Consider the following 62659-nt stretch of genomic DNA (forward strand, 5'->3'; position numbering starts at 1 on the left):
AGTGACACAATCCATCAGTAGAGCTGAACAAAAACCCCTCAGAGACTGAACACCAGTAACATGAAGCCACCAGAGGAGGAGCCCTCACACCAATAATGATTAACACCAAGCACTGAACCAGGGGAACAGAGCCTTTTCCATTGCTGCCCCTCTCCCTCTGGATCTCTCTCCACAAACACACCTGAGACTTTACGGACCTGCCACAATTCAAATCACTGATAGAAACATTATAAACACTGCTTTAGATTGCTAATGTTTCTTTCTGTACCATTGTTTAAAAGTGTTTTTCTTTAAATGTGACTCTGTAAAACAAATAAATCAAATGTATTATAATTATTTTTATACATATTAAACACCAGTTCACTTTTACAGTAAGGAGAAAAACAGCTGTAAGACATTATGAAAATACCTTTGTATTAAACAGAATAACTCAGAATTATCAGGATCACATTCACATTAGTAACTGAACCAGAGGTCTTTAGCTTCCTCTATGGTGATCTTATTCAATCAGACTTTTAGAAAATGAGATTTTAAAACCAATTTTGTTCTCTGATACCCTGAGCCCATGTGACAAAATCTTCACGTTTTGAATAGAAGACATCATCAAAGAACATGATGGGGATTAACTTCCTGTTAGATGTGAATATTTTTGGTACATGTGATCACAGATGTAACTGTATGTTCAATAACTGTCAAAAAGTGGAGCTGTGTGTTATTCTGCTTCGTGTTCTTACTGATTGGCTGCCTGAGTTGATATACCGAAAAAAAGAAAAGATTAGCAAATAAAAAGGTCAATTGCGTTGAACAAAAACCACTCAGAGCCTGAACATCAGTAACATGAAGCCACCAGAGGAGGAGCCCTCACACCAATAATGATCTTAACACCAGTTCACTGTTGAAGAGTAAAAAATACTCATTTATAGATTCATGTAGTTATATTGCTTAAAGTAAAAGTGAAAGAAATATAACAAAGTTTATTTATAATACATTTCTGGGATCTCAAACACAAATTACATAATTTGATGAATTATAGAATTATAGTAATAAAGTAAGGGGGGGGGGGCAGTATCTTAGATTGTGGGGACTTGGACTGGGATTCTGAGGGTCACAGGTTAAGGTCATGTCCGAAATTGGTCTGGTAGCTCGAGAGGTGCCAGTTCACTTCCTGAGCACTACATAGGTGATCCTTCTTTCATAGCCTCCCTGTGTCCTTATATGGAAAGTGAACTTCCTCACAGTCTGATATAAAGACTCGACATCAGGCTGTGAGTCAGAGAAGAACAGAAGCTCCATCAGATCACTTCAAGTGAAAAAATGTTCTCTGTAGCTCTGATTCTACTGCTGGTCACTGGATCAAGTAGGAAGCTTTTTAACTAATGATCACATCAGACACAAAGAATCTGTGAGAGACAATAACAGGAGAGTTGTACAAAAACAAGTTCCCCTTTTTAAAATAATCCCTTCAAACCTGAACTCTGGTATCACTTGTTTGCCATAATGATTGAGATAAACATTACATGATCTCAGTTGACTGACTGGTTATTCCATTTCTCTTAAAATGCATTGGTTTGAGAGAGTGGGGGATGACATGCAGCAAAGGGCAAAGGTTGGATTCAAGCCCATGGCTGCTGTATAATTCCAATTTGCTCCTGCTATATTGTGTATAAGACTAACTGTGATGTCTAAATATTTCCCCAGGGATTAATAGAGTATTTCTGATTCTAATTGATGTTGCAAATGATTGCATACATACAAATGTCTTGACGAAGAATAAAATAATGTTAACTCAAACAATACAAGTGCAGTTTATTGGATTAACCCTAAAAGATGTTTATCTCCAGAAACAATAACTCTGTGGTTCTGTTTCTGGATTTGCAGCAGAACAGAGAAGATGCACCAAGAATAACGTGAAGATATTGCTGACATCTCAACATGAGAAACTAAACATGTTGGAAACAAGTCCTTAAATAATGACTACAACAAAGAATCACTGATGTAAACACACAGTTTATCTTCTCTCTTCTGATTTTTAAACAATACAAGTCAAAACTGAACCAGAAGACTTTAATGTCCTATATCCTATATTTTTGTCATTCAAACTTTCATAAATTATGCTTTCAATAATCAATTCATTAATGTAGAGAAACACTTTTATAAAAGCTTGGTGAAAGATATAATCTGAAGAACATCACGGGGAGCAACTTCTTGATAGATGTAAGTTCTTAGTACACGTGGGCACAGCTGTTATGTTCCCAGCATGTTGGATAAAGGAGCTGTGTGTTTTTAATTTGCTTTGTGTTATTGCTGAAATGCAAGCTGTCCAAATGGAAATATAAAAACCCCAAAGTTTGCCATCTTGAATGGACACTAATGATTTACTTCTAACTGTGAGGAGGAGTCAGGATAAGATCGTACTTTATTGATCCCCAGAGGGGAAATTCGGGCGTTACAGCAGCACAGACAAGAAAGCTCAAAAATAAACATTAAACAGAATAAATAAATAAATAAATAAAAAAAAAATAATAATAATAAAAATAAAAATAAAAACAGGGGGTATATACAGTACAAAATGAATGATAAAGTTAACTGGGGGGAATTGAGAATTGAGACAGTATTTGCAGAGAATGACAAGATAAGTGACAAGTGATTAAAGTGACTTGGTATTGAAGATTTTGTCCTTCATCCTCCTCTCAGCCACTGTCTCCAAAGTGTCCAGATCCAGACCCACTACAGAGCGGGCCTTCCTCACCAGCTTGTTCAGTCTGTTTGCCTCACCAGTATTGATGCCACCCCACCAGCACACCACAGCAAAGAAGAGGGCACTGGCCACCACAGACTGGTAGAAGGTCTTCAGGAGTCTGTTGCAGACACTGAACGATCTGAGTCTCCTCAGGAAGAACATCCTGCTCTGTCCCTTCCTGAAGAGGGTGTCAGAGTTGTGAGACCAGTCCAGTTTATTGTTGATGTGGACCCCAAGGTACTTATATGAGTCCACCCTCTCCACTTCCTCCCCCTGGATGATGACTGGGGCAGGGGGCCTCTTCTTCTTCCGGTAGTCCACTACCACCTCCTTTGTTTTGCTGATGTTGAGCTTCAGGTGGTTGCTTTCGCACCATGTGACGAAGCTCTCCAACAGTCCTCTGTACTCCTTCTCGTCGTCATCAGTGATGCACCCAACAATGGAGGAGTCGTCGGAAAACTTTTGGAGGTGGCAGGAACCAGAGTTAAACCTGAAGTCTGATGTGAAGAGAGTGAAGAGAAAAGGCGCCAGAACAGTTCCTTGAGGTACTCCTATGTTGCCCGTCACTACATCAGAGACACAGCCGTCGACTCTGACATACTGTGGGCGGCCCGTGAGGTAGTTAAAAATCCAAGCTGTGGTGTCAGGGTGCAGCTGCATATCCAGCAGTTTGTCCCTCAGGAGGCAGGGCTGGATGGTATTGAAAGCATTGGAGAAGTCAAAGAACATGACTCTCACAGTGCTTCCCTTCGTCTCCAGGTGTGACAGGGCTTTGTGGGTCAGGAAGATGATATCATCGTCCACACCAATGTGCCTCTGATATGCAAACTGCAACGGATCCTGGAAAGCAATGAGCAGGGTCCTCAGGTGCTGGAGAACCAGCCTCTCAAATGTCTTCATGACACGTGATGTGAGTGCCACAGGTCTGTAGTCATTGAGAGCGCTGGGACGACCTTTCTTTGGAATTGGGACGATGCAGGAGGTCTTCCACAGGTCAGGCACCTTCATCAGCCTCAGCCTTTGTACCTGGCTGGTAGTAAGAGTGAGAGTGGGACAGTGAGCGGGGGAGGGGTGTGGAGAACTGTCTATTGTCATGCAGGTACCTAAAGGGAGGGAGCTGGGGGGTGAGGGGGGGCTGTCCTTTGAAGCTGCTGATGAGGAGCTGAGAGAGGGGGGGAGGTGGTCAGGACCTTGACGGGAGGAAGAGCAGAGTCTCCAGCAGAGGTGTGAATGGGGGCTGAGGTGGTGGGGGGAGACCTAGACCCACTATTTCTGGCAGGCCGTCAACCAACGATCTTGAGGAGCCTAAGAGAATTCAAGAGCTCCCAGGAAAGTAAGTGGTTAGTGACTGAGATTTACAGACAGATACATGCAGTAATATGATGTACTGTATATGCACAGAGAGAGAGAGAGAGAGAGAGAGAGAGAGAGAGGAGCTAAAGGTGCCAGTTCCCCCGGTAGTCTAAGCCTATAGCAGCATAACTAGGAGCTGGTTTACACCAGCACCAGCCCTAACTATGAGATTTATCAAAAAGCAAATTTTAAAGTCTATTCTTAAAAATACAGAGTGTGTCTGCCTCCTGGACCCCGGCTGGAAGATGATTCCAGAGGAGAGGAGCCTGATAACTGAAGGCTTTACCTCCCATAGTACACTTAGAGACTGTAGGTACCACTAGTAGGCGTGCATTCTGGGACTGTAATGTTCTCGAGGGGCAGTACGGGACTAGTAGCTCCTTAAAATAAGACAAGAGCAGAAGAGTCGTACAAAAACTACTTCCTCTATTTTCCACCATCACGGGGAACATTCATATTTATCATCATTAATACTATTATCTAATGGAAGAGATGAAAATAAATAATAATGTTTGCAGACTATGCAAAACACTACTTCTGTTATTTAGACAATGCAGCTGATTACATTCTTTGCATCTGTTTGGAGAAACTGTGTCTACATTTCGTTTGAACTCCAAGCATACAGTAGAGATCAACATGTGGACGAAACATGTAAAGATTAAAAATATTCCACATGATATGAAGATAGTACACCAACATTATTAATGAGTAATTATATATAATCACATACACACAATATGAATTAACATAAGAAGAGTAGAAAAGCTCTTTCTAATAGCATTTCCTTATCACCTATTTATTGATTGTTGCTGCTCTCTTTGATAAGATTAATCCTAAAATGAATGAAACCAGTTATTAGTAAACACTTTCAACCAATCTGATCCTACAGTATGATCACATATATTATATCTGTTATCATATGTAAAGCAGAGATGATTTCCAGTCATCTTTTCACTCTGCAGATATAAAAACAGTGAACAGACTCTCCTATTGGCTCCAGTCAGACCATCATTGATGCTTCATATGTTTGATTGTATGCAAACTCAGTGAGCTTCCTTGTTACTCAGCTATAAAAACTTCCCATCAGGCCGTCAGTGGAGTTCACAGCACCTCACTTTCAACATCAACCATGTTTTCTGTAGCTCTGCTGCTGCTGCTGGCAGCTGGATGTGAGTCTGTCTGCATCTGTCAAAGTCAACAGTTCTTCTTCTGCAGTTTAACTTGATCATTTCTTACTAAACATGTTCTCTTTTTAACAGGTGTGAAGTGTGAACAGTTGACACAGCCAGCCTCTGTGACTGTGCAGCCAGGTCAGAGTCTGACCATCACCTGTCAGGTTTCTTATTCTGTTAGTGGCTCCTACACAGCCTGGATCAGACAGCCTGTAGGGAAAGGACTGGAGTGGATCGGTAGCGGAGCTGGATCCACCAGATACTACCAAGATTCATTGAAGAACCAGTTCAGTATCGACTTAGACGCCTCTAACAACAGAGTGACTTCAATTGTTTTTTTTAAAACACAGTTTCTCAATAAATGGAAGTTTAAGTTTTAGCCCCCTCTTACTTCAGTGACATGGAAGACACATTCAAATTGTGAATGTAGACAAGAACTAATTAATATAAAATATATAGAGCAGCAGTTAAATCTACAGCATCTCTATGATACATCCTAGAAGTAATCATTCTGTAGTGAACTATTTAGATGTGCATGCTTGGGGAATGTAAACTGCAGCAACAAGGAGAGTTTTATAACTTCATGTGTTGAAATCTTACCATGAAAGACTTCTGACATGTGGTTAATAATATCCATCAAGCTTTACTGTTTCTGAGCACCAAGTGTCATTAATGAAAAACACAGTTTCTCCCCTTGTGAACACTTGTTCCTTAAAGCCACCAGAGGAGGAGCTCTCACACAACAAATGATTTCAACTTCATTTGACTGTAACAGTAAAGAGAGAGAGAGAAACAGTCTTGAGGCTTTATTAGATCTTCTAATAAATGTGTCACTTAAATATTGTTTCAATCCCAATATCTTTGATTAATTGAGAGTTTAAGAGTAATACTCAATTTTACCAGGATTTTAAAATATTTGAATGAACGTAGTCGGCTGATTTACCATCCTGTGTATGTAAATTAGTCTCCTCTTGTTGCCATATAAGAAAGTCCACTGGGTGTGTTAATGCATCAAGTTCTCACATCAGATCAGCTTCATCATCAGTCATGTTCTCTGCAGCTCTGATTCTGCTGCTGACCGCTGGATCCTGTAAGGAGCTTTTCAACTGTTTAGAAACAACTCATAATCAGATGAGTGATGGAGATAATGATGATTTGTGTTTCCACAGGTGTGCACTGTATTGATCTCATCACACCAGGCTCAATGGTTGTGCAGCCTGGACAGTCTCTGACCCTCACCTGTCAGGTCTCTGGTTACTCTCTGACTGATAACAGCTATGCAACAGGTTGGATCAGACAGCGTGAAGGGAAACCGATGGACTGGATCTGTCATAGGTGGGGTGGTGGATACTTTTACCAAAATAATGCTCTGAAGAACAAGTTCAGCTACAGGACAGACACGTCTGCTAGAGCAGTGACTCTAACAGGACAGAATATGCAGCCTGAAGACACTGCTGTGTATTACTGTGTGAGAGACCCACAGTGAAAGACAATAACAGGAGAGTCGTACAAAAACTACTTCCTCTGTTTACAACCATCACTGGGAACATTCAGCTGTCTCAACATCACATTATAAAAACTAATTATGAATATGTGTCAGAAATACAAAAATTAAGACGTGATTGACTCAATATCAGACTCCTACATCATGGTCCGGGGTTGTTACTGGACTGTGATTGGCCGCAGGGTGTCAAATCATTTCTCACTTTGACAGTTTCTTCTCCAAGTTGTCTGTGAGTTCATGATAATGGACATTTTGTTTAACAATTCTTAAACACACTCAGATGCAGAGGAAAGTCCAGGACACAAAAAACTGATAGTAAGAAAAAGTTCTCTACTCAAATGTTTGTAGGTCAAACACAGAGAGGCAGTCAGCGAGGGCAGAAAAATCCAACGAGGGCAAATCCACAAAATCCAAAGAAAGTTCAAAACCGGGAAAAGCAAACAGGGAAAATAAGGCTGGAAAGCATGAACACACTCAGGAGACGATGACAATCTGTCAAAGGGCTGGTAGAAACACAGGGGTGAATATACAGGGCGGACTTATTGCAGGTGAGACACAGGTGTGTTGGGACAAAAGGAGGGAAACCAAACAATTGCAGGAAGATGGGCTACATATTATTCACAAGCAGCAGATAACAACATAAAACAGGAAGTGAACACAGAACAAAAGAAAACAAAATGGTTGGACTAACAGAATATCACAAATTTTGATAAAGAAGCTGCAGAATTATCCAGTTAGCTTACAGGTGTATTTCAGTTTACTGGAACAGCAGACGCAATTATTCCTGAGCATCGGCTGACAGCATGTTTAAAGGAGGGTCACTACACACACACACGCACACACACACACACACACACACACACACACACACACACACACACACACACACACACACACACAGGGATGGTTGTGAAAAAACTCAGAAAATTGAACCTGTTCCGAGAGAAATAATAACAGATGAAAGTTTCAGAGTGATTGTGCAAAAGTAATTGACACAACTTCGATCTTGTTTTTTTTCCACATGCGTCAATTTTGGACACATTGAACACAGAAAACAAAATGTACTCAGAAATAATTTAGTATTGAGGTCTGAATTCTCACCTCTGAATTTTGAATTGAGATTTTCTGAATGTCAGGACAAAGAAGGATGAGGAAATGATTATATTCAACATCAGGTTTTTCTACAGAATATTGCCAGACCATGCTGCAGTTACAACACAGAAAATAAATGCTGAAATATGACTTGACCACACATCCATCAACCAAAAATACAGACTCATTTTCCCTGAAATAGCAGGACTCAGAGCAAATGTAAAGCAGAGATGATTTCCAGTCATCTTTTCACTCTGCAGATATAAAAACAGTGAACAGACTCTCCTATTGGCTCCAGTCAGACCATCATTGATGCTTCATATGTTTGATTGTATGCAAACTCAGTGAGCTTCCTTGTTACTCAGCTATAAAAACTTCCCATCAGGCCGTCAGTGGAGTTCACAGCACCTCACTTTCAACATCAACCATGTTTTCTGTAGCTCTGCTGCTGCTGCTGGCAGCTGGATGTGAGTCTGTCTGCATCTGTCAAAGTCAACAGTTCTTCTTCTGCAGTTTAACTTGATCATTTCTTGCTAAACATGTTCTCTTTTTAACAGGTGTGAAGTGTGAACAGTTGACACAGCCAGCCTCTGTGACTGTGCAGCCAGGTCAGAGTCTGACCATCACCTGTCAGGTCTCTTATTCTGTTAGCAGCTACTACACAGCCTGGATCAGACAGCCTGCAGGGAAAGGACTGGAGTGGATTATAGAAGGTCGTGTGGGATATAGCACATATACCAAAGATTCACTGAAAAACCAGTTCAGTATCGACTTAGACGCCTCCAGAAACACAGTGACTCTGAATGGACAGAATATGCAGACTGCAGACACTGCAGTGTATTACTGTGCCAGAGAGCCACAGTGACACAACCCATCAGTAGAGCTGAACAAAAACCCCTCAGAGCCTGAACACCAGTAACATGAAGCCACCAGAGGAGGAGCCCTCACACCAATCATGATTAACACCAAGCACTGAACCAGGGGAACAGAGCCTTTTCCATTGCTGCCCCTCTCCCTCTGGATCTCTCTCCCCAAACACACCTGAGACTTTATGGACCTGCCACAATTCAAATCACTGATAGAAACATTATAAACACTGCTTTAGATTGCTAATGTTTCTTTTTGTGCCATTGTTTAAAAGTGTTTTTCTTTAAATGCGACTCTGTACATCAAATAAATTAAATGTTTCATAATTATATTTATACATATTAAACACCAGTTCACTTTTACAGAAAGGAGAAAAACAGCTGTAAGACATTATGAAAATACTTTTGTATTCAACAGAATAACTCAGAATTATCAGGATCACATTCACATTAGTAACTGAACCAGAGGTCTTTAGCTTCCTCTATGGTGATCTTATTCAATCAGACTTTTAGAAAATGAGATTTTAATACCACTGTTGTTCTCTGATACCCTGAGCCCATGTGACAAAATCCTCCATGAATGTTGAGAACAGAAGACACCATCAAAGAACATGATGGGGATTAACTTCCTGTTAGATGTGAATATTTTTGGTACATGTGATCACAGATGTTACTGTATGTTCAATAACTGTCAAAAGTGGAGCTGTGTGTTATTCTGCTTTGTGTTCTTACTGATTGGCTGTCTGAGTTGATAAACCGAAAAAAATAAACTAAGGATTAACAACTTGAAAAGACTCTTGTGTTTAGAATTTAATTCCAAAAGTAAAGAAGTGATATCCAAATGAAATGACTTTCTTATCTATCTGAGGAGGAGTCAATGCAAAACTCTGATGTGTTCCTCCTCTACTTATGTGAGTGCAGAGAGGACGACAGAGAACAGTGGACACACAGTTGAACATGATGGACTATAGGACAGGACTGCTGCTTTTCACTGTCTGCTGGGCAGGTGATGATCATCACTCATCTTTACTCTAAAAAGTCTTCTGAAAGTGTCACATCTGATGGTTTTCTTTTCTGTCTCTTCAGGTGTTGATGGTCAGACTCTGACACAATCTGAAGCAGTGGTTAAAAGGCCTGGAGAATCCCACAGACTGACCTGTTCAGCCTCTGGATTCACATTCAGCAGCTACCGTATGAGCTGGGTCAGACAGACTCCTGGAAAAGGACTGGAGTGGATTGCCTTTATAAGCACAGGCAGTTCTCATATCTCTTACTCCTCGTCAGTCCGGGGCAGATTCACCATCTCCAGAGATGACTCCAGCAGTAAACTCTATCTTCAGATGAACAGTCTGCAGACTGCAGACACTGCAGTGTATTACTGTGCCAGAGAGACACAGTGAGAGACAAGAGCAGGAGAGTCGTACAAAAACTACTTCCTCTATTTATCACCATCACGGGGAACTTTCATGTTTATCAGCATTGATACTGTTATCTACTGGAAGAGATGAAAATTCAGTTTCAACCTACATAATTAAAACTTTTTTCCTTGGTACTAATGTTTGCAGACTTTGCAAAACACTACTTCTGTTGTTATTCAATGCAGCTGATTAAATTCTTTGTATCTGTTTGGAGAAACTGTGTCTACATTTGGTTTGAACTCCAAGCATACAGTAGAGATCAACACGTGGACAAAACATGTAAAGATTTAAAATATTCCACATGATATGAAGATAGTACACCAACATTATTAATGAGTAATTATATGTATTTATATATAACCCTAACCCTAACAAAACATTTTCTTGTAATGTGGTTAACTAAGTGGGCTATAATGAACTTGACTTACTTGCCTGGTGGTAATGGTAAGGTTAGCTAATATCAACAGTCACTTTATATTTGTTTCAGCTTCAACTGACACTGACTATTGATTACATATTGAATTAGAAATGATGATTAGCTGAGCCTACTAGGCAATATGGCCATAGTATAAATAGTATAATATACAGTATTTGAAAATGTATAAAAGGTAACTTTAGTGAGACTGTCAGAATGGACCTGGAGCATGTTTTTTGTTTTTTACTGTTTTAAAGCTGCTGCCATACATCCTGAAGTCATGTACTACAAGGACTTATTTTTATTCATACTAGTACTACTTCATACTTTTACTTTACTTCTTTGTATATGGAGAATATTCAGAAAGGATTGTCCATATGATAATGTTCACTGTTCAGCTGGAGCTGCTTTTGTTCTAATGTTGTTTTTTCCCTTTACAGAATCCTTGTGGCAGTTTCAGTCTGGAAGGAGAAATCAGAGGGAGGTGCAGGTCCAGGGAACAAGTTTCCCTCAGAGGACAGGTTGTTTATTCAGTTTTGAAACTATAACAGAATTTTTTTTTCACTTCTCTGTTTAAAATGTATTTACCAAAACTCTTTTATTCACTTTTTATACATTGGAAATGGCCTTTGCTAAATGACTAAATGTAAATATTTGAGCTAGATTTTTTGCCTATTTAACCTTGATGTTCTTAAAGTGTATTTTCTTTGTTTATGTCACAGTTTAAATAAAGAAAGATGTGGTTTGAGGAGACACTTTGAAGTTTTATTGTTTGTCTTAACATTTTAAGTTGCAATTTCAAAGGCACTGTTTATTTATTATTTTAAAACATGGTGTTTTATAACCTGACATGCAAGGAATCATTTATCAAATCAGTAGGTTTAGAAAATAAATATATTGTGCTCATTTTGGTAGAAGGAAATTAATCTATAGCGAGGTGTGGTATTTACAATTCACAGTAAAAATCAGCAAATAAACAGTATTAAACAGTTCATTCTTTCAACAATATTTTCCTGTTCAGGTTTAAAATCACAACTTTTTGCTGTATTTACAAAAACGGTAGAAAACTGTAAATTTCAGCAACAGCAATATACCGTTAATTTTACTGTAACTTCCTGGCAACCCTACTGCCAGTTGTTTATCGTTTTTTAACAGGGGGAATTTCTAAGAGTGTGGATACGAGCAAATCTCAGTGACATAAATCACATATATTTGGCAGCTGTTCCGACTCCTGCATCATTGTATACATAAAAAAGATAATAATAAACTTTTCCTATTATCAAGTTAATCTCTGATTCCACTCTACTGGCATGATACAACTGATGACCTTTCAACTTAAAGTATTCAAGACAGAAGTCAAATGTTATTTCTCTCTGAGGAGGAGTCAATGCAAATCTCTGATGTGTTCCTCCTCTACTTATGTGAGAGCAGAGAGGACGACAGAGAACAGTGGACACACAGTTGAACATGATGGACTATAGGACAGGACTGCTGCTTTTTACTGTCTGCTGGGCAGGTGATGATCATCACTCATCTTTACTCTAAAAAGTCTTCTGAAAGTGTCACATCTGATGGTTTTCTTTTCTGTCTCTTCAGGTGTTGATGGTCAGACTCTGACACAATCTGAAGCAGTGGTTAAAAGGCCTGGAGAATCCCACAGACTGACCTGTTCAGCCTCTGGATTCACATTCAGCAGCTACTATATGGCTTGGTTTAGACAGGCTGCAGGAAAAGGACTGGCGTGGATCGCTACTATCAGTTATGATGGCAGTAGCTATATCTACTACTGCACGTCAGTTAAAGGCCGGTTCACCATCTCCAGAGACAACAGCAGACAGCAGCTGTATCTGCAGATGAACAGTCTGCAAGCTGAAGATTCTGCTGTTTATTACTGTGCTTGAGAGCCACAGTGACTGCAGTTTGTTGAGAAGATGTACAAAATCCTACAGGACTTGTTTTGACTTGACCGAGAGATCTACAATAAAATTATATTCTCGGTTAATGGCGTTGTCATGGCGTCATGCTAGTGGCAGCCTGTTGCAGCAGCTCCGGTTTTTTTCTTGCGTTTTAAGTTTTTTTGAAGTGTTTTGTTTCGTGTCAAGTCACCTGTCATAGCCTATGAGTTAGTCAAGATGGATACTAAGTGTCTTAGTCGAGTTTTTACCGTTTTTACCCTTTTTATATATTTTTTCGTGTCGGGACAGTATGCCAACTCATACTATGGAGAGGAGCTAAGGAGAAGACGCCGAGGATGCAGAGCCGGTGTTATAAGGAGAGCAAGGAGGAGAAGGTTCAAGCCCTGCATCCCCTCGATTGTCATGGGGAATGTGAGGTCGCTGGTGAACAAGGTGGACGATCTCGGAGCACTCATAAGATCACAGCGTGAATACTGAGAATGCAGTTTAATGTGTTTCACCGAGACATGGATGCAGGAGAATATTCCGGACGCAAACACAACAATGAATGGATTTATGACTGTGCGGGCTGACCGGGATCACAGGCTGAGCGGTGCAAGGGTGTTTTGAGGCTACAGACTGGGATGTGCTCTGCGAACCCCATGGGAATAACATTGACTCCATGACGGACTGTATAACTGACTACATCTCCTTCTGTGTCAATAATGTGGTACCTACTAGGGAGGTGAGGTGCTTTGCAAACAATAAACCCTGGATCACCAGTGATTTAAAATGTCTGCTAAATAAAAAGAAGAAGGCATTCAGGGACGGTGACAGTGAGTTGCTGAAGAGTGTACAGAGGGAGTTGAGGGTGAGGCTGAGAGAAAACAAGGAGGCATACAGGAGGAAGCTGGAGAGCAAGCTCCAGCAGAACAACATAAGGGATGTGTGGCACGGTATGAAAACCATAACCGGCTTCAAGGTGAAAGGAAATCAGGCAGAAGGTAGTCAGGAAAGGGCCAATGAGATGAGCGTGTTCTTCAATAGGTTCAGCACGAGGCCTTTGGCTACCTCCCTGGCCCCAGATAGCCAAACAGACCCTACATCCTCCCCCCTCACAAAGGCCCCCCCCTCCCCGCAAGTTATCTGGACAGCACCCACTGCCCCCCCAACATGCTCTGACCCCCACCGTGCCCCACCCCTACCCCACACTTCTCTGGCCTGTCTGTCTGTCTCCAGTAGCCTGGTGAGAATGCAGCTCGAAAGACTCGACCAGAACAAGGCAGCAGGTCCAGATGGCATCAGCCCCAGGGTTTTGAAAGCCTGCGCAGGTCAGCTATGTGGCATTCTACAGAATCTTTTCAACCTCAGCCTCAGCCAGGGGAGGGTGCCAGTGCTGTGGAAAACATCCTGCCTTGTTCCGGCCCCCAAGAAACCCTCTCCCTCTGCCCTCAATGACTACAGACCAGTTGCCCTAACATTGCACATCATGAAGGTACTTGAGAGGCTGGTCTTGGCCCACCTGAGACCACAGGTGGACCAGCTACCTGGACCCATTGCAGTTTGCATACTGCCCAAGGGTGGAGGGGGGTCTACCTACTCCACAAAGCCCACTCTCAGACAAGTCTGATAGCACTGTGAGGATTATGTTTTTTGATTTTTCAAGTGCTTTTAACACCATACAGCCAGTACTGCTACGTGAGAAACTGGAGCTGATCCAGATAGACACCACCACAACATCATGGATCATGGATTACCTGACTGACAGACCACAGTTTGTGAGGCTGGGGAGGTCTGTGTCTGAGCGGGCGGTCAGTGGCATAGGAACGTCGCAGGGGACTGTGCTGTCCCCTTTCCTCTTCACACTATACACCTCAGACTTCCAGTATAACTCTGAGGCTTGTCACTTACAGAAGTTCTCAGACGATACTGCGGTAGTAGGATGTATCAGTGGTGGAGAGGAGACAGAATACAGGATGCTGGTGGATAACTTTGTTGCATGGAGTGGGAAGAACCACCTGGTGTTGAATGTAACAAAGACCAAGGAAATGGTGGTGGACTTTAGGAGGGACAGGCCTGAGCTTAGCACCATCTCTATCCTTGGGGATGAGGTGCAGGTGGTGGAGTGCTATAAATACTTGGGGGTGCACATGAACAATAAACTGGACTGGAAGCACCACACAGTGGCTGTCTACAAGAAGGGTCAGAGCAGACTCTACTTCTTGAGGAAGCTTAGGTCTTTTAATGTGTGTAGCAAAATGTTATCCATGTTTTATCAGACTGTTGTGGCAAGTGCCATTTTCTTTGCAGCCGTCTGTTGGGGCAGCAGCATCAGGGCTTGTGACTTTAAAAAGCTTAACAAGCTGATTAGGAGGGCTGGCTCTGTGCTGGGGACTGCTGTGGAGCCCCTGGAGGTGGTGATGGGGAGAAGGATGATACAGAAACTGTTGAACATTATGGACAATAACATGCATCCCTTACACAATCTGGTGTGTGAACAAAAGAGTGTTTTTAGTGGGAGGCTGCAAAAAGGACAGATTTAAAAATACTTTTTTACCTACTGCAATTGCACTTTATAACGACTCCCCTTTAAGTAAGGACAGAAGACATTTAAACTTTTAAACTTTAGCCTGAGTTGCATATATCAAACTGTATTGTGGGCTCATGTTTTTTTTGTATGGGTGGGATATATATGTATATATGTGTTGTGTTGTGTGTTTGTATGTATGCTGGCTGCTGGAACACCTAAATTTCCCTGCTGGGATGAATAAAGTATATCTTATCTTATCTTATCTTATCTTATAATAAATTGGCCCTGAAAAACAATTTCAATGAACAACAATATTCTTTAATCATTTGACAAAAAATCCAACTTAATATATCAATCAATTCCTCAGATATCAGCAAGAGTGAGCAAAACCATTTTAAGTCATTGCCCTGACATGAATTAAATAAACACTACATGTAAAGACTTTTAACGCATTCATTTGTATATTATTTTTGATCAAAAATAAGTCACTTTATGGGAGAAAGAACTTGCACATTTTTACTGCAACTTGTTCTACTACCACTAGGTGGCAGTCAGCGTCAAGATATTCTGTTCCTAAAGGACACAAAGATTCACTTGTTGAGTTGATCTTAACTGAAAGAAACCCAGGACAGACAAGCTCTTCCTTTTACTGACTCTATTATAAGTTAATAAATACAGCTTTATGTATTCATTTAGTTGTAGTACACCATCTCACCTTTTCTTACCCCAACACTCAAAGGCAAACATGCAAAATCCTGCCAAAAATACTCAAATCAAGCGAAACACTTAACGTCGTTTTTAACTCTGTCTGCTGGGCAGGTGATGATCATCAAAGTCTTAGTTTTCTCTTGATGTGTGCCAACTATGTTCAATTGACTTTTTTAAATGTCTTTACAGGTGTTGATGGTCAGACTCTGACAGAATCTGAAGCAGTGGTTAAAAGTCCTGGAGAATCCCACAGACTGACCTGTTCAGCCTCTGGATTCACATTCAGCAGCTCCTGGATGGCTTGGGTTAGACAGGCTCCTGGAAAAGGACTGGAGTGGATCGCCTTTATAAGCACAGCTAGTACACCAATCTCTTACTCCTCGTCAGTCCGGGGCAGATTCACCATCTCAAGAAAAGTGACTCCAGCAGTAAACTCTATCTTCAGATGAACAGTCTGCAGACTGAAGACACTGCAGTGTATTACTGTGCCAGAGAGACACAGTGAGAGACAAGAGCAGGAGAGTCGTACAAAAACTACTTCCTCTATTTACCACCATCAATGGGAACATTCATATTTATCAGCATTGATACTGTTATCTACTGGAAGAGATGAAAATTCAGATTTGATCTACATAATTAAAACTTTTTTCCTTGCTACTAATGTTTGCAGACTTTGCAAAACACTACTTCTGTTTTTTAGACAATGCAGCTGATTAAATTCTTTGTATCTGTTTGGAGAAACTGTGTCTACATTTGGTTTGAATTCCAAGCATACAGTAGAGATCAACACGTGGTGGAAATATGAAAAGATTTAAAATATTCCACATGATATGAAGATAGTACACCAACATTATTAATGAGTAATTATATATAATCACATCCACACAATATGAATTAACATAAGAAGAGTAGAAAAGCTCATTCTAATAGCATTTCCTTATCACCTATTTATTGATTGTTGCTGCTCTCTTTGATAAGATTAATCCTAAAATGAATGAAACCAGTTATTAGTAAACACTTTCAACCAATCTGATCCTACAGTATGATCACATATATTATATCTGTTATCATATGTAAAGCAGAGATGATTTCCAGTCATCTTTTCACTCTGCAGATATAAAAACAGTGAACAGACTCTCCTATTGGCTCCAGTCAGACCATCATTGATGCTTCATATGTTTGATTGTATGCAAACTCAGTGAGCTTCCTTGTTACTCAGCTATAAAAACTTCCCATCAGGCCGTCAGTGGAGTTCACAGCACCTCACTTTCAACATCAACCATGTTTTCTGTAGCTCTGCTGCTGCTGCTGGCAGCTGGATGTGAGTCTGTCTGCATCTGTCAAAGTCAACAGTTCTTCTTCTGCAGTTTAACTTGATCATTTCTTACTAAACATGTTCTCTTTTTAACAGGTGTGAAGTGTGAACAGTTGACACAGCCAGCCTCTGTGACTGTGCAGCCAGGTCAGCGTCTGACCATCACCTGTCAGGTCTCTTATTCTGTTAGTGGCTACTACACAGCCTGGATCAGACAGCCTGCAGGGAAAGGACTGGAGTGGATCGGTAGCGGAGCTGGATCCACCAGATACTACAAAGATTCACTGAAGAACCAGTTCAGTATCGACTTAGACTCTTCCAGCAACAGAGTGACTCTGAACGGACTGAATATGCAGCCTGCAGACACTGCAGTGTATTACTGTGCCAGAGACCCACAGTGACACAACCCATCTGTAGAGCTGAACAAAAACTACTTCCTCTTTTTACTACCATCACAATATTTCATGTGATTCACAATCAACTATGACACTTCTGAGTGTTGAACAAATACTTATCAAGTCATCAACTTCATTTTTTTTTTTAAAACACAGTTTCTCAATAAATGGAAGTTTAACTTTTAGCCCCCTCTTACTTCAGTGACATGGAAGACACATTCAAATTGTGAATGTAGACAAGAACTAATAATATAAAATATATAGAGCAGCAGTTAAATCTACAGCATCTCTATGATACATCCTAGAAGTAATCATTCTGTAGTGAACTATTTAGATGTGCATGCTTGGGGAATGTAAACTGCAGCAACAAGGAGAGTTTTATAACTTCATGTGTTGAAATCTTACCATGAAAGACTTCTGACATGTGGTTAATAATATCCATCAAGCTTTACTGTTTCTGAGCACCAAGTGTCATTAATGAAAAACACAGTTTCTCCCCTTGTGAACACTTGTTCCTTAAAGCCACCAGAGGAGGAGCTCTCACACAACAAATGATTTCAACTTCATTTGACTGTAACAGTAAAGAGAGAGAGAGAAACAGTCTTGAGGCTTTATTAGATCTTCTAATAAATGTGTCACTTAAATATTGTTTCAATCTCTATCTCTGATTAATTGAGAGTTTAAGAGAAATACTCAATTTTACCAGGATTTTGAAATATTTTAATGAACGTAGTCGGTTGATTTACCATCCTGTGTATGTAAATTAGCCTCCTCTTGTTGCCATATAAGAAAGTCCACTGGGTGTGTTAATGCATCAAGTTCTCACATCAGATCAGCTCCATCATCAGTCATGTTCTCTGCAGCTCTGATTCTGCTGCTGACCGCTGGATCCTGTAAGGATATTTTCAACTCTTTAGAAACAACTCATAATCAGATGAATGATGGAGATAATGATGATTTGTGTTTCCACAGGTGTGCACTGTATTGATCTCATCACACCAGGCTCAATGGTTGTGCAGCCTGGACAGTCTCTGACCCTCACCTGTCAGGTCTCTGGTTACTCTCTGACTGATAGCAGCTATGCAACAGGTTGGATCAGACAGCGTGAAGGGAAACCGATGGACTGGATCTCTTATCAGTGGGGAGGAAGCTCTGGGAGCTTTTACCAAAATAATGCTCTGAAGATCAAGTTCAGCTACAGCAGAGACACGTCTGCTGGAACAGTGACTCTAACAGGACAGAGTCTGCAGCCTGAAGACACTGCTGTGTATTACTGTGTGAGAGACCCACAGTGAGAGACAATAACAGGAGAGTCGTACAAAAACTACTTCCCCTGTTTACAACCATCACTGGGAACATTCAGCTGTCTCAACATCACATTATAAAAACTAATTATGAATACGTGTCAGAAATACAAAAATCAAGACGTGATTGACTCAATATCAGACTCCTACATCATGGTCTGGGGTTATTACTGGACTGTGATTGGCCGCAGGGTGTCAAATCATTTCTCACTTTGACAGTTTCTTCTCCAAGTTGTCTGTGAGTTCATGATAATGGACATTTTGTTTAACAATTCTTAAACACACTCAGATGCAGAGGAAAGTCCAGGACACAAAAAACTGATCGTAAAAAAAAGTTCTCTACTCAAATGTTTGTAGGTCAAACACAGAGAGGCAGTCAGCGAGGGCAGAAAAATCCAACGAGGGCAAATCCACAAAATCCAACCAAAGTTCAAAACCGGGAAAAGCAAACAGGGAAAATAAGGCTGGAAAGCATGAACACACTCAGGAGACGATGACAATCTGTCAGAGGGCTGGTAGAAACACAGGGGTGAATATACAGGGCGGACTTATTGCAGGTGAGACACAGGTGTGTTGGGACAAAAGGAGGGAAACCAAACAATTGCAGGAAGATGGGCTACATATTATTCACAAGCAGCAGATAACAACATAAAACAGGAAGTGAACACAGAAGAAAAGAAAACAAAATGGCTGGACTAACAGAATATCACAAATTTTGATAAAGAAGCTGCAGAATTATCCAGTTAGCTTACAGGTGTATTTCAGTTTACTGGAACAGCAGACGCAATGATTCCTGAGCATCGGCTGACAGCATGTTTAAAGGAGGGTCACTACACACACACACACACACACACACACACACACACGCACGCACGCACGCACGCACGCACGCACGCAAGCACGCACACACACACACGCACACACACACACACACACACGCACACACAGGGATGGATGTGAAAAAACTCTTTTGAAATTGAACCTGTTCCGAGAGAAATAATACGGAACAGACGAAAGTTTCAGAGTCATTGTGCAAAAGTAATTGACACAACTACGATCTTGTTTTTTTTCCACATGCGTCAATTTTGGACACATTTAACACAGAAAACAAAATGTACTCAGAAATAATTTAGTATTGAGGTCTGAATTCTCACACCTCTGAATTTTGAATTGAGATTTTCTGAATGTCAGGACAAAGAAGGATGAGGAAATGATCATATTCAACATGAGGTTTTTCTACAGAATATTGCCAGACCATGCTGCAGTTACAACACAGAAAATAAATGCTGAAATATGACTTGACCACACATCCATCAACCAAAAATACAGACTCATTTTACCTGAAATAGCAGGAGTCAATGCAAATGTAAAGCAGAGATGATTTCCAGTCATCTTTTCACTCTGCAGATATGAAAACAGTGAACAGAGTCTCCTATTGGCTCCAGTCAGACCATCATTGATGCTTCATATGTTTGATTGTATGCAAACTCAGTGAGCTTCCTTGTTACTCAGCTATAAAAACTTCCCATCAGGCCGTCAGTGGAGTTCACAGCACGTCACTTTCAACATCAACCATGTTTTCTGTAGCTCTGCTGCTGCTGCTGGCAGCTGGATGTGAGTCTGTCTGCATCTGTCAGAGTCAACAGTTCTTCTTCTGCAGTTTAACTTGATCATTTCTTACTAAACATGTTCTCTTTTTAACAGGTGTGAAGTGTGAACAGTTGACACAGCCAGCCTCTGTGACTGTGCAGCCAGGTCAGAGTCTGACCATCACCTGTCAGGTCTCTTATTCTGTTAGCAGCTACTACACAGCCTGGATCAGACAGCCTGCAGGGAAAGGACTGGAGTGGATTGGAATGAGATACACTGGAGACACTTACTACAAAGATTCACTGAAGAACCAGTTCAGTATCGACTTAGACTCTTCCAGCAACAGAGTGACTCTAAACGGACTGAATATGCAGCCTGCAGACACTGCAGTGTATTACTGTGCCAGAGAGCCACAGTGACACAACCCATCAGTAGAGCTGAACATAAACCTCTCAGAGCCTGAACACCAGTAACATGAAGCCACCAGAGGAGGAGCCCTCACACCAATAATGATTATAACACCAAGCACTGAACCAGGGGAACAGAGCCTTTTCCATTGCTGCCCCTCTCCCTCTGGATCTCTCTCCCCAAACACACCTGAGACTTTACGGACCTGCCACAATTCAAGTCACTGATATAAACATTATAAACACTGCTTTAGATTGCTAATGTTATCTTTTTGTACCATTGTTTAAAAGTGTTTTTCTTTAAATGCGACTCTGTAAATCAAATAAATCAAATGTATTATAATTATTTTTATACATATTAAACACCAGTTCACTTTTACAGTAAGGAGAAAAACAGCTGTAAGACATTATGAAAATACTTTTGTATTAAACAGAATAACTCACAATTATCAGGATCACATTCACAAACTGAACCAGAGGTCTTTAGCTTCCTCTATGGTGATCTTATTCAATCAGACTTTTAGAAAATGAGATTTTAATACCACTGTTGTTCTCTGATACCCTGAGCCCATGTGACAAAATCCTCCATGAATGTTGAGAACAGAAGACACCATCAAAGAACATGATGGGGATTAACTTCCTGTTAGATGTGAATATTTTTGGTACATGTGATCACAGATGTTACTGTATGTTCAATAACTGTCAAAAAGTGGAGCTGTGTGTTATTCTGCTTTGTGTTCTTACTGATTGGCTGCCTGAGTTGATATACCAAAAAAAATAAACTAACGATGAACAACTTAAAAGGACACTTGTGTTTAGAATTTAATTCCAAAAGTAAAGAAGTGATATCGAAATAAAATGATTTTCTTATCTCACTGAGGAGGAGTCAATGCAAATCTCTGATGTGTTCCTCCTCTACTTATGTGAGTGCAGAGAGGACGACAGAGAACAGTGGACACACAGTTGAACATGATGGACTATAGGACAGGACTGCTGCTTTTTACTGTCTGCTGGGCAGGTGATGATCATCAAAGTCTTAGTTTTCTCTTGATGTGTGCCAACTATGTTCAATTGACTTTTATAAATGTCTTTACAGGTGTTGATGGTCAGACTCTGACAGAATCTGAAGCAGTGGTTAAAAGGCCTGGAGAATCCCACAGACTGACCTGTTCAGCCTCTGGATTCACATTCAGCAGCTACTGGATGGCTTGGGTCAGACAGGCTCCTGGAGAAGGACTGGAGTGGATTGCTTTCATTTACACATCCAGTTCTTATATCTATTACTCCTCGTCAGTCCGGGGCAGATTCACCATCTCCAGAGATGACTCCAGCAGTAAACTCTATCTTCAGATGAACAGTCTGCAGACTGCAGACACTGCAGTGTATTACTGTGCCAGAGAGACACAGTGAGAGACAAGAGCAGGAGAGTTGTACAAAAACTACTTCCTCTATTTACCACCATCACGGGGAACTTTCATATTTATCAGCACTGATACTGTTATCTACTGGAAGAGATGAAAATTCAGTTTCAACCTACATAATCAAAACTGTTTTCCTTGGTACTAATGTTTGCAGACTTTTCAAAACACTGCTTCTGTTTTTATACAATGCAGCGGATTACATTCTTTGTATCTGTTTGGAGAAACTGTGTCTACATTTGGTTTGAACTCCAAGCATACAGTAGAGATCAACATGTGGACGAAACATGTAAAGATTTAAAATATTCCACATGATATGAAGATAGTACACCAACATTATTAATGAGTAATTATATGTATTTCTATATAACCCTAACCCTAACAAAACATTTTCTTGTAATGTGGTTAACTAAGTGGGCTATAATGAACTTGACTTACTTGCCTGGTGGTAATGGTAAGGTTAGCTAACATCAACAGTCACTTTATATTTGTTTCAGCTTCAACTGACACTGACTATTGATTACATATTGAATTAGAAATGATGATTAGCTGAGCCTACTAGGCAATATGGCCATAGTATAAATAGTATAATATACAGTATTTGAAAATGTATAAAAGGTAACTTTAGTGAGACTGTCAGAATGGACCTGGAGCATGTTTTTTGTTTTTTACTGTTTTAACACATAAAGCTGCTGCCATACATCCTGAATTCATGTACTACAAGGACTTTATTCATGCTAGTTCTACTTCATACTTTTACTTTACTTCTTTGTATATGGAAAATATTCAGAAAGGATTGTCCATATGATAATGTTCACTGTTCAGCTGGAGCTGCTTTTGTTCTAATGTTGTTTTTTCCCTTTACAGAATCCTTGTGGCAGTTTCAGTCTGGAAGGAGAAATCAGAGGGAGGTGCAGGTCCAGGGAACAAGTTTCCCTCAGAGGACAGGTTGTTTATTCAGTTTTGAAACTATAACAGAATATTTTTTTCACTTCTCTGTTTAAAATGTATTTACCAAAACTCTTTTATTCACTTTTTATACATTGGAAATGGCCTTTGCTAAATGTCTAAATGTAAATATTTGTGCTAGATTTTTTGCCTATTTAACCTTCATGTTCTTAAAGTGTATTTTCTTTGTTTATGTCACAGTTTAAATAAAGAAAGATGTGGTTTGAGGAGACACTTTGAAGTTTTATTGTTTGTCTTAACATTTTAAGTTGCAATTTCAAAGGCACTGTTTATTTATTATTTTAAAACATGGTGTTTTATAACCTGACATGCAAGGAATCATTTATCAAATCACTAGGTTTAGAAAATAAATATATTGTGTCCACTTTGGTAGAAGGAAATTAATCTATAGCGAGGTGTAGTATTTACAATTCACAGTAAAAATCTGCAAATAAACAGTATTAAACAGTTCATTCTTTCAACAGTATTTTCCTGTTAAGGTTTAAAATCACAACTTTTTGCTGTATTTACAAAAATGGTAGAAAACTGTAAATTTCAGCAACAGCAATATACCGTTAATTTTACTGTAACTTCCTTGCAACCCTACTGCCAGTTGTTTACCGTTTTTTAACAGGGGGAATTTCTAAGAGTGTGGATACGAGCAAATCTCAGTGACATAAATCACATATATTTGGCAGCTGTTCCGACTCCTGCATCATTGTATACATATAAAAAATAATAATAAACTTTTCCTGTTATCAAGTTAATCTCTGATTCCACTCTACTGGCATGATACAACTGATGACCTTTCAACTTAAAGTATCCAAGACAGAAGTCAAATGTTATTTCTCTCTGAGGAGGAGTCAATGTAAATCTCTGATGTGTTCCTCCTCTACTTATGTGAGTGCAGAGAGGACGACAGAGAACAGTGGACACACAGTTGAACATGATGGACTATAGGACAGGACTGCTGCTTTTTACTGTCTGCTGGGCAGGTGATGATCATCACTCATCTTTATTCTAAAAAGTCTTCTGAAAGTGTCACATCTGATGGTTTTCTTTTCTGTCTCTTCAGGTGTTAAAGCTCAGACTCTGACAGAATCTGAAGCAGTGGTTAAAAGGCCTGGAGAATCCCACAGACTGACCTGTTCAGCCTCTGGATTCACATTCAGCAGCTACCACATGAACTGGGTCAGACAGGCTGCAGGAAAAGGACTGGAGTGGATCGCCTGGGTTGAGAATGATAATGACAGAAAATTCTACTCTCAGTCAGTTAAAAGCCGGTTCACCATCTCCAGAGACAACAGCAGACAGCAGGTGTATCTGCAGATGAACAGTCTGAAGACTGAAGATTCTGCTGTTTATTATTGTGCCAGAGACCCACAGTGACACAGGAGGAAATATCGCTGTACAAAAACTTAATGTGTCAACAAGTACACTCTCTGTGTTTCATTTATAGAATAAACCTCAGTTGGATTTAAAAAAATTAAAGTTTCAGTTCTTGTGCATCTCTGGTATTCTGCCACATGTTGTTAAAGAAAACTGATAAAATCTCATATTTAGTGGATCTGACTGTTAACGTGAATCTTTTTGTTTGAAGCAGCTTGTCCTTGTAACTTTTAACTAAGGGCATGTGTCGTCCCCACAACCACAGCTTGACGCCCAGCCTCCACCATCCGACTGTGTCGACCCTACAACCACCGCCGTTCACATTCATGCTCAGTCTGCTCCGACCTCCACCTCAGCGGCAAGGAAGTGTGGACAACAGGAACACGAGGAATACAAAGGAGAAATCCTTCCTGCATATCATCCCATATGCTCTTTTGGAAAGTTTCTTGAGATAACAATTGTAATGAATTGATGCTATTCAAATAATGATTGATTGGTTGACTGAATGTGTCTGTCTCTCCTTAATTGTTAAAAAGAGCGATTTTAACACCTATTGAAATGATGTGTGACAAAACTAAAGTTTTAATGAAGGGAAACATCTTTACAATTCATCCTAGTTTTGAATCATTGAATGACTCTTTGGTATAAGCTGATCTTCTGTCATGAGTATGTTGATTAGGTGGCCTCTGTGTTTCCTCACAGTGTGTGTTTGAGTATTTGTGTGTCAGAGGACACAAGTTTAGTTCAGCTTCATCATCATTCATGTTCTCTGTACTGTAGCTCTGATACTGATGTTCACAGCAGCATCCTGAGAGGAGATTTTAAACTATTAAAAACACATCAGAATGACAAAATTAGTAACTGAATTAATGGAGATCATGTTGGTTAGTGTTTCCACACGTGAGATCTGTACTGATCTCATCCAGCAAGACTCAGTGGTCGTGCAGCCTGGACAGGATACCGCTGGTCTTATGTTTCCAGTTTGATCAGACTGAGTGAAGGAAACCGATGGACTGGATCTTGTATTGCTTTGGAGAAAGAGACATTTTGAATACCTACGCTGTGAGGATTTTCATTTTCTGCACACACACTTAAAACAAAATGGTGATAATAGACCATGTTTACACAACAATGATTTCATCCTAGTAATAATTACCAAAGACACCAGCCTGGTAAAAAAGAAAGAAAAACTTGTGCAAACCCGAAGCACACCATAAATGATGAGGCACCACGTACAGAGAGTGTTATGCGTATAGGGAGGGGTGGGTCAGAGTAACTCTGCTGCAGAATGAGTATGTTTAGACGACCTGCAGAAAAGATCATGTTGGGGCTTTAAGCAGTGATGCAACCAAAAGGTCAAATAGACTGCTGTGTATTACTGTGTGAGATTTACCCACTGATAAAAGAGGCCAGAAGAAAAATAAAACCTGACGAAATGCATTTTTACAAAGGCCAACAGAGGGCGATAAAAGATCAAACATATAATGGCAGAGCATTGTGACAAAGTCTCTTAAAGCTCAATCACAAGAAGGAAACATTCAGCAGCAGTTGATTCGGTGGGTTCAGCCTAACTGTTGGTTTTAAATCATAGAGACAATAATAAAAAGCTTTGTGACCTGCAGGCTGTCACTTCATTGAAGCTGGTGATGTCTAAAGTTGTGTTTCTCTCTCGTCAGAATTTAGCTGACAGTAAAACTACTTTGTGACATTAAATACATTGAAAAAAAGATTTATCAAAATGTCTCAAAAAATCCAATCTCCAGTGTTTCAGTATCACGTCCTGGACTGTGACTCAACTTGAAAACAAGCACTGGTGATTCAAACCAGACTTCATTATTGACTGCATTCAGACTTGGAATTTGAGAAAATGGCTCATATTTATTGATTGAAAAAGACTTTTGATTTTTTTGGTCCTAAAATGTATTCACTTTCAAGCATGTGCTGGCACGAGAGTTCACCTGCATGTGACTATTGTCTCTGTAAGGATGCAGAAAAAGGAAACACAAATTGTGCAGACATCTATCAAGGATTCATCCAGAAAAGTAACTCAGTTAACAAGGTCATGACTCTGACGTGACTCTGTTTCTTTGACTCATACTCCAGATTTGGTGATTCCACAACAACACTGCCTATCTCATTGTTCTACCCTTTTATTTGGCTAAGTTATTTAAACACAGATTAACATCACCATGACAACAGGTAAACATGTTCAATTTGTCTATTGGTGAAACGATCAAATCATGATTGGTAGATATTTATAATAAACATTCCTGTGTCAAATAAGGATAAATAAACAGATACATCTATTATCTAAAATGTCAACAAAACCATAAAAGGTGAACACTAACTATCCCAGAACCAGGCAAAATAATTTAGACAATCAAAAAAATCACCTTTCCATCCCATAAACAGAATATGAAGAGATGATGAGAAATACATTTGCTTGCTAGGAGTCGAGCCAAGTCTGTCTCTATGCAAATTGAACTTCCTCACAGTCTGATATAAAGATTCATCATCAGGCTGTGAGTCAGAGAAGAAGAGAAGCTCCATCATGTCAGGTTCAACACCAACCATGTTGCCTGTAGCTCTGCTGCTGCTGCTGGCTGCTGGATCCTGTGAGTCTCACTGAGGCAGACACACTGACAGTATGATCACAGCACAATGACTCTAAACATACTGATTCAATATTCAACATGTTTTCCTCCACAGGTGTGAAGTGTGAACAGTTGACACAGCCAGCCTCTGTGACTGTGCAGCCAGGTCAGAGTCTGACCATCACCTGTCAGGTCTCTTATTCTGTTGGCAGCTATGCTACAGCCTGGATCAGACAGCCTGCAGGGAAAGGACTGGAGTGGATTATAGTAGGTGCTGTGGGATATAGCACACATACCAAAGATTCACTGAAGAACCAGTTCAGTATCAACTTTGACTCTTCCAGAAACACAGCGACTCTAAACGGACTGAATATGCAGCCTGCAGACTCTGCAGTGTATTACTGTGCCAGAGACCCACAGTGACACAACCCATCAGTAGAGCTGAACAAAAACCCCTCAGAGCCTGAACACCAGTAACATGAAGCCACCAGAGGAGGAGCCCTCACACCAATAATGATCATATCAAACATTCAGTGACACAAACAGTCTATAGATAAAGTGTACATGGCAATAAAATGAGGAACTGATGCAAAAAAAAGATTTCTAATCCTTTTGGTAGTATGAGATGAAAAGATCATCCATGAGAGGAAAAGTCAACCTCATTGTCTTACACCTTTGGGAAACAGACTGCAGAGAGAATGACAAATGTTTAAGTTTCACTGCAGCTTTTGTTTGATCCAAGGTAACAGAGTTCATCTGTTTGAGTTTTAAGAAAACACAACAGGTATTCATGGTGTAGCCAGATTTAGAAAACGTGAAATCTCAATGACTTAAATCAAACATATTTGGCTGCTGTTCCAACTCCTGCATCATTGATTACGTATATAAAAATAAAATGTCCTTTTATCAAGTTAATCTCTGATTTCACTCTACTGGCATGATACAACTGATGACCTTTCAATTTAAAGTATCCAAGACAGAAGTCAAAAGTTAATTCTGTCTGAGGAGGAGTCAATGCAAATCTCTGATGTGTTCCTCCTCTACTTATGTGAGTGCAGAGAGGACGACAGAGAACAGTGGACACACAGTTGAACATGATGGACTATAGGACAGGACTGCTGCTTTTTACTGTCTGCTGGGCAGGTGATGATCATCACTCATCTTTACTCTTAAAAGTGTTCTGAAAGTGTCACATCTGATGGTTTTCTTTTCTGTCTCTTCAGGTGTTGATGGTCAGACTCTGGCACAATCTCAACCAGTGGTTAAAAGGCCTGGAGAATCCCACAGACTGACCTGTTATGCCTATGGGTTTACAATGAGCAGCTACTGGATGGCTTGGGTCAGACAGGCTCCTGGAAAAGGACTGGAGTGGATCGCTATTATCAAATATGATAGTGGTGAAATCTACTACTGTAATTCAGTCAAAAGCCGGTTCACCATCTCCAGAGACAACAGCAGACAGCAGCTGTATCTGCAGATGAACAGTCTGAAGACTGAAGACACTGCAGTGTATTACTGTGCCAGAGAGCCACAGTGACACAATCCATCAGTAGAGCTGAACAAAAACCCCTCAGAGCCTGAACACCAGTAACATGAAGCCACCAGAGGAGGAGCCCTCACACCAATAATGATCATAACACCAGTTCACTGTTGAAGATTAAAAAATAGTCATTTATAGATTCATATAGTTATTTTGCTTAAAGTATAAGTGAAAGAAATACAACAAAGTTTATTTATAATACATTTCTGGGATCTCAAACACAAATTACATAATTTGATCAATTTTAGTAATAAAGCTTTACAACTAATGATCACATCAGACACAGAGAATAATCAGATGGATGATGGGAGATAATGATGATTTGTGTTTCCACAGGTGTGCACTGTATTGATCTCATCACACCAGGCTCAATGGTCGTGCAGTCTGGACAGTCTCTGACCCTCACCTGTCAGGTCTCTGGTTACTCTCTGACTGATAACAGCTATGCAACAGGTTGGCTCAGACAGTGCGAAGGGAAACCAATGAACTGGATCTGTCATAGGTTGGGTGGTGGAGACTTTTACCAAAATAATGCTCTGAAGAACAAGTTCAGCTACAGGACAGACACGTCTGCTAGAACAGTGACTCTAACAGGGCAGAATATGCAGCCTGAAGACACTGCTGTGTATTACTGTGCCAGAGAGACACAGTGAGAGACAATAAAAGGAGAGTTTTACAAAAACTATTTCCTCTATTTTCCACCATCAATGGGAACATTCATATTTATCAGCATTGATACTGTTATCTACTGGAAGAGATGAAAATTCAGTTTCCACCTAGATAATCAAAACTTTTTTCCTTGGTAGTAATGTTTGCAGACTTTGCAAAACACTACTTCTGTTTTTTAGACAATGCAGCTGATTAAATTCTTTGTATCTGTTTGGAGAAACTGTGTCTACATTTGGTTTGAACTCCAAGCATACAGTAGAGATCAACACGTGGAAATATGAAAAGATTTAAAATATTCCACATGATATGAAGATAGTACACCAACATTATTAATGAGTAATTATATAGAATCACATACACACAATATTACTGAATTAACACAAGAAGAGTAGAAAAGCTCTTTCTAATAGCATTTCCTTATCACCTATTTATTGATTGTTGCTGCTCTCTTTGATAAGATTAATCCTAAAATGAATGAAACCAGTTATTAGTAAACACTTTCAACCAATCTGATCCTACAGTATGATCACATATATTATATCTGTTATCATATGTAAAGCAGAGATGATTTCCAGTCATCTTTTCACTCTGCAGATATAAAAACAGTGAACAGACTCTCCTATTGGCTCCAGTCAGACCATCATTGATGCTTCATATGTTTGATTGTATGCAAACTCAGTGAGCTTCCTTGTTACTCAGCTATAAAAACTTCCCATCAGGCCGTCAGTGGAGTTCACAGCACGTCACTTTCAACATCAACCATGTTTTCTGTAGCTCTGCTGCTGCTGCTGGCAGCTGGATGTGAGTCTGTCTGCATCTGTCAAAGTCAACAGTTCTTCTTCTGCAGTTTAACTTGATCATTTCTAACTAAACATGTTCTCTTTTTAACAGGTGTGAAGTGTGAACAGTTGACACAGCCAGCCTCTGTGACTGTGCAGCCAGGTCAGAGTCTGACCATCACCTGTCAGGTCTCTTATTCTGTTAGCAGCTACTACACAGCCTGGATCAGACAGCCTGCAGGGAAAGGACTGGAGTGGATTGGAATGAGATTCACTGGAGCCGCTTACTACAAAGATTCACTGAAGAACCAGTTCAGTATCGACTTAGACGCCTCCAGAAACAGAGCGACTCTAAACGGACTGAATATGCAGCCTGCAGACACTGCAGTGTATTACTGTGCCAGAGAGCCACAGTGACACAACCCATCTGTAGAGCTGAACAAAAACCCCTCAGAGCCTGAACACCAGTAACATGAAGCCACCAGAGGAGGAGCCCTCACACCAATAATGACCATATCACAAGTTCAGTGACACAAACAGTCAATAGATAAAGTGTACATGGCAATAAAATGAGGAACTGATGCAAAAAAAGGTTCCTAATCCTTTTGGTAGTATGAGATGAAAAGATCATCCATGAAAGGACAAGTCAACCTCATTGTCTTACACCTTTGGGAAACAGACTGCAGAGAGAATGACAAATGTTTAAGTTTCACTGCAGCTTTTGTTTGATCCAAGGTAACAGAGTTCATCTGTTTGACTTTTAAGAAAACACAACAGGTATTCATGGTGTACCCAGATTTAGAAAACGTGAAATCTCAATTACTTAAATCAAACATATTTGGCTGCTGTTCCAACTCCTGCATCATTGATTACGTATATACAAATAAAATGTCCTTTTATCAAGTTAATCTCTGATTTCACTCTACTGGCATGATACAACTGATGACCTTTCAACTTAAAGTATCCAAGACAGAAGTCAAATGTTATTTCTCTCTGAGGAGGAGTCAATGCAAATCTCTGATGTGCTCCTCCTCTACTTATGTGAGTGCAGAGAGGACGACAGAGAACAGTGGACACACAGTTGAACATGATGGACTATAGGACAGGACTGCTGCTTTTTACTGTCTGCTGGGCAGGTGATGATCATCACTCATCTTTACTCTAAAAAGTCTTCTGAAAGTGTCACATCTGATGGTTTTCTTTTCTGTCTCTTCAGGTGTTGATGGTCAGACTCTGACAGAATCTGAAGCAGTGGTTAAAAGTCCTGGAGAATCCCACAGACTGACCTGTTCAGCCTCTGGATTCACATTCAGCAGCTACTATATGGCTTGGGTCAGACAGGCTCCTGGAAAAGGACTGGAGTGGATCGCTATTATCAGTAGCAGTGGTGGTAGCAGCCAATACTACTCTAATTCAGTCAGAAGCCGGTTCACCATCTCCAGAGACGACAGCAGACAGCAGCTGTATCTGCAGATGAACAGTCTGAAGACTGAAGACACTGCAGTGTATTACTGTGCCAGAGAGCCACAGTGACACAATCCATCAGTAGAGCTGAACAAAAACCCCTCAGAGCCTGAACACCAGTAACATGAAGCCACCAGAGGAGGAGCCCTCACACCAATAATGATCATAACACCAGTTCACTGTTGAAGAGTAAAAAATACTCATTTATAGATTCATGTAGTTATATTGCTTAAAGTAAAAGTGACATAAATATAACAAAGTTTATTTATAATACATTTCTGGGATCTCATCAAATTACATAATTTGATCAATTATAGTAATAAAGTAAGGGGGGGGGGGGGGGCAGTAGCTTAGATTGTGGGGACTTGGACTGGGATTCTGAGGGTCACAGGTTAAGGTCATGTCCGAAATTGGTCTGGTAGCTCGAGAGGTGCCAGTTCACTTCCTGAGCACTACATAGGTGAACCTTCTTTCATAGCCTCCCTGTGTCCTTATATGGAAAGTGAACTTCCTCACAGTCTGATATAAAGACTCGACATCAGGCTGTGAGTCAGAGAAGAACAGAAGCTCCATCAGATCACTTCAAGTGAAAAAATGTTCTCTGTAGCTCTGATTCTACTGCTGGTCACTGGATCAAGTAGGAAGCTTTTTAACTAATGATCACATCAGACACAAAGAATCTGTGAGAGACAATAACAGGAGAGTTGTACAAAAACAAGTTCCCCTTTTTAAAATAATCCCTTCAAACCTGAACTCTGGTATCACTTGTTTGCCATAATGATTGAGATAAACATTACATGATCTCAGTTGACTGACTGGTTATTCCATTTCTCTTAAAATGCATTGGGTTGAGAGAGTGGGGGATGACATGCAGCAAAGGGCAAAGGTTGGATTCAAGCCCATGGTTGCTGTATAATTCCAATTTGCTCCTGCTATATTGTGTATAAGACTAACTGTGATGTCTAAATATTTCCCCAGGGATTAATAGAGTATTTCTGATTCTAATTGATGTTGCAAATGATTGCATACATACAAATGTCTTGATGAAGAATAAAATAATTTTAACTCAAACAATACATGTGCAGTTTATTGGATTAACCCTAAAAGATGTTTATCTCCAAAAACAATAACTCTGTGGTTCTGTTTCTGGATTTGCAGCAGAACAGAGAAGATGCACCAAGAATCTCAACATGAGAAACTAAACATGTTGGAAACAAGTCCTTAAACAATGACTACAACAGAGCATCACTGATGTAAACACACAGTTTATCTTCTCTCTTCTGATTTTTAAACAATACAAGTCAAAACTGAACCAGAAGACTTTAATGTCCTATATCCTATATTTTTGTCATTCAAACTTTCATAAATTATGCTTTCAATAATCAATTCATTAATGTAGAGAAACACTTTCATAAAAGCTTGGTGAAAGATATAATCTGAAGAACATCACGGGGAGCAACTTCATGATAGATGTAAGTTCTTAGTACACGTGGGCACAGCTGTTATGTTCCCAGCATGTTGGATAAAGGAGCGGTGTGTTTTTAATTTGCTTTGTGTTATTGCTGAAATGCAAGCTGTCCAAATGGAAATATAAAAACCCCAAAGTTTGCCATCTTGAATGGACACTAATGATTTACTTCTAACTGTGAGGAGGAGTCAGGATAAGATAGTACTTTATTGATCCCCAGAGGGGAAATTCGGGCGTTACAGCAGCACAGACAAGAAAGCTCAAAAATACACATTAAACAGAATAAATAAATAAAAATAAAAAATAATAATAATAATAATAATAATAATAATAAAAACAGGGGGTATATACAGTACAAAATGAATGATAAAGTTAACTGGGGGGAATTGAGAGTTGAGACAGTATTTGCAGAGAATGACAAGATAAGTGACAAGTGATTAAAGTGACTTGGTATTGAAGATTTTGTCCTTCATCCTCCTCTCAGCCACTGTCTCCAAAGTGTCCAGATCCAGACCCACTACAGAGCGGGCCTTCCTCACCAGCTTGTTCAGTCTGTTTGCCTCACTAGTATTGATGCCACCCCACCAGCACGCCACAGCAAAGAAGAGGGCACTGGCCACCACAGACTGGTAGAAGGTCTTCAGGAGTCTGTTGCAGACACTGAACGATCTGAGTCTCCTCAGGAAGAACATCCGGCTCTGTCCCTTCCTGAAGAGGGCGTCAGAGTTGTGAGACCAGTCCAGTTTATTGTTGATGTGGACCCCAAGGTACTTGTATGAGTCCACCCTCTCCACTTCCTCCCCCTGGATGATGACTGGGGCAGGGGGCCTCTTCTTCTTCCGGTAGTCCACTACCACCTCCTTTGTTTTGCTGATGTTGAGCTTCAGGTGGTTGCTTTCGCACCATGTGACGAAGCTCTCCAACAGTCCTCTGTACTCCTTCTCGTCGTCATCAGTGATGCACCCAACAATGGAGGAGTCGTCTGAAAACTTTTGGAGGTGGCAGGAACCAGAGTTAAACCTGAAGTCTGATGTGAAGAGAGTGAAGAGAAAAGGCGCCAGAACAGTTCCTTGAGGTACTCCTGTGTTGCCCGTCACTACATCAGAGACACAGCCGTCAACTCTGACATACTGTGGGCTGCCCGTGAGGTAGTTAAAAATCCAGGCTGAGATGTCAGGGTGCAGCTGCATATCCAGCAGTTTGTCCCTCAGGAGGCAGGGCTGGATGGTATTGAAAGCATTGGAGAAGTCAAAGAACATGACTCTCACAGTGCTTCCCTTCGTCTCCAGGTGTGACAGGGCTTTGTGGGTCAGGAAGATGATAGCATCCTCCACACCAATGTGCCTCTGATATGCAAACTGCAACGGATCCTGGAAAGCAGTGAGCAGGGTCCTCAGGTGCTGGAGAACCAGCCTCTCAAATGTCTTCATGACACGTGACGTGAGTGCCACAGGTCTGTAGTCATTGAGAGCGCTGGGACGACCTTTCTTTGGAATTGGGACGATGCAGGAGGTCTTCCACAGGTCAGGCACCTTCATCAGCCTCAGCCTTTGTACCTGGCTGGTAGTAAGAGTGAGAGTGGGACAGTGAGCGGGGGAGGGGTGTGGAGAACTGTCTATTGTCATGCAGGTACCTAAAGGGAGGGAGCTGGGGGGTGAGGGGGGGCTGTCCTTTGAAGCTGCTGATGAGGAGCTGAGAGAGGGGGGGAGGTGGTCAGGACCTTGATGGGAGGAAGAGCAGAGTCTCCAGCAGAGGTGTGAATGGGGGCTGAGGTGGTGGGGGGAGACCTAGACCCACTATTTCTGGCAGGCCGTCAACCAACGATCTTGAGGAGCCTAAGAGAATTCAAGAGCTCCCAGGAAAGTAAGTGGTTCGTGACTGAGATTTACAGACAGATACATGCAGTAATATGATGTACTGTATATGTACAGAGAGAGAGAGAGAGAGAGAGAGAGAGACAGAGAGAGAGAGAAGCTAAAGGTGCCAGTTCCCCCGGTAGTCTAAGCCTATAGCAGCATAACTAGGAGCTGGTTTACACCAGCACCAGCCCTAACTATGAGATTTATCAAAAAGCAAAGTTTAAAGTCTATTCTTAAAAATACAGAGTGTGTCTGCCTCCCGGACCCCGGCTGGAAGATGATTCCAGAGGAGAGGAGCCTAATAACTGTAGGCTTTACCTCCCATAGTAAACTTAGAGACTGTAGGTACCTCTAGCAGGTGTGCATTCTGGGACTGTAATGTTCTCGAGGGGCAGTACGGGACTAGTAGCTCCTTAAGATAAGACAAGAGCAGAAGAGTCGTACAAAAACTACTTCCGCTATTTTCCACCATCACGGGGAACATTCATATTTATCAGCATTGATACTGTTATCTACTGGAAGAGATCAGATTTGACCTACATAATTAAAACTTCTTTCCTTGGTACTAATGTTTGCAGACTATGCAAAATACTACTTCTGTTTTTTAGACAATGCAGCTGATTACATTCTTTGCATCTGTTTGGCGAAACTGTGTCTACATTTGGTTTGAACTCCAAGCATACAGTAGAGATGTGGACGAAACATGTAAAGATTAAAAATATTCAACATGATATGAAGATAGTACACCAACATTATGAATGAGTAATTATATATAATCACATACACACAATATGAATTAACATAAGAAGAGTAGAAAAGCTCTTTCTAATAGCATTTCCTTATCACCTATTTATTGATTGTTGCTGCTCTCTTTGATAAGATTAATCCTAAAATGAATGAAACCAGTTATTAGTAAACACTTTCAACCAATCTGATCCTACAGTGTGATCACATATATTATATCTGTTATCATATGTAAAGCAGAGATGATTTCCAGTCATCTTTTCACTCTGCAGATATAAAAACAGTGAACAGACTCTCCTATTGGCTCCAGTCAGACCATCATTGATGCTTCATATGTTTGATTGTATGCAAACTCAGTGAGCTTCCTTGTTACTCAGCTATAAAAACTTCCCATCAGGCCGTCAGTGGAGTTCACAGCACGTCACTTTCAACATCAACCATGTTTTCTGTAGCTCTGCTGCTGCTGCTGGCAGCTGGATGTGAGTCTGTCTGCATCTGTCAAAGTCAACAGTTCTTCTTCTGCAGTTTAACTTGATCATTTCTTACTAAACATGTTCTCTTTTTAACAGGTGTGAAGTGTGAACAGTTGACACAGCCAGCCTCTGTGACTGTGCAGCCAGGTCAGAGTCTGACCATCACCTGTCAGGTCTCTTATTCTGTTAGTGGCTCCTACACAGCCTGGATCAGACAGCCTGCAGGGAAAGGACTGGAGTGGATTGGAATGAGATACACTGGAGCTGCTTACTACAAAGATTCACTGAAGAACCAGTTCAGTATCGATTTAGACGCCTCCAGAAACAGAGCGACTCTAAACGGACTGAATATGCAGCCTGCAGACACTGCAGTGTATTACTGTGCCAGAGAGCCACAGTGACACAACCCATCAGTAGAGCTGAACAAAAACCTCTCATAGACTGAACACCAGTAACATGAAGCCACCAGAGGAGGAGCCCTCACACCAACAATGATTAACACCAAGCACTGAACCAGGGGAACAGAGCCTTTTCCATTGCTGCCCCTCTCCCTCTGGATCTCTCTCCCCAAACACACCTGAGACTTTACGGACCTGCCACAATTCAAATCACTGATAGAAACATTATAAACAATGCTTTAGATTGCTAATGTTTCTTTCTGTACCATTGTTTAAAAGTGTTTTTCTTTAAATGTGACTCTGTAAATCAAATAAATCAAATGTATTATAATTATTTTTTATATATATTAAACACCAGTTCACTTTTACAGTAAGGAGAAAAACAGCTGTAAGACATCATGAAAATACCTTTGTATTCAACAGAATAACTCAGTACGTTTTGAATAGAAGACATCATCAAAGAACATGATGGGGATTAACTTCCTGTTAGATGTGAATATTTTTGGTACATGTGATCACAGATGTTACTGTATGTTCAATAACTGTCAAAAAGTGGAGCTGTGTGTTTTTCTGCTTTGTGTTCTTCCTGATTGGCTGCCTGAATTGATATACCGAAAAAAAGAAAAGATTAGCAAATAAAAAGGTCAGTTGCGTTGAAAATTTAAGTCCATAAGTAAAGAGGTGATATCCAAATTAAATTATTTTCTTATATCTCTGAGGAGGAGTCAATGCAAATCTCTGATGTGTTCCTCCTCTACTTATGTGAGTGCAGAGAGGACGACAGAGAACAGTGGACACACAGTTGAACATGATGGACTATAGGACAGGACTGCTGCTTTTTACTGTCTGCTGGGCAGGTGATGATCATCACTCATCATTACTCTAAAAAGTCTTCTGAAAGTGTCACATCTGATGGTTTTCTTTTCTGTCTCTTCAGGTGTTGATGGTCAGACTCTGACACAATCTGAAGCAGTGGTTAAAAGGCCTGGAGAATCCCACAGACTGACCTGTTCAGCCTCTGGATTCACATTCAGCAGCTACTATATGGCTTGGGTTAGACAGGCTCCTGGAAAAGGACTGGAGTGGGTTGCTTATATAGGCACATCCAGTTCACCAATCTCTTACTCCTCGTCAGTCCGGGGCAGATTCACCATCTCCAGAGATGACTCCAGCAGTAAACTCTATCTTCAGATGAACAGTCTGCAGACTGCAGACACTGCAGTGTATTACTGTGCCAGAGAGACACAGTGAGAGACAAGAGCAGGAGAGTCGTACAAAAACTACTTCCTCTATTTACCACCATCACGGGGAACATTCATATTTATCAGCATTGATACTGTTATCTACTGGAAGAGATGAAAATTCAGTTTCAACCTACATAATTACAACTTTTTTCCTTGGTAGTAATGTTTGCAGACTTTGCAAAACACTACTTCTGTTTTTTATTCAATGCAGCTGATTAAATTCTTTGCATCTGTTTGGAGAAACTGTGTCTACATTTGGTTTGAACTCCAAGCATACAGTAGAGATCAACACATGGACGAAACATGTAAAGATTTAAAATAATCAACATGATATGAAGATAGTACACCAACATTATGAATGAGTAATTATATATAATCACATCCACACAATATGAATTAACATAAGAAGAGTAGAAAAGCTCTTTCTAAAAGCATTTCCTTATCACCTATTTATTGATTGTTGCTGCTCTCCTTGATAAGATTAATCCTAAAATGAATGAAACCAGTTATTAGTAAACACTTTCAACCAATCTGATCCTACAGTATGATCACATATATTATATCTGTTATCATATGTAAAGCAGAGATGATTTCCAGTCATCTTTTCACTCTGCAGATATGAAAACATTGAACAGACTCTCCTATTGGCTCCAGTCAGACCATCATTGATGCTTCATATGTTTGATTGTATGCAAACTCAGTGAGCTTCCTTGTTACTCAGCTATAAAAACTTCCCATCAGGCCGTCAGTGGAGTTCACAGCACGTCACTTTCAACATCAACCATGTTTTCTGTAGCTCTGCTGCTGCTGCTGGCAGCTGGATGTGAGTCTGTCTGCATCTGTCAAAGTCAACAGTTCTTCTTCTGCAGTTTAACTTGATCATTTCTTACTAAACATGTTCTCTTTTTAACAGGTGTGAAGTGTCAACAGTTGACACAGCCAGCCTCTGTGACTGTGCAGCCAGGTCAGCGTCTGACCATCACCTGTCAGGTCTCTTATTCTGTTAGCAGCTACTACACAGCCTGGATCAGACAGCCTGCAGGGAAAGGACTGGAGTGGATTGGAATAAGATACACTGGAGGCACTTACTACAAAGATTCACTGAAGAACCAGTTCAGTATCGACTTAGACTCCTCTAACAACAGGGTGACCCTAAACGGACTGAATATGCAGCCTGCAGACACTGCAGTGTATTACTGTGCCAGAGACCCACAGTGACACAACCCATCAGTAGAGCTGAACAAAAACCCCTCAGAGCCTGAACACCAGTAACATGAAGCCACCAGAGGAGGAGCCCTCACACCAATCATGATCATAACAGCAGTTCAATGACACAAATAGTCTATATTAAAGTGTACATGGCTATACAATGAGGAACTGATGTAAAAAAAAGATTCATAATCCTTTTGGTAGTATGAGACATTCCCTAGAAAGACATTTTTTGAATCTATCTAAATGTATGCAAAACAAAGGGACCAATTACTTTAGGTTTGCATACATAATTATTTTTGTGTGAATAAATCATATTATATCATAGAACATTTAGTGACCTTCTCTCTGATTAGGAGGAGTCAATGTAAATCTCTGATGTCTTCCATCACTACATAAGTGTTGCAGATTGAAGCACAAACACACTCTGTACACTTGACAAAGACGAAAGCTTTCACAATGACAGAACCTGAGTGTTTGGTTCTATTTCTCATCCTGTCACTAAACTGGACAGGTAAGAATGTCAAAGCAAAATAACAAAGTTTACTTTGAGATACAGTTATACTACAAGTACAATAATGCAATGCAAAGCTCTACATTTACCGGTCAATCATCATTCCAACCCTCACCTATGGTCATGAGCTAAGGGTAGTGACCGGAAAAATCAGATTGTGGTTACAAAAAGATCAAGATTCATAACCCTGATGGTAGTATGAGAGATTCCCAAAAAATATATATTTTTAAAACAAATAATCAAATCTCGATGGTTCAATCAAATATATTTGTCAGCTAATCCAACTACTGCATCATTGATTACCTACAAACAAAACAAAAAACTTTTCCTGTTATCAAGTTAATCTCTGATTTCACTCTACTGGCATGATACAACTGATGACCTTTCAACTTAAAGTATCCAAGACAGAAGTCAAATGTTATTGCTCTCTGAGGAGGAGTCAATGCAAAACTCTGATGTGTTCCTCCTCTACTTATGTGAGTGCAGAGAGGACGACAGAGAACAGTGGACACACAGTTGAACATGATGGACTATAGGACAGGACTGCTGCTTTTTACTGTCTGCTGGGCAGGTGATGATCATCAAAGTCTTAGTTTTCTCTTGTTGTTTGCCAACTATGTTCAATTGACTTTTTGAAATGTCTTTACAGGTGTTAAAGCTCAGACTCTGATAGAATCTGAAGCAGTGGTTAAAAGGCCTGGAGAATCCCACAGACTGACCTGTTCAGCCTCTGGATTCACATTCAGCAGCTACCATATGAGCTGGGTCAGACAGGCTGCAGGAAAAGGACTGGAGTGGATCTCCTGGGTTGAGAATGATAATGACAGAAAATTCTACTCTCAGTCAGTTAAAAGCCGGTTCACCATCTCCAGAGACAACAGCAGACAGCAGGTGTATCTGCAGATGAACAGTCTGAAGACTCAAGATTCTGCTGTTTATTATTGTGCCAGAGACCCACAGTGACACAGGAGGAAGTATCGCTGTACAAAAACTTAACGTGTCAAAAAGTACACTCTCTGTGTTTCATTTATAGAATAAACTTCAGTTGGATTTAAAAAAAATAAAGTTTCAGTTCTTGTGCATCTCTGGTATTCTGCCACATGTTGTTAAAGAAAACTGATAAAATCTCATATTTAGTGGATCTGACTGTTAACGTGAATCTTCTTGTTTGAAGCAGCTTGTCCTTGTAACTTTTAACTAAGGGCATGTGTCGTCCCCACAACCACAGCCTGACGCCCAGCCTCCACCATCCGACTGTGTCGACCCTACAACCACCGCCGTCCACATTCATGCTCAGTCTGCTCCGACCTCCACCTCAGCGGCAAGGAAGTGTGGACAACAGGAACACGAGGAATACAAAGGAGAAATCCTTCCTGCATATCATCCCATATGCTCTTTTGTAAAGCGTCTTGAGATAACAATTGTAATGAATTGATGCTATTCAAATAATGATTGATTGGTTGACTGAATGTGTCTGTCTCTCCTTAATTGTTCAAAAGAGCGATTTTAACACCTATTGAAATGATGTGTGACAAAACTAAAGTTTTAATGAAGGGAAACATCTTTACAATTCATCCTAGTTTTGAATCATTGAATGACTCTTTGGTATAAGCTGATCTTCTGTCATGAGTATGTTGATTAGGTGGCCTCTGTGTTCCCTCACAGTGTGTGTTTGAGTATTTGTGTGTCAGAGGACACTAGTTTAGTTCAGCTTCATCATCATTCATGTTCTCTGTACTGTAGCTCTGATACTGATGTTCACAGCAGCATCCTGAGAGGAGATTTTAAACTATTAAAAACACATCAGAATGACAAAATTAGTAACTGAATTAATGGAGCTCATGTTGGTTAGTGTTTCCACACGTGAGATCTGTATTGATCTCATCCAGCAAGACTCAGTGGTCGTGCAGCCTGGACAGGATACCGCTGGTCTTATGTTTCCAGTTTGATCGGACTGAGTGAAGGAAACCGATGGACTGGATCTTGTATTGCTTTGGAGAAAGAGACATTTTAAATACCTGCGCTGTGAGGATTTTCATTTTCTGCACACACACTTAAAACAAAATGGTGATAATAGGCCATGTTTACACAACAATGATTTCATCCTAGTAATAATTACCAAAGACACCAGCCCGAAGCACACCATAAATGATGAGGCACCACGCACAGAGTGTTATACGTATAGGGAGGGGTGGGTCAGAGTAACTCTGCTGCAGAATGAGTATGTTTAGACGACCTGCAGAAAAGATCATGTTGGGGCTTTAAGCAGTGATGCAACCAAAAGGTCAAATAGACTGCTGTGTATTACTGTGTGAGATTTACCCACTGATAAAAGAGGCCAGAAGAAAAATAAAACCTGACGAAATGCATTTTTACAAAGGCCAACAGAGGGCGATAAAAGATCAAACATATAATGGCAGAGCATTGTGACAAAGTCTCTTAAAGCTCAATCACAAGGACTGCTGCTTTTTACTGTCTGCTGGGCAGGTGATGATCATCACTCATCTTTACTCTAAAAAGTCTTCTGAAAGTGTCACATCTGATGGTTTTCTTTTCTGTCTCTTCAGGTGTTGATGGTCAGACTCTGACAGAATCTGAAGCAGTGGTTAAAAGGCCTGGAGAATCCCACAGACTGACCTGTTCAGCCTCTGGATTCACATTCAGCAACTACCATATGAACTGGGTCAGACAGGCTCCTGGAAAAGGACTGGAGTGGATCGCCTGGATTCAGAATAATAATGACAACAAATACTACTCTCAGTCAGTTAAAAGCCGGTTCACCATCTCCAGAGACAACAGCAGACAGCAGGTGTATCTGCAGATGAACAGTCTGAAGACTGAAGATTCTGCTGTTTATTATTGTGCCAGAGAGCCACAGTGACACAGGAGGAAGTAACGTTGTACAAAAACAGTCAAAGTAGCATTTCACATTACACCAGTAACCTCACTGACTGGGATGTGTTAAGTAGCTGGACAGAATCCTTTGCTATTTATGTCTAGTGGACCTATGGAGCTTGTTCAATTCAGAATCAGGGATATAGTCCTTAACATACAGACTCAGACCAAGATGGAGTGACTGATTCCAAAACCAAAAACTGATTCGGCTACTAAGTAATGAGAAAATGATAAACCTGATGTAGGAGTTATTACTCTCTCTACAATAAATGGAGTGGTTTACTGCTCCTCTCTCTTACACTGCTAATGTCAACCAGAAGTAGATCAGCAGTTCTTCATTTTATTGAATTACATTTTAAAAGGATACTCAACAGGAATAAAGCACAGACATACTTTCCCTGTCAGAATAATTTTTAGGTTTGTAATTACCGTAGGCTTCACCACTTGAACGAAAAATCAATACCCACAAACATCCAGACCTCTTAAATCTTCACCAAGGATCCTGGAAAGGACTTTTAAACCAAATGTTAAACAACAACAAATGATTAAATAGACTAATAAAACAATAGTCTTTTCTTTCTCAATGCTGGGTCCTTAAAGCTTGAGAGGGCAGATATAGGTTTGTGTGTGAAGACATGTGCTCCCCTCTTATTGTTGTATGAACTGACAAAACTGCGTCCTGCCGACTCACTCAGCTGTGTATTACTGAGTCTGTGTACGCTCCACTGACACAAATCACCAAAAGACCAGCACAACTAATCCAGAGCAATGCAGTTCAATCACACATAATGTTGACTTTATAAAGACAACACACTCTGATAAGTATGATGTGAGGAATCTTTATGTATTCACAGAACAATAGAGGATTTTTGTTTTACCTGTACATGAGGAAGAATAGCGTGCTATAAACCCAATCAGACTTCCACTGCAGCCGACATCAGTGCAGAAAAAAACGTAGAGAAGCTTGATTGTTCCTGAATATTTATAGATTAATGTTGTGTATCGTGATCCCAAGAAATGCTTTGGGAAACATTTAATTCAGTGCTCATGGAATCGGGTAGAAAATATCATCTGATAACATATCTACATTAACAATATAGCTTCATCTCAAACACACAAGCTGCAATATTCCATTTTGCATATCAAGATGAAAAGTAAGAGATCATCATTTAGGGAAAAAACATGCTTTGGCGATTTACCATGACTGTGATATTTTAGAGCTTGCTCTGTTGCTGAAGATATTCTCTTCTTATGGAAATGTATCAGTCACAGTTTCTCTTTTGAACCTGTAGAGGGAGGTCTATGCAAACTCGTCCTCCCTTATAAACACACCGTCAGTAACTTGAGGCAGATCAATCGGACAGTTCTGAACACTTTTGAAAATCTGAGATCAGACAGCACTGAACAGAGGAATGGGTAAAAGTAGTATCTGGAGTTTATTACTTGTAGTTACTATTCATGGTGAGACAATCCATCCTGCTTTAATACTTTGTGTAAATGTCAAACCTTTTTTTCAAGTGTTGTTGATAATGATCAATATTTCTATGACAACAGGAGTTTGGAGTGAGAACAGACTGGAGCAGTCTCCCTCTGAGGTGAAAAGACCTGGAGAGACAGTGAAGATGTCATGTATCATATCTGGGTTTGACATGACGAGCTTCTATATCCACTGGATCCGACAGAAACCAGGGAGAGCTCTGGAGTGGATTGGGAGGATGGATGCTGGCAACAATGCTGCTAGCTATGCAAGCTCCTTTCAAAGTCGCTTCAGTATGACAGAAGATGTGCCCAGCAGCACTCAGTTCCTCCAGATCCAGACACTGACAGCAGCAGATTCTGCTGTTTACTTCTGTGCTCGTGAAGACACAGTGAGTGAGGACAGTGGAGCAGCTGCACAAAAACCTCCACAGAGAATCAGCAGTGTGATCTCAATCATATCTGTTTTTTCATACCATCATACTAAGAGTTATTGATTTGATTTACCAAGAAAAAGAGGACATGAGAAAAGTCTACAGTGTTCACTGAATTACGTTATTTAAACAGACCCAACATAAATCATAGTGCAAGTGTGAAATCCAGTGCAAGCAAGCAGTTGGCAACATTTGGCAATAGTGGCAAGATCGGAAGAATCCTGGCTGGGCAGAGAAAGTAGAATAAATAATTAGAGCCCGACAGATTAATCAGCCAGCCAATGATGTCGGCCGATATTTCGTTTAATATTAAATATAGATATATAGATATTTACTATTGGTATTGGCTAATGTTATTGCAGATATGTGTTGATATCACTGCAGTTATTCACCAGTCAAATCGCCTTTTAGTTGAGTGTCATTGTATTACACTATCAGTTCTCTTTCACCAGCAGAGGGCGCTCTTTGGATTACAACAAGCATTATTACTCCAAAGAGTCAAGACAAGCACGTCCATGCGCAGTTACTTTTCAGTTCAGTGAGCATCTTGTCTTCATGAAATATCTTTTCCACAAGTGTTATCACTGCATTTGAGGTATAAACAAAATACATTCGTATATATCTATATTATCTATCCAGCTCTACAAACAGAAAATACATTTAAGAAAGATATCGGCCAATATATCAGTACCAGTTTTTTTTCTCTTCCTAATATTGATATCTGTATCGGCCCTGAAAATCACTTATTGCTCAGGTCCTACGAACAATCACAACAACCACAACAGATAATACAGACTTATGGCTACAATGCCAATTATGTGTAATATAAGTGAATATATGATTAAACTTTTATGAATAATTGCAGTCAATCAGGTCTCATATTCTTCTTTTCTCTGTTTACTGTCTGGTCACTGATGGAATTTATTTTCAGTTCCTGTGAGCAGTTTTCTTTAGCTTCTTATTGAACGGACTAAAAGTAATATTCCTATGAAAGTCCTACAAAAGCAAATGAGATGATCTGGAAGAAGATTGTTCTTTTTTTATTCTTTGTAATCTCTTTCACCGCAGGGTGTTTGTCGGGAAAGACGATATAAAGCACTCTGCCAAACTCCACACAAATGATTCATAAGTGATGTTTTGATAGTTAAAAGACAGCAGGAGGATTTATTTTATCAGAAAACACAACTTTTCTCCAGCACGGGACAAGATCAGCATAAAGAGAAGATATGCTGCGTTGACAAATATCAAACACAAATGAAAAGTTCTTCACTGTCAATTTAAGCTAGCAGAGACGAAGGAAAATCTCCTAAAATGAGGTCAACAGTGAAAGTTTCAGAGTCAACACCCTCAAGTAATTCTCTAAATATCAATAATGCTTTCCCTATCCACTCAACACATATTCGTTGCAGTAAAAAGACTTTCACAATCCTTTCAGATGAAAATATGTTTGCATGTTTTCCCAAACTGATTGTTACAAATCTGACACAGAGTACAGGATCAACTCATTTTATGTTCTTCGTGTCTAACCAGCCTTGAAAACTCCATTCATTTAAAAACACATCTAGTGTAGAGAGATGAAGCAGAATCTACTATATTTTTTTTTTTCCAAAGCAACAAACATCAGAGAGTAAGTAAAACACAAGCAAGGATCTAGAAAAGAGGAAGTAACATCTGGTTCAGACTGCACCAGTGAAATGATGTTGAAACTGACGTTGAATCTTCATGCTTTTCATTTTTAGATATGTGAGGTGTGGCAATGCAAATGTTCCCTTTTTCCATTGCTTTTAATCTCCCTGCAACTTGAGAACACACCAATCCAACAACCAGATTTACACACATTTTTACAATGACTTTATCCGGGTGTTTAACGTTTCTCATGCTATCAGTTTCTGGTAAATACACACACATATATAGCCTTGTCTTTGTATGTGTCAGGGTTTGTGTGTGGCTCTGTTCTGATCAGTCTGTTTTTCTCCACAGTGGTGCACAGTCAGACTCTGACTGAGTCTGAACCGGTGGTAAAAAGTCCTGGAGAATCCCACAAACTCACCTGTACGTACACAGGAATATCAGACGGTGATGCACGTATCAGCTGGATCAGACAGGCTGAAGGAAAAGGACTGGAGTGGGTTTCCCACATTTCTGCTCCGAGTGGAAGCACTAAATATTATTCCACGTCAGTCAAGAATCGCTTCACCATATCAAGAGACAACGATGTGGACCAGGTGTATCTGCACATGAACAGCCTGACAGCTGAAGACTCTGCTGTTTATTATTGTGCCAGAGCCCCACAGTGATACAGGAAGTCAGAGAGCTGTACAAAAACTGCTGCAGATGTTACTGTGTCTGACTAATGACTCACTGAAAGTTATGTAAAAAACAAACAAAAAAACAACAGTTTTTGTTTAGATTCACCCTTTTTTTAAACACCATGCCCTGACCCCAAGTTATCCTCCACAGATACAAATTGAAGTAGGAATAGTTCTAACACTAAGAAATGGAGAATGGTAAATGGACTTGAGCTTGTATAGCATTTGTATAGTCTTCTGACTACTAGTGCTTTTACACCCAAGGTCAGACCTACACATTCACACACTGATGGTAGAGGCTGCTATGTGAAGTGACCATCAGTGTTAACTCATCCATTCATACACATTCATACGCCACCAAAGAAGCAGCAGTAGCAACTCAGGTTAAATGTCTTGCCCAAGGACACATAGGCTATGTAGCTGCAGGAGCTGGGGATCAAACCCCAACCTTTCAGTTGAGAGACAGTTTACTCTACCACTAATCCACAGCTGCCATACTCATGACTGATCCCTCCAATTGACTTATGGTCCATGCAAACCTATTATATTAACTTGCAAACTTATTACATTTTTAATTCTCATTACAAAATGTTTGATCATTTGTTTTGATATTTAGACAATAAAATATATTTTTAACAATAGATTCCTAAAATAAAAGATTGTGATGCTTTAGTTTGAGGATTATCATAGATATTAGAAGAATAGGCATCATCTTCTATTCACCATCATCTGAATTCTTGTTTCTCAAATATTCAGATTAATATGCATACATAAACCAAAGTATCACAATGATTCATTATGACAAATTATCAATTATAAGATGAAGAAAATTATAGAATTTAAGTTCAGTGTGATTGTTACCCACTGCTAATAATAAACGTTTCCTGACGCTCCATACAGGAAACAGTGTTTAGTTTTTGTATGAGGCTTTATCACAGTGCTACGTGGGGCACTGTGATATACAGCTGTACAAAAACCTGAGAGCAACAATCTTAAACTATCCTATTTTAAAGATGGACAAAAGGGGACTGGACAAAATATCTCACATTGAACTATAAGGAAACTAACGTGTAATGGTTTTTATAAGCAGATTTTTAGGTAAAAGTTGTTTATTTAGTAGTTTGAAGTCGTAGGTAGTTCATGTATGTAAATGTTATTCTTAGTAAATCTCAACTTTAAAAAGAGTCAAAGACTCAACATGAACATACGCTTATAGGGGGACACTAGAGTTTCCTACAGATCAGGACTTGGTGGTTTTCAAACCTTTAATAAGGTGTTTTTCTGGTTCTTCAGGTTTTTGTTGAAGCATTGAGTTGAGATGTATCACTGTGATGCCTTTGACTACTGGGGTCAAGGGACTGCAGTCACTGTTAATTCAGGTAAGTCACTTTAAAACCTTATTTTTAGTGATTACTATATTTATCTTTTTTTAACTGATTTTTGATGTTTGAGAAGTTGGACCCGGTCGTAATGTTTAGGTTTACAAATAGCAGAATCAGAAAGCAGAGACAGTTGGTTGGTAATGCAGCTGTTTCCTTGAAAGCATTAGAAAACGACTTTCTTGGCATTACAACTCTATGCAGGACAGGGTTTTAAGTAAACATGACTTTGTCTGGATTTTAACTGCTGCTGGGGAGGACCTCAGAATTTTTTCCCCACATTAATATTCACCAACTTTTAATTTTGTGGATATTCACAAGACCTCATACTGTGTGATGAGAGGTAAGACTACCGTTGAGCTGAGATATATTTAAGTTTTCTGTGTGAAAGGTCTCTGTGTGAAAGTATGAAATAAATATAAAGTAAATCTCAGGAAAATTGACCTTCATGGGACTTTATTTTCGCAATGAAGATTAAATTGTTGATCGTTGATATTGAGAGCATAGCTCATGAAATAACTTTCTCCCACAAATTGGCAACTATTAAACAATAGGCTTACATAAATATTCTAAATACTCATTTAATACATTATATATACAAATTATATTATTATCATGACATCTTAAGGTTTTGCTTATGTGAGGTTCTTTCATTAGTATGTTCACCTCCAATCCGTTGACTGGTGTTGACCAGACAAACAAAAATAAGATGTATGTTAGATTTTCTCATATTGTTTTCAAAATATTGTCTTATATTTGTTTACTGTGCAAGCTGGCTAAATAAATTCAAAAAGTTGAAAGGTGTGAGGATTTCTGGAATCAACGTTATCTACATTTTATTTAATCAGTAACCGTTTCTTTATTAAGTACAATTTAAAAATATATATATATTATTCAAACATTTTTTTCTGACAAGGATACGGGTTTAAGGAATGGGTTTTCATAATACCTCCATTTTCCGTCTATTAAAGACAATCTGGTATCCACGATTATGTGAGTTTTAATAAAGATGGAAAATTAATTTTTAATACTTTATAGACTGAATAAATAAAATATTGGGGGGAAAAATTGCCGCTTAAAACTAAACATCAAAATAATGTAAAACAATGAGATAGTTATGAGATAGGGGCGGGCAGTAGCTCAGTCTGTAGGGACTTTGGTTGGGAAGCGGAGGGTCAGCAGCTCATTCCCCCTCACTCTGACTATTTGATTGATTGATCTAACATAGAGCACTTTGGGTCTGCCTTTTGTTATTCTGTCATTAAAATATAAAATCTATTTTGTTTGCATTTAAAAAAGGCAGTTGTGATAATAATCAGTAATTTCTATTAATTTGGCTTTATAAAATCTTTTCTAAAGGAACTGCACCGACTCTGTTCCCTGTGGTTCAATGCGGCTCTGGGACTGGAAATCAAATCACTGTTGGTTGTCTGGCTCATGACTTCATCCCAAAGAGTACTTTCCAGTGGACGGATGACAGCGGGACCAGTTTACCTTCTGTACAATATTCTACAACTGTCAATGACAACAAATTCACAGGTCTTAGTCTGGCCCGAGTATCCAAATCTGACTGGGATTCAGGGAACTCTTTTAACTGTTCTATGACGTATCCTGGAGGATCCAAAAGTGTCAACTTGCAAGGTGATTTTTAACCTTTTATTTCATCCATATACATTTTCTTGTTTTTAGCATTTATTTATTTAAGTTTTACATTTAGCCCCAAGATTCTAATACAATGTATTTCTGATGAAATCTAAAAATATTTCCCTCTCTCCTTCCTTTCCCACCTACAAATTGAAAAGACAACACACTCCCTCCAAAGATAACGTTGGTATCGGTGCCAAGAGAAGACATTCGGGCTCTGATGTGTTCAATTTATGATTTTTACCCCGAAAAATTGACAGTAAAATGGAAGAAAAATGAAATAGAAGAAACTGGCTTCACTACTTGGCCCCCCAAATCATTCAGGAACACGTTTTCAGCTGTCAGTGTTCTGAATGTGAAGAACACAGACTGGGACAGTAAAGCCGTGTACACATGTGAGGTGACACACAAAGGCAAATTATATATGAAGAAGGCCTCAAAAGGTACAAGTCTAATACAATGCTATCCTAATACTGCTGTTTATTTATTACAACTAAACTGTAAACAATAATACAGTATCAAGGTGATACGAGATGAATTCCTCTAACTCTCTTTTTTTGTAGCTGCTGTCACATTGGCCCTTAACCAACCAAGTCCCAAAGAATTGTTCAACAACAACCAGGCAAAGTTGGACTGTATCGTTTCTGGACAAGACAGTAGTGTTGTAAACGACATGAGAATAACTTGGCAAATTAATGAACACAATGTGTCTGATGCCATTACTTCGACGCCAAATTCCAGAAATGGTCAACACAGCAAAATCAGTACGTTGACTCAGAGTCTCTCAGAGTGGCAGACAGTCAACAAAGTGAGATGTTCTGCCATGAGAGACAATATGACACCAGTAATTCAAGACCTGACTGTCCATAAAGGAGGTACAGTATGTTACTTACACGTGAATATAAATCCTGTAAATGAACGTCCTTCTCTAAATCAAATGTCTCTTTCAGATTGGAAGAAAACAAAAGTGACCGTCCACGTCCTCCCAGAGGAGGAAATCAGCAAAGGAAACGAGGTCACTCTAGTGTGCCTGGTCTCCAGTCTTGAACAGCAGGATTACTACATCGCCTGGTCTGAGTACATTGGACAAAAGACTGGAAACTATGTTGATGGCATTAACTTCCCACCTCAGAAGACCCAACAAGGCTACTCAGTAACAAGTGTTTACTACACAACCAAGGACAAGTGGAACAACCACATGTACACGTGCAACGTCTGGCCTGCTGGCAGCAATAGTTCCATGAATCCACAGGCAGTGTCTAAGGCCCAGGGTAACTCCTTAGAATGTGACATACAGAAGACTTAGCTCTAAATGTTGTTTTTTTTAGTGCTCATGTGTTCTGCTGTCTGTGTTTGCAAACCGTGTGATGTTAAAACGTGCACCCTGTGATGTCACCAGTGTCTGTCATTGTAAAAAACAACATCCATGTCTCAATTTTGTTCTGTTTGTCATAAAATGGTGTTTTAATCTGTCTTTGTCAAGTGCTCTAACAGCCTGATATGTGTGCTGAGTGTTTCAAATAAATGTTGCATTGAGAAAAAGTTTGTTACATATTCATGAATGAATTATAACATCAAACAAATTGAAGAACAAGCACAAAACAGCAAGGGATTTTATGTTGCTGTTTCACTATGCAACATGAGAAATTACCATATAACATGTCAAAGAGAGAGAAACACTCGTGTATATGCACTATTCCATAACGTACAAAGACTATGTTAAGATACACAGACACACACACAGACACCTCTCATCTAACCACCTCTTATATTTTCCTTCAGAGTCAAAAGTGAGTTGGGGTGAATACAATATACATGATGCCGTTGAAGAGGATGAGTTCAGCAGCTTGTGGTCCACAGCCGCCTCTTTCATATTCCTCTTCATAGCCTCTCTCTTCTACAGCATGATAATCAGCCTAGTCAAGGTAAACGTAAAGGCTTTTTCTGCACATTAGTTTTACTGAGTTATACAGTATGTTGTATTATAGTTTTACTATCATTGGAAGGTATGAAATCAATGTCAGTGATGTAAGCGATATAAATACTACTTACAAACTCATGAGCATAATTTTTTCTGCGCGTGTAAAAACTTCTTCGGATCTTCACAGACCAGAATGTGCAGGATATGAAAAGACACGACACAGTTAGATGAATCTATTTGTACATGTGATGGATTGCAAACCCTTCTGGTTCAGATGTATTTCAAATGAATCTACCCGTTAAGCTAAAGGAAATTTGACATGTTAAAAAAAAGGCTGTGAAGTTTACCTTCTGAGTGGAGAATTTAATGTGGTTGATTGAACTAATTCAAAGGTAGATTACTTTAAAATGCAAAAAAGGCCTGTGTCCATTAACGCCTATTTTATTTGTACTGGCAGCGTTCACAACCTCAATTTCAGAGCTGCTCTCACTGAGCTCTCACGACGCTCACTGTTGCTAGGCTCAAGGCACTACTGCGTCTGTCTGTAGTGACCATAAGGTCTGTTTTAAAATGCTTTGTATGTCTAATATGAACTTTGATTCAAGAAAATATCACCAAGGAAACGTAAAAACGCTGTAAATGAATCATATTCTTGTACAAGCAGCAGACTTTTCAAATCACGCCTCTGTTCAGCAATGTGTCATTGACAAGTTAAATGAATGTATTTTTTAATATTGTTTTCCTTTATTTTTCAGATAAGGAGTCAATAAGGGATGGAACGGATGCACAACACAGACAAGCAAATTTGTGATTTTTGGTATTTCATTTTAATCTAGTTTTAAAAACATGAACATAATCCACAAACTACTGTATATTGTAATTTCAAAAATGTCATATATGATGTTTAAAAATCCTATTAAAGTGTATTTTCTGTAACCTAAACCCATGGTTCTCATGTCTTTACATTTCAGGGAAGCTTGTACATAATGTTTTAATATCTGTAAATTGTTCTATGTCCTTCTTCTCTCTTATGAAATGTGTGTGTGTGTGTGTGTGTGTGTGTGTGTGTGTGTGTGTGTGTGTGTGTGTGTGTGTGTGTGTGTGTGTGACTGGTTGATTTGTATTTTGCTGTTGCCATCATCTGCCCAGGGACAACAGATAGAAATTAGCTAGCTAGCTAAATCTGGTACAAAGCATCTCTTCTCTTCTGAGACTAATGTTTTTTTTTGTACACTGTCCCTGATTCAAATAAACGATTATATATAAATATATATATATATCTCATGCGCCTTTTTAAAAAAAACATCCCACTTTAAGAATAGGGGGATAGCATTTTGATACAGGCAACACAAAATAAAATGTCTAATTTTATTGTGTCAGTAAGTAATGTTGAGTATTTTAGTTCAAATAAATGGTACTTATTGCTTAAAATGAGGATGGACAATGTTTTACCTCACCATAATAGGCCCACCAGTGCGGCTAGGCCCCAGAAAGCTTTCCCTTTTCCCCTCATTATGGGCGGCCTTGACTATAAATGATGGTGGGCCTGTTTTGAAAAGCTTTTGAGGAATCGAAGAACATCAAAAATAACTCCACATCAAGTCGATCTTTGCAAATGTCTTTTATCAGTTAAGCTCAGATGGGTTTTCTAGTTTCCTGGCCTTGCTAAAAATATCATCTTTAGAGAGTCACTTCCCCCTTCTCTGTGCACCTCTGGGACCACACCTGTGGCACTGAAACTTTGTAGAAACTGTCTGAGCTACAAATAAACTTCCTCAAGTGAGAGACTCGTATGCCACTGCATACATTTGCAAACCAGTTTGTATCCAAGCATGAAGAAGCAAACATGCACACTGTAGACACCGCCCACCAGCACAACTCTACAGAAAAGTGTTGGCGGCTGTGGCTCATTTGGTCGAGTCGATCGTCTCTAAACAAGAAGGTGGGGGGTTCCATCACCAGCTCCTGCAGCTACATGTCTGATGTGTCCCTGGGCAAGACACTTAACACCAAGTTGCGCCCGCTGCTTCGTTGGTGGTGTGTGAATGTGTATGAATGGGATTAGTTACTGATGGACATCAGTACCATCAGTGTGTGAATGTGTAGGTGTGACCTGCGGTGTAAAAGCGCTTATAGCTTATATCAACCCTCGTTGTTTTTTATCTCTTCTTATTGTTTCTTTCTCTTTTAGTTGTTAATTTATCTTCTTACATTCTTTTTGAAAACCGAACAAGGATGCAATCTAAAAAAAAAAAGTAATTTAGTTTAAGGCTGGTAACATGAGATAACATTAACTGACAAAACTTTTCTGTCCAACAGACAATTCCAACCAAAGAACAGTTTCTACACAAAACAAACAATGTCAAACATCAATCAAAAGTTCACACTGTGGCTTGTTCAGTGAGGCCTTTTGTTCAGGGCATCTTTAACAGCAGGGATCAGGCTTTTCCAAAGGCAAGCCGTTCTGCACCTCAGTGCTCTGTACCTCCGACCCGAGGGAAGTGGGTTGAGGTTGGTGTTTAGTGGATATGTGATGTCCTGTTGTACTGAAGTTGCAATGCGTGTTATGGCCCCTGTTGTTGAGTTCTGTTAGGCTGGGTTTGGGGAGATTATTCTGGCAGCTGTGGCTGTGATGCTTCACGTGCATGCTGCCTTATAAAGTTGACCAAAGTAAGCAAAGACTGCCATCTAGTGGCAAACACATAAAATGATCTGTTGTCTTGATGCAGTTAACCTAAAAAGGTAAAAGGTATTCAAACCACCACTATGTGAGATCTTGTAACATTGTGTGACATTTTTAGATTTGACACATTCATGGGACTTTATAGTAAGTATAAAAACATTAAAAAGACATCTTGTGCAAAAAGCAGTTTAGGCAGAAGGCACAGAGCAAGAAAATATTCCAAACTGAACTGCAGCAACTCGAGTCTTCTGTTATAAAATGTTCAGCTTTTGATAAAAGTTAGGGTCCACCTTTTTCTTGATGAATCTCCTTAAAAAACAGGCTTTAAGAAAATGAACACAATGAAGTTTGAAATATTAGATTAAACAAGCAGAGAATTGCTCACTCCTCTACTTTTTTATTTTTTTAATATGTTAAGTGATCTATTTCTACTATCTATTACATTTTAACATTTTCATTAGAAAACTGAGAGGTCTCTTAGGTATGGAAATACTTTGTCATGTACTCTAGTCACTGTAGTTATTGGTGTAAGTTGGGGCTAAGAAACAGTGTTACACACTATAACATTACTAAATATAGAAGTTGAATCCATACGAATCCAATTAATTGTACAGTCAGCAAAGCTCCAGATAAATCAAAAATTAGATCAGATTGGCAAACAGAAGGTTTAGTAAAATGTTACTGCTAATTATGACAGTGCAAACATGCTTTAGGGAGCTTTTCAGAAAGACAGTGCAAAATGTTGACAGAAGGATAGTGTAATATGCAGAACCTGTGGCAATAGTAGGCTTACCGGCTCAACATCACGAAAATACTAATCTTTAAACTGCCATACTGTGTGCATGTGTTCAAATGTGTGTGGACAAGCTGATAAACTGAATTTAATTTCTCTTAAATTGTTTATTTTCCTTCGTCTACTGCAAACTGCCTGTAGTTGCTGATTTTTTTATTCTGTGTAATTGTTCAATATAACTTGGAATTTGCAATTGGATGGAGTCCAAGGAAAATTTCCCCAAGTATATCTTGTGTTATCTTATTACATAACATAAGTGTTCATGTAGAAGATTTTGCTCTGACTTGACATTCCATTGACCAATCAAAGTCAGCATATGTCACTTATTAAATCTAATTCAGTTTAATACATTGCCCTGCGATATAATCCTTGGTTTTCTACAGACCCTGTGCCACTGCGTAAATTGCTGTGAAAATAAAGCATTCATGTTGTATGTCTTTACTTTTTATTATATTCTGTTCCCCCATGTAGGTGTGTTTCATGTATCAATTTTCAATCACCTAACATGTTTAATTTTAGTTTTATGAAAATACTTTAGTGTGTGCACAGTCACATTCTGAGGTTAAAAACATATTTGATAAATTATTTTGCTGTTCTTTTTAAACTACTTGACTCTTCATTAATGATTGACTTAGTTCAATTATCTTTCCTAATAATTTCAGTTTTCTGGTGTATTTTAAGGAGGTGTTCGCATATCCATCTATCCATCTATTTTTCAGTTTTCAGGGATAAAATCCACGTGTCTTTGCTGGCAAAGTAGTGTGCAGATATTCACTATGATAAGAACTGATCACGTTTCGTTCTCTGGCAGTTTTAACGTTCAGAATTAAATAGTTATCCCTAACATTGAGAAATGTAATTTAATGAAAAGCACAATGGTAATAAAAATCCTTATAATAGTTTTGCATTATTTGAATGATTAGAACCAGAGCGGTTGCTTTGTGTACTGCAGTAAAGGATGAGGCAGCCACCCTGTGTCTTGAAGGTTTTTGTGTTGTGGTGTTTCACTGTGTACACTGGGGGCCACAGTGTTTCACACCAATACAAAAACCTCTCAACAGACACAAACAGTCTTTTTCTTGTAAAAAGAATGATGTATTTAAAGACCATATATAACCCTGAGAGGCTTTGGCTTCAGCAAAATACAGTCATCCTACAGAATGAAAAAAAAAAGAAGAAATATATCCTTACAAGTCTAAATGAACAGCTAAATGATGCTTAAGGTAAGTGATAACATATGATGAAATTTAAAAACTAGATCAGAAGAAAATGTGCACGGTGTATATGGAGAAAGTGAGTCTGCAGGGTGGAGTTTTTGAACTGAGTCATATCACAGTGCATTATAACAACCACAGTGATGCACCCTGTGACAAAAACCTAACAACTCAACGTACCAGACCTTGATTTGGATTTATCCTGTGTGCAATTTTTTTTTAAACCTAGATTCATATTTAATCTTCTTTGTGATTGTTAACGCTTTATTTGAGTGATCTTTACATTTTCATTTTTAATGTCTCTTTTTCCGTTTGTCATGATGCTCTGCATGTCGTGTGTGAAGCACCTTGAACGGCCTTATTGCTGAAATGTGCGTGTACTGAATATAACAACTGGCCGAGCAGCTGTCCAGGTAAAGCATAAAGTGAGTACCCTGAACGTCTTAACAGAGTTTTATCGAAAAACATTAAATTGTTGAATTGAGAATTTGATGCCAGAACTAATGTTAGGTATATAGACGGACCACAAGACAAACATTCCCATCACTGCAGCCATGCCCCTAATCAGGCTTAAAAGAGAAACATAGAATCATTTGGTTCAAAGAGTATACTAAAATGTCTAGATTGCTCCTGATGCTTAAATTGAATGAATTGGAAAAAAGAAGAACTAACAATGCAAAATATCAGACACAGGTTTTTGTATGAGTGTGTGGCACTGTGTATGGGGGGAGCCACAGTGACTTACAGTAATACAAAAACCTGTTCATGCACGGAGTTGAAGCACAGAAGTGATACTCAGGAGAGGACGGGAAAAAACAAATTGTGTGTGTAAATCCAAAAACAGAGCATCTTAGACGAGCCTTCTTTCCCACTGTCAATTAGTATCAACAAAGATCATTTTCACATACTGACTAGCAATTTGACAACTCCTTTGCGTAGTGTTGTACTACTTGAAATTGGTCTTGGTCTCAAGACTGGTCTCAAGACCACTTTTTTGAAGATTTCTATCTCGTCTCGGAATCAAAATATTTTTAATTCGGCCATGTCTCGGTCTCAGACTCGGCGGTCTCCAGATTTTAAATATAAGAACAGTCAAGACCACCACTGATAGGCTTCTTTCTCACGTCATTACTGTTATTAGAAGGAAAGCATAGGGTTAGGGCTGAAATGACTGACATCACAGCACAAAAAAACAAACCACACACACACACACATCTAACATATCAACATCCAAAGTGCAATCAAAGAGTCCTGAGTGAGTGAAGCTTGTAAGCCATAACAAAAGATGCATGACAGATTAGCAATAAATAATGCTAAAAAAAATCTACAGTTGGAAAATAATAAACATTCAAGTTAACATGTGGGATATCTTAAAAACATGATAAATAGGTGAATGAATAGGTTTAAGAAAGGTTAAAAAGAGTGGTGTTAAAAAAAAAAAAAGATCAGCCTTTCATGAGTCTAATGGATGTGGGCACAAAGCTTGACATGGCTCTCTCAGTACTGAAGGTGAGAGATCAGTCAGAGGGAAGAAGGTTGTAGAGATTGTAAAGTGTGCTGTCTGAGGCTATGTGTTGTCCCTTTAGTTTTGTCCTGCCGGTTAGTGGTTCCTGCTTCTGTTCGATTATTTTACAGCTCATTGTCATGATTCTGTTTAATGGAATTCGATGAATTTTAGACAGGGACCCAAAGCAGGTTGTGATATTAAAAGTTAAAACTGATTCAGTAAAACATTTGCAGAATGCGCTTATCTTGTTTAAAAAATGTGAAAAGTTCTACTGTTAAATTGTTAGAATTTGTTTGACGGGATGTCCAGTGTGCAGAGCGCAGTTTTTGTATGGAACTATTTCACAGTGTACTATATAGCAGCGGCCACAGTGATATATCCAATGACAAAAACCTCCATCAGCAGAGAGACTCATAAAATGCTGTCACTCAAACAAGTACGTAGGTGACACTTCATTCTGAAGCCTACACTAATCTAACAAATCTACTCTCAGGAAAAATTGACAATTATGTGTTCTTAGACAAATGCACGTGTGAAAGTGTAAATTTCTATCATAATGTTGTGGTTTAACATAAAAAGGAACCGTCGTAAAGTAGATACTCCTGTACAAACATTACAAACCATGCACCCTATGAGGCTAAGGTTTTTGTACGAGTATGAAGCAACGTGTATGGAGTGGGAGCCACAGTGATATGTAGTCGTACAAAAACCTATTCTCAACTAAACAGAAGCACACAGACACCTTGTCTGCAGAAAAGGAGAAGGTATTCATAAATCAAGGCCAGGCACATTTCCTTGGGCAATTCTTCCGCAAGAATAAGATAACCCTATGACAAACTTTATAAAAAAATGAAAAGAGAAAGGGGAAATTTACAAACCAACTGCCAAACATGCAAAGTATGCCAGAGCAATAATGTTATTCACAAAAGGATGGACGTCTTTTGTCCGTGGTTTCAGCCCTCTACACATTTTAATACATTTGTTTTTTTTGTTTTTTTTGCTCTTTTTCCACTTTTACAGTTCTTATCAAAACCAGTTCATTGGGATATTTCAACCTGCTGATCCCTTTTTAAATCATAATGTAAAAAAACTTCAAACTTAAAGTTAAAGCATTTCTGTGCTGTGACAGCCAGTGTACAGAGTGTAGTTTTTTGTATGGTGTTATATCACAGTGTGATATGACGGCCACAGTGATAAATCCCATGACAAAAACGTCTTTCCAAGCAGATGAAAATGAAACCAGATGGTCAGACAGCTTCCTGCTACATAAAGAAACCGTTATACACTGAACGGAGGAAGGCATTCACAAAAGCAGCCGAGGCCACTGTCCAAGTTTGTAAGCCACTGAATAAATGGTGATAATTAACGAGACAAAGTATTTTGTTGTCATATGCACAAAGCACAGAATAACTGTGCCAAATGTGCAAGTGTGATTAACAGAGGAGATTCATCTTCCTCAGCAGCTACCGTCAGCACACATAGATCCAGCTCTGGAAAGTGTTTGTTTAGTGTGTCTTTTAGTTCAGCATTTTAGCATGCAAAAACTTGCTAGTTAATGCATAACAAAATGTGCAGGTCTTGCATATTTGGATATTTGTTTCAGGTAAGAAGTGTGTTGCCTGAGTTATGAGTTATTACGCTGCTCAAATTCTAATGTTGATCTGACTTTTGTTTTTGTTCTTTTACTGTTGGGGTTTTGTTTTTGTTGGTCAGGTGTCTCTTCCATAGGTTGCATTTTTGTTGTGATGTTTTGTTGTGATTGAGTTATTATGTGTTGTAATGTTTGCACTTTGTATTTTTTTTTGCCCATCACCAATGGTCTTTCTCTGTGGACCCTTAGTACCTGGACCAAATTTCAATACAATCGGTTTGAATTTCACGGAGTGCAAAAAACATCACCTTCCTGGTTCCACAACAAGCAAAGCTAGAAGTAAGGTAAATGTGTGAAGTGAAGTTGTGATTAATTTTTATTTTAAAGAAATCTGAAACTATAAGGTTCAAAAGATAGAATAAAAATAAACTAGTGCCAAAGTGTTATTCAATTAAATCTGGGTTTGACTACAAGAAGTGGGACGGAGATAAGGTACATAACACTTACCACAAACTGTATTGGACAAAGGTTTTTGTATGAGTGTGTGACACTGTGTATCGGGGGGCACAGTGATAACTTGTAATACAAAAACCTGTCTATACTGAATGGTCTCCAAGGAAAAGGAAAAGGAGAAGATATTTACAAATCCAGGCCCATATTTTTCAGACCCTGAAGAACAGAAATATTTAATCAAATAGTGGAAAATTGCAGTAATGTGGAATAATTGTGTTATTTTTCAAACTTTATTCTAAAAGTTAGTGTTGAAGTACTCCGAATCGATATTGGTCTCAATATCGGATTTTGGATTCAAAAGCATTTTTAATATGTCTTATCTCGGTATCGGGCTGCGCGGACTCCGGATTTTAAATCAAGACCGGTCTCAAGACAATTTTTGGAAGGTCTCGGTCTTGTCTCGGAATCAAAACCATTTTGACTCAGTCTTGTCTTTGACTTTGTCTTGTCTATGTCTCGGGGACTTTAAATAAAGCCCACCACTGATAGGATATGTTTCCACATCATTACTGGGATAAGAAGGAAAACACCTCTTTCTAAAAGAACTAAAATGTGTCAAGTCATTCATGATTTGATTTTCATACCCCGGTTACAGCCGCAACCTTCCCAGTGTTACTGTCTAAGTGAGTGACACGCCCCCTGCACACAAGATGATGATTTTTCTGAGATATTTATGGTCTGGTCTCGGTCTCGCCCTGCCTTGGTCTTGGTCTTGATTCGGTCTCGATCTCAAAATGTCTTAGTCTTGGTCTCGGAGTGCTTTGGTCCTGGGTATGTCTTGGTTTCACTTAGTGGGGTCTTGAATACAACACTACTAAAAACCCTAAGTAAAGCGATATCTTTCTCAAACTTTTATCAGCAAATTAAATCAACTTTAAATCAACCAAAACAATCGAATAGACAGTCAAGTCAGCAGATCATTCTCATTATCATACATACATACTTAATGTTGGTTTTAATTTTAAGCAAATGTTCAAACATTAAGGATCCAATAACTGTTATATCACATACTATTTGTTATCAAAAACTTATAATGCACTTTAAAAGAAAACTCATACATTTTGAAATTCAAATTATAAACGAGACACACAATCAAACCGATTTTGGAAATGTCAGCAAGCTTTGGATGGTTCATAAGTAAAACACAGGAAACCTCCACCACAGCAGGTGCTTCCTCATCCAGCTACTGAACGGAAACTTTGGACCGAAAGCCAAAAGCTCAGACATGAGCACTGATGATGCCTGATATTTTTAATATGAGAAACATAAGCCAGAGAATTGGCATGTGTTTATTTTTAAAGTGACAATATTTTTTTTGTTTTTCATGGTCACCATTGCTTTCATAATAATAATAATACTTAATTTGTGTATTTACTTTTCAATACAGGTAACCAATTGAGACAATAAAAGCATACAGAATATTAAAGCAACATAGTAAAACAAACAGACATCAAAAGCAGACTAATAGGTTAAAAGATTCAAAATGAAATCACAGGGTTTAAGTGATTTTGTAAAAGCATGTCTTTAGTAGAGAAATAAAACGAGGAACTGGTTCTGTAACTTTGATCCCTTCTGGCAGGCTGTTCCAAAGTCTGGGGGCTCTGACAGCAAAAGCAAAAGTCATGACTAATTTCATCAAAGATTGGAAACTGTTGACATCTAAAAGTCCGCTAAAAGTTGAAAAAGTCACTTAAGTCCTGTAGACTGAGAGAGGATCAGCAAATCTGCATTACCCCTGATAACGCCACAAACAACATCAGAGCGCTTGAACTGAGTGTCAGAACAGGGTTACATGTTCTGTCCAACATCTTGACAAGCCTTCCCCTAAACCATGTGAAAAGAAGTGCTTTTGATGTGAACGCAGGCGCTTCACAAGTTGCTAACTTGATTGCAAATAATGCAACTGAGGGAAAATAAAGTTGTGGTTGGACGTTATGGCTAAACGTAGATGTAGTCAAGACCACACTAACCAAGACCAAGAGAGCCAAAGACCAGAGTGCTCAGAGACCGAGACAGGACCAAGTAATTAAGGGATCGAGACCGAGTCAAGAACAAGACCAAGACAGGGCAAAACAAGACCAAGATCATAAATATCACTGAAAAATCGTCATCTTGTGTGCAGGGGGCGTGTCACTCACTTAGACCGTAACAACAGGAAGGTTGCCGCTAAGTGAGTGACTTATTGCAAGAGGCGTTTTTCTTCTAATCACAGTAATGACGTGGAAAAATAGCCTATCAGTGGTGGTCTTGGCAAGTCTTGATTTACAATCCGAAGTCTGCCCAGCCTGAGACCAAGACATGACCAGGGTTGGGAAGTAACGGATTACATGTAACGGCGTTACGTATTTAAAATACAAAATAAGAGTAACTGTATTCCGTTATAGTTACAGTTTAAATTGGTGTATTCTGAATACAGTTACTTTCTCAAAAAAAGGATTACTTGTAGGGATTACTTTACGGAACTACATGCAGGTTGCACTGTGCGGATGCAGAAGCAGGTGGCATTATGTGCGCAGCTACACTGCAAGTCAATGCGTGATAGCACTTTCCACACAACTGAATGACAATGGCAGAGGATGAGAAAAACGACCCGGAGGAGGACAAAAATGTATTTTTAGCATGGAAATTCAGAGAACATTTTACCTACAAACCTGGTCAAGAAGGCCGCAACATCACAGTGCAGTGCAAGCTTTGCTTACCGTCAACGAAGCTGCTTTCAGCATCGTGGGACTCCACGTCTAATTTGAAGAAGCATCTTGAGGTAAGTTGGCTAATTAGCATTAACGGAGAAATGACCCCGGCAGCTATTAATCCAGCTCTGCCGGCTGAGAGTGCTCACATGCGGGGAAAGAAAGAAGGGTTAATGTGAAAGGAGAGTTAATGTCC

The 62659-nt window shown here is 39.5% G+C and overlaps 1 protein-coding gene, 1 long non-coding RNA gene and 2 gene segments (V, D, J or C); all 4 read left to right on the plus strand.

Annotated features, from left to right (window-relative positions):
• The first annotated feature begins 18253 nt into the window (after positions 1-18253).
• On the plus strand, positions 18254-22114 carry LOC136182985 (Ig heavy chain V region 5A-like). The segment is given in 4 exon segments: positions 18254-18296; positions 18376-18492; positions 20520-20610; positions 22009-22114. Coding segments are annotated over 4 exon segments (357 nt in total).
• Positions 22115-47831: 25717 nt separating this feature from the next.
• On the plus strand, positions 47832-52743 carry LOC110006112 (immunoglobulin heavy constant mu-like). The segment is given in 7 exon segments: positions 47832-47907; positions 49267-49548; positions 49710-49994; positions 50115-50426; positions 50502-50822; positions 51334-51476; positions 52228-52743. Coding segments are annotated over 7 exon segments (1419 nt in total).
• Positions 52744-55745: 3002 nt separating this feature from the next.
• On the plus strand, positions 55746-57615 carry LOC136182995 (uncharacterized). The gene is made up of 2 exons (XR_010668839.1): positions 55746-56171; positions 56507-57615. It is a non-coding gene; the product is annotated as an uncharacterized lncRNA (long non-coding RNA).
• Positions 57616-62339: 4724 nt separating this feature from the next.
• The window catches only part of LOC110005782 (uncharacterized), a 17321-nt gene continuing 17001 nt past the window's right edge, over positions 62340-62659 (plus strand). Inside the window, exon 1 of the mRNA XM_065964801.1 lies at positions 62340-62534. Coding sequence (XP_065820873.1) covers positions 62340-62534 — 195 coding nt within the window. The remainder of the gene's footprint in view (positions 62535-62659) is intronic.

This window comes from Labrus bergylta, chromosome 16, assembly GCF_963930695.1.
Source record: "Labrus bergylta chromosome 16, fLabBer1.1, whole genome shotgun sequence".
NCBI lineage: Eukaryota > Metazoa > Chordata > Actinopteri > Labriformes > Labridae > Labrus > Labrus bergylta.